The sequence below is a fragment of the Sarcophilus harrisii genome, chromosome 2 (assembly GCF_902635505.1).
Source record: "Sarcophilus harrisii chromosome 2, mSarHar1.11, whole genome shotgun sequence".
Classification (NCBI taxonomy): domain Eukaryota; kingdom Metazoa; phylum Chordata; class Mammalia; order Dasyuromorphia; family Dasyuridae; genus Sarcophilus; species Sarcophilus harrisii.
The window spans coordinates 271877460-271949548 of record NC_045427.1 but is presented as its reverse complement, the minus strand read 5'-3'; positions in this window follow the sequence as shown (position 1 = coordinate 271949548).

Genomic DNA, 72089 nt, shown 5'->3' with positions numbered 1-72089 from the left:
TTTCATTTTTCTGATCAATAATGATTTAGAGCACCTTCTCATATGATTAGAAATGGTTTTAATTTCTTCATCTGGAAATTGTCTGTTCATATCCTTTGACCATTTATCAATTGGAGAATGGCTTGCATTCTTATAAATTTGAGTCAATTCTCTGTATATTTTTAAAATGAGGTCTTTATCAGAACCTTTAATGTAAAATTTTTTCCCAGTTTATTGCTTCCCTTTTAATCTTGTCTGCATTGGTTTTGTTTGTATAAAACTTTTTTAACTTAATATAATCATAGTGGCTAAAAGCTGGAAACTGAATGGATGTCCATCAGTTGGAGAATGGCTGAATAAATTGTGGTATATGAATATTATGGAATATTACTGTTCTGTAAGAAATGACCAACAGGATGATTTCAGAAAGGCCTGGAGAGACTTACACGAACTGATGCTGAGTGAAATGAGCAGGACCAGGAGATTATTATATACTTCTACAACAATACTATATGATGACCAGTTCTGATGGACCTGGCCATCCTCAGCAAGGAGATCAACCAAATCATTTCCAATGGAGCAGTAATGAACTGAACCAGCTATGCCCAGAAAAAGAACTCTGGGAGATGACTAAAAACCATTACATTGAATTCCCAATCCCTATATTTATGCACACCGCATTTTTTATTTCCTTCACAAGCTAATTGTACAATATTTCAGAGTCTGATTCTTTTTGTACAGCAAAATAACGTTTTGGTCATGTATACTTATTGTGTATCTAATTTATATTTTAATATATTTAACATCTACTGGTCATCCTGCCATCTAGGGGAGGGGGTGGGGGGATAAGAGGTAAAAAATTGGAACAAGAAGTTTGGCAATTGTTAATGCTGTAAAGTTACCCATGCATATATCCTGTAAATAAAAGGCTATTAAAAAAAAAACTTAATATAATCAAAACTACCTATTTTGTGTGCAAGAATGAACTCCAGTTCTTTGGCCACAAATTCCTTCCTTCTCCACAACTCTGAGAAGTAAATTATCTTAAGTTCTAATTTGCTTATAATATCACTCTTTGTCTAAATCATGAACTCATTTGAACCTTATTCTGGTATACTAATTTCCAATTTTCCCAGCAGTTTTTGTCAGATACTGAGTTTTTATCCCAAAAGCTGTGATCTTTGTGTTTGTTGAACACTAGATTACTGTAGTCATTGACTATTTTGTCCTGTGAAGCTAACCCATTCCATTGACTGACTACTTTATTTCTTTGCCAGTACTAAATTGTTTTGACGACTGCTGCTTTATAATACAGTTTTAGGTCTGGTATAGCTAGGCCAATGTCATTTGCATTTTTTTCATTAATTACCTTGAGATTCTTGACTTTTTGTTCTTCCAGATGAATTTGGTTATTATTTTTCTAAATCTGTAAAATAATTTCTTGGCAGTTTGATTGGTATGGCACTGAAAAAGTAAATTAATTTAGATAGTACTGTCATTTTTATTATATTTACTTGGCCTACCCATGAGTATTTGATATTTTCCTAGTTGATTAGATCTGACTTTATTTGCATGGAAAATGTTTTTTATTTGTGTTCATATAGTTTCTGACTTTGCCTTGGTAGACTCCCAAAGATTTTATATTATCTACCATTATTTTAAATGGAATTTCTCTTTTTATCTCTTGCTGCTGGACTTTGTTGGTAATATATAAAAATGCTGATGATTTCTGTAGATTTATTTTGTACCTTGCAACTTTGCTAAAGTTGTGAATTGTTTCTAGTAGTTGATTCTCTAGTTTTCAGTTGATTCTCTAATATTCTCTAGGTATACCATCATATCATCTACAAGGAGTGATAATTTGGTTTTCTCATTACCTACTCTAATCCCTTTCATCTTATTCTCTTCTCATTGCCAAAATTAACATTTCTAATACAATACTGAATAGTAATAGTGATAGTGGGCAGCCTTGTTTCACTTCTGATCTTATTGGGAATGATTCTAGTTTGTCTCCATTCCATATGATGCTTACTAATGGTTATAAATAAATGCTACTAATCATTTAGGGAAAATTCCATTTATTACTATAGACTCTAGCATTTTTATAAGGAATAGATATTGAATTTTGTCAAATGCTTTTTATGCATCTGTAGAGATAATCATGATTTTTAGTTAGTTTGGTTATTGATATTCAATTATGCTAATAGTTTTCCTAATATTGAACCAGCTCTGCATTCCTGGTATAAATCCTATTTGGTCATGGTGTATTATCCTGGGGGTAACTTGCTGTAATCTCTTTGCTAATATTTTATTTAAGATTTTTGCATCAACTTGAACTTATGAAAATGAGCCTTCACTTTATTTTTAAATAGTTGGGGTTTTCCCCCAACTGGATGTCCAGACAAGTTTTAGCATTTTTTTTTTACAAGATTTTAAGTTCCAAGTTTTTCTCTTCATGCTCTTTTTTCCCCCTTTTTCTGAAAATGGTGGCAATTTAAAATAGGTTATGTGTGTGCTGTCAAGTAAAACATATTTCCCTACAATTGTGAAAGAAGAAACAAATAAAATGGAAAAAAATGAAAAAAGATAAAATGAGTGAAAAAAGTATATTTCAATCTTCATTCAGAGTCCATCAGTTGTCTATCTGGATGTGGACAGCATTTTCCTTCATGAGTCCTTTGTACTTATCTGGATCAATGTGTTGCTGAGTCATTCATAGTTGATCAGCACACTGTGTTGCTGTACAATATTTTCCTAGCTCTGTTTTTTTTTTTTCATTTTGCATCAGTTCATACAAGTCTTTCCAGGTTTTTCTGAAATATAGTCATCATTTCTTATTGCACAATAGTATTCTATTACATTCTTACACTACAGCTTGTTCAGTCTTTCTCCAGTTGGTGGGCATCCCTTTATTTTCCAATATTTTGTCATACAAAAAGAAATCTTTTTACACACATGTAGGTCCTTTGCCCTTTTTTATAATCTCTTTGTTATACAGACCTTATAGCAATATAGTGGTATTACTAGATCAAAGAGTTTTTTTTTTTTTCTCTTTGGCCATGATTCCAAATTGCTCTCCAGAATAGTTGAATTGGTTCACAACTCCACAATAATGCAGTAGTGTCCCAATTTTCTCACATTTTATACAAATATTTATCATTTTATCTTTTTTGTCTTATCAACCAACCTGATAGGTATGATGCGGTACCACAGAGTTGTTTTTATTTGAATTTCTCTAATAAAAAGTGATTTCAAGCACTTCTAGAGTCTTCATTTTATAGAAAAAGAAATTGAGACTGAGCTAATAAGTGACTAAGATTAAAATGCAGATCTTCCCAACTCTAAATCTAACAGCAAGTTAGATTGCAAACCCAGCAGTCCTGAGATTCTTGGGACTAGGTAGTCCCCTACCCCAGGAATAAGTAGTATGGACAATGATAAGTAAATAATATCTCAGGTTGTAATGTGCTTCGTAATCAATTTGACCATTTTGTAAAGGTAATGTCAAATGTAACAAATTCAACAAAATGTCTTTCCCTAATCCAATGAAATGTGATTGCATTATTAGATAGACTGTGAGGTCCTTGAGAACAGGAACCATTTCATTTTTATCCTCAGTATTTAGCATAATTCCTGGTATATGGAAGATGTTTAATAAATGTTTGATTGAATGAATGATAGTCATAAGGAAGAGTAAAGGGAGCAAATGACTTTTTATCATACCTGATGGCCCCTGTAGACCAACTCTAGGATTATACCTCTGATCTAGGAATTATATCCTTAGTCAGAAATGATCCAGTATGAAACTATAAGTTGAGTCCAAGAACTTTATTCAATCTGAGACTTACTCATCCCTCCAATCTACCTTAGAAGATAATCAAATCTAAGCTATTTATATTTGTCTCCAAATTGGTGGGTTTTCAAACAATAATGATACCCAAAGTTGAGATGGGAATTCAAACTCAAAATGGCCCAGTTTATTATTTAGCCTCCCAAGACTGATCCAAGATCAATCTAACCTCATCAGGTTCATGGGAAAGAAACAGCCACTGAATTCTCTTCCACATAGAATTCTGCATCTTCAATCAAGAAGACCTGAATTTTAATTGGCCTCAAATGCTTACTATCTGTATCAATCTGGGCAAGTCATTTAACCTCTATTTAACCTCATATTCCTCATCTGTAAAATGGGAATAATAACAGCTCCCACCCCACAGGGTTGGTGCAAAGATGAAAGGTAGATAATATTTGTAAAAAGAAAACACTTTGAAAACTTAAAAAAAATCTCTAAAAATGTTATTGTCATGATTAGCTAAGTCATCTTAATACCTTTTGTATTTGTTAAACTGCAACATTATCTTCAGACAGAAAAACAGGAATACGGGAGAAGAGGCAATAGCATTAATCTTCATTGAGGAGAACCTGATTAAAGTAAGAAAATAAGTTTAATCATCACAAGCCTTGAATAGGCACCTTCCCTGGAAATTTTCAAAAACAACTTTTGGGTTAAACTCCTTTTATTACCTGCAATCATTATTCAAATGAAACCTGGAACACAGACTGTTATTCTGCTTAAGTAATGCATGGGAGTGATTCGCTACACATAACTTTAAAATAAAAACTGACAAATATATTTTAGAATAACATAACACTCATTCTTTGAAATAAACTCTTTCCTTGCTTTATCATACATATTACTTCAAAAATTGCAATCAGTGCTTCAAAGATTGCCACCTTTCTCTTTGAGCTAAAGAAGGTTTATGATATCAAAGTTTAAATTTAAATAAAAGAATGATAACTGTACATAGCTATCCATTCATACTAAATAAACACTCTATTGCATGAGTAAATAGCAAATTCATTATTCAGTGTCACCAGAGCAATCACAAATGAGCAATAGTAAGATATCATTTAGCAGCTTAGGTACTTCATTTTGAATGGCATCCATCTAAGGAAGCTGGTTTTTTGAAACAATTTAAATAATTTTAATAGCAGAGTCTGCATATGTTCTACAGACTGAGCAAGATGGACTTTTGTCTTCCCAGATTTTCTTTTTGACCCTTTCAGTTTTTTAATCCTTTCCCATCAGATTATATATTTAAGATTTTGATATGTTTTTGTGGTATCTTAACTAATATACCCAGGATAATGTGGAATAAAAGAGATTTCAAAATTGCAAGGCAATACTAGTACAAAGGTATTATTGAAAGAACGCTAGCCATGGAATCAAGATAGACCTGGTTTTGAAACTGGTCTAATACGCTACTACACTTCTGAGTGCTTACATGAACAAGTCACTTAATTTCTAAGGGCTTCAACTTTTTCAGTGGTGATAGTACCAATACTCTCTACTCCAGAGAGTTTGAATGGAGAGGATCAAGGGAACTAAACTGGATAGTTTTTATTTATTTATTTTTATTTTTGTTGCTGTTTGATCATATCCAACTCTTCCTGACCCTATTTGGGGTTTTCTTGGCAAAGATATTGGAATCATTTGTCATTTCCTTCTCTAGAGATTTATTATATGAAATTAAAAAGATGTTACACAAATAAAATTAATGATGCTTAAATTAGAAGGAAAATAGGAAACTGGAGTGAAATTTAGAGCAAATTTTTTAACAAAGGCCTCATCTTTCAAACATATAGGGAATCAAGTTTGTAACTTAAAAAATTATCCATTACTCAATTGATAAATTGTCAAAGTATATGAACAGCAGTTTTCAAAAGAAGAAATAAAAGTTAACTATAGTTATTTTAATGCTCTAAATCACTATAAATTAGAGAAATACAAATTAAAACAGTTCTGAGGTACCACCTCAAACTGGCTAACATGATAGAAAAGAAAAATGACAAATTCTTGAGAGGATATAGAAAATTGGGACACTAATACATCATTGCAAACTAGTCTGGAGACATTCTGGAAAACAATTTGAAACTAAAACTTAAGGAATATATATAAAACTGTGCATACTATTTAACTCAACAATACTGCTCCTAGGTTTAAATCCTAAAACAATCAAAGAAAAGGGGGAAGGATCTATTTGTACAAAAAAAAATATTTATAACAGCTTTTTTTTTTGTGACAGCAAAGAATTGTAAATTGAGGCTATGCCCACCAATTGGGGAATAGCTGAACAAGTTATAGCATAAGTGTAATATACTTCTCTAAAATACAATGTTTTCTGGGAGCAGGTTTCTTAGGGGGCTTCTGGAGGCAGCCTTCCTTTCAGTTCAGTAATCACAAGTGCAGCTAGGGATTAAAGTCCAAATCCTTTATTCACTTCTTCAAAGTCTTGTCTCCTTCACTTGTCACTCGGCTAGTTTTTCTGGAGGTCTATCTCTCTCCTTGGTTCTGAAAGGCCTGCCTTCTCTGGCTTCTGAATCTCCTGGACTCCAAAGATTTCTGCTTCAGTCTCTAGCCTTCCCAAAGAGGCCAGGAGAAAGAGAAAGAATTTAAAACTCAAAAATTTAAAAAAAATAAGCATTTAAGAAAATCTATGTGTAATTGGGAAGCATACAATTAAATAAAATAGATTTAAAAAAAAAAACTTCAGAACACTAGCCACAACTGTTAAGTTTACTTGTAAGTTATCTAACAGATAACAATTAACTAAAAGCAAAGGTATTTACTTAGTAATAGTAGCAACAGTATCTATAAAACATTTCCTTACATACATGGTGAAACATATATGGGTAGCTCTCATAGCCACACTCCATACTAACAAACCTCAGATATCACAGAGCCCAGATTTTCTTTCTCTCATGTAGTCCTCACACCATTTCACTCTGGATACAGTGTTTTTGTGGTATCTTAACTAATATACCCAGGATAATGTGGAATAAAAAAGATTTCAAAATTGCAAGGCAATACTAGTACAAAGGTATTATTGAGAGAACACTAGCCATGGAATCAAGATACACTCACTGGATACACTCTGTTGAATTTGCCATTCAGCAAGGTTTTCTTGTTTTCTCTTCTCTAAAGTCTAAAATTCTAGGACTATGTCTTCTTCATTTTCACCTCTCTGCTGTCAGAAGGGTTCAGTCCCTGAAGCTATTTACTTCCTTTTTGTGGTTATGTCTGTCTGGAGAACTTTGAAATGAGAGACTCTCCAAACTATGCAAACTATCAGTTTTGTTTTGGGCAAGTAACTATTTTAAAGCCTCAATGATGTATTAAGAGGGAGGAGAGTAACTAAGCAAAGAGATGGGAATTCTCCCCAGCCTAGAAATGAAAAGTAATTCCAGCTCAGGGAATGAGTTCTTCCTTGACTTCTAGTTCCCACCTGGATTGTCTGTGGATCTGGGAAGCTAGCTTTTTAAGAGCCACCAGGAAGTATGGTCAGTCTTCACTCAGTCAATGGTGTGGTTCCCCTTCAAATTTAATCTTTTTTCATATTTCTTAAAGGGATGACCAGATGTAGACATGTCTTTTCACCTTTCAGTAACTTATTATCTGTGTCCTCCTGGTACTCAGTGATTATACACAAAACTTAGAAGGGAGGGATGACTAGGGAGCTACTGTCCTTTTTACACTTGCATTATCTCATTTGGAATCCCCTGACAATCCTAAAGAAAAGTAATATTATTTTCCTCTTTTAAGTTGAGGAAACTTACACTCAGGGAGTTTAAATAGCTTGCCCAAGATCTAGTTAGCAAAAAGTAAGTCTCTGAATCCATTGTTCTTTCCAGTATAGCATATATTATGATGCAGCTAAAGTTTATGGGTTATGGGTTGTTGATCCCTTAACATGGTAACTATCACTACATTTGATTCTTCTAAGCTACACACGAAAGACCAGAGTGACAACACATTGTCTACAGATTGCTGCCATTTAATGTTGTGCTTGTGCCTTTAATGTAAAACACCAGGTTTGAGCTTGTCTGAGTCGTCTGCTCTCAATAACATATCATCTTCAAGAGCTGAAGTGCCAGCACTCCTTCCTCTTGTTTGTATTCGGAAGCTCCTCAGCAGATTTCCTGCCTCCTCCCCCAGCCTTCCCCTCCACTGTCAATAAAATCCCATGCAGTCAGGCCTCCTTGAAATATCAGTCCCAAGCAATTTCCGTCCTCCTTGGGGTCTGAGGTCATCATGCTCTACAGCCCTTCTAGTTTTTCTCCTTGAGTGGGATGATTGCTGGCAGTTGAATTTTAAAACCCAGATGTCAATTAAGGGACACGGGAGGAAATCTCTGCATGAACCAGATCAACATATTACAGAGCCTGGAGCAAAGAGCCCATACCATTGTGAAGCTTTCCTCCATGTAGCACTGAATACATAATATTTATAAGGGAAAATTCAGCCTTATCTCTTAGCAAAAGTGATGATAACTTACAGGAAGTTTGTAACCTTTTTAATAATACTTAAATTCCTATTTCATCCCCATTTTTATGTTCTAATATGAATTAGATATATCTGTCTTGTGGTTCCAAAACACAAAACCATTGAGTAGAAATTGGGAGAGTTTTCAGTCTAATATAAATAAGGACAGCCAGAAATGGAATGGTATGTTCTGTGAGTTATTGAGTTTTCTAGCACTAGAGATATTCAAACAAGCTGAAAAAAAATTCATCAGGTCTTTCAAACAAAGTACTCAAGCTTTGGGGGGGGGGGGGGGAAGTTGCATTAAATGGCTTCCAAGTCCACTCAAAGTCATTATTATTCATTAAAAAAAGAAACATTTCAACAAGCAATCATTAACCACCCTATCCAGGCAGAACACTATGCCTTTGCCCTCATGATATTTACAATTTGGCTGAGGAGGAATAGAAAAAATAGAAAAGCAATTAACTATAATACAACATTTTGCATAATAAATGCATATAAAGAATTGTAGTAAGAGGAGAGACCTGAATGAAAATTATGACTGCCACAATTAATCATGAAAGATTTTATTAAGATGGTAATAATTGAATTAACTCTTAGGGAGGAATTCGAAATGCAAAAGGGGGATCAAGGATAGTCGGGGCATAAGGAAAAGTGTAAAGAAAACCATAAAAGCAAGAAAATAATGGACCATGTTTGAGACCTAGAGAGTAGCCCAATTTAACTGAAGCATGAAGTGGGTAGAGGAGACCTTGAGAGGCAGCTTAGTAAATTGGAAAAAAACTTCAGATAATGAATCAGAGGACATGGATTTCTTACCTTATGTGACTTAGGGCACATAACCTCCTTGGGATTTAACCCCCATGCACTTCATTTTCACATCTCCAATGAGAGCGATTGAACTAAATAGCTTCAAAAATGCCTTCTATCTCTCTATGATCCTATAGTCCAAAACTGAAAATATAAAGAAATGCCACATTTTGGCAGCCAGAAAGAGCAGGCAGAGGAATTTGAATTTTACTCTGTAAACAATAGGCAAGCCACTGAATATGTTTTAGCAGAAGAGAGACATGACCAGTACACTGCATAAAGATTATTCCAGCAGTGGAAGGAAAGACAGACTGGATAATGAGGAGAAGCAAAAGGCAGCTGCTGCAACAGTTCAGGTGGGTAATAATTATAAGTTATACTGTCGTGGCAACAGCAGGAAGAAAGACAATCAGAATGAATGCAAAGCTATTGTACTAGTTGAATCAACTGGACTTGATAACCTGTTGGACATGGAAGGGAAGGAAGTGAGAAAAGTCAAAGATATTGTCAGGATTTTAAGTATGGCAAACTAGATAAACAGTAAATTCAGTGGTAGAAATTGTCGGGGTCAGAAGAAGGAGCAGAGTTAAAGGAAAATATTATGAATTGTTTGAGACATTAATTTTAAATGTTAATTATTTATTTTTATATTATATTGTAATGTTGCTAATATTATGTATTAAATGTTAATTAAATATTAAATATTGATAAGACATCCAGAAGTTTCATAAGTATTTAAAGATGCAAGTCTGGAGTTCAAAAGAGAGGTCAGAGCTACTAATAAAGAGCTGAAAGTTATTTATATAAAGATAGTAGTTGAAGCCACAAATAAGTGTAATTTCTAATGAAGAGAGAGAAAAATTGAGATGTAAGATGTAAGATGTAAGTTGAGGAAAAGTAGGACTTCTTTTTGACCTTCTCTAATGACCACCTGGGCTGCCTATACCTAATTTGTCATTTTTAAGAGAGAGAAAGGACATGACTATTCCTTTCACTTGGATGAGCTGGGAGCCGCCGACTATAAACCTTCCAATAAGATAGAAAAAATCACTGGGACCCTCAATTTTCCCTGCCAATATGCCCTCCAGATCCATAGGCATTATCATACTACTGCCACTGCAGCCTATAAAACCCCAGGCCTTTCCTTGTACCTTGCAAATGAAGTGCTTCACATGTGTTGTCTCTCCTAATTAAAGTGTGAGCTTCCTAAAAACACAGATTGTCTCATTTTTTTCTATTGGTGCTCTCAGCATTTAACAGAGTCTTTAGCACATAGTAGGCACTTATAAAGAATGCTTTTTCATTCAAGAATTCAGGGTGGGATGATTAAAAGAAACACAGCGTGTTTAAAAGGCAGGAAAGCCAGAAGAGCATGGTATATTATATCTGACAAGGGTGGAGAGAACATCAAGTAGGAGGGAGAATATCAAGATAATCAAGACTAAAGAGATGAAGAAGGATAGGTAATTGGATTTTGTGATTTGAAGATCATTAGTGACCTTAGAGAAAACTATTTCAGCAGAATGAATGGTGGAAGCAAGGTTGTAGTGGGGCTAGTGAGAGAAAGGATAGTGAGAAAATAGGGGTAGCAATAGGTGTAATAGCTGACATACATAGCACTTTAAAGTTTTCAAAGGGTTTTACAATACATGCATTTTCTCATTTCCTTATTACTTCTCAACTATGCTATTTCAACAGCCTTTAATTGATCCTTCTACCTCATCTCTCCCTACTCTACTTTGTCTTCCACACTGCTACCTAAAAGATGTTCCTTAAACACAGATTGCAACCCCATCACTCTCTAAGTCAATAAACCCTAATAACTACCTATTGCTTCTAGGATAAAATGTTGACTACTCTAGCCTTTTGAACATTCCAAAATCTAGTTCCAGTCTATCTTTCCACCCTTATTCTACATTAATTACTGCCCCAGAAATGATCTGTAATCCATCCAAACTGCCTTTCTGTTTCTCCATCTTCATATCCATCTGCATTGGTTATCTCATACTTCTTGAATACCCTCTCCTCATCTCATCCTCATAGACACACATGCAGTTCTTTCTTCAAGACACATGCAGTTCAAATATTGCTTTATACATTAATTTCCTAATTCATAAATGATTGTTCATGACCTACCTTCCTAACTACTTTATATTTATTTTTATTTATTCTGTTTATATTTCTATATGTACTTTTTTCCTTATTGGATTATGTATTATATATATATATATATATATATACATATACATGATATGTATATATAAATATACACATGTAAAAGTTCTTTATGAGTAGGAATTGTTTCACTTTTTATATTTGTGTCCCCAGAGTCTAATAAAGTGCCTGGCATATAATAAGTACTTAATAAGTAATTACAGATTGACTCATCCTCACAACAACCCTGTGAATAGGTGCTGGTATTATTTCGCCTATTTTGTAGATGAGAAAACTGAGTCAGAGAGAGAGAGAGAGAGAGAGAGAGAGAGAGAGAGAGAGAGAGAGTGAGAGTGATTTGTGCAAGCTCACACAGCTTGTTATGGTATGTGTGGGGAAACAAACTCAGAGTCTATCTGAATTCAAGTCAGAATCTATCCATCAAATGATAGTGTTTATCAAATTTTGCTCTGAAGGGGATGAACAAAATATAATAGTTGGATGGGATAAAATAGATGATCATAGGTTTTTGTTTTGTTTTGTTTTTGAGTGAAGACTCAATCATGTTTTTAAACTCAAAAAATAAATTATTTTGACTACTATAAATACCAAAATTAACTACAAAGGACATATTAAGGAAGACTATATGATTTAGAAAAAGAACTGATAAATAGAAGAATTTATAGTATGATTTTACATATATGTATATATATACACACACACATTTATTCGGGTCTAGAAGTAGCCATCTTTTACAATGGGGGAAAAGAGGAGGAGAAAGAAATTGTTATGTATAACTCATATATTTAAAAGAAATACCAAGTTGTACATAATAAGTGGGTTTGTGTGCAATCAACTTCTTTTTTTTATAATATATTATGGAAATACTTATTTTATTCCATAAATTAAAAATAATTAATTAAAAAGAATTTTTAAACAGTACATGAATGACACTAGGAAAGAAAGATATACCAGAGGGGCTACCAAAGTTTCCTACAATTCTAAAAATTTATGGATATTTAATATGTGTGATCCTGGGCAAATTAAATGATCTCTCAGCCTCAGTTTCTTGATCTGTAAAATAAGAATGATAAAACTTTACCTACCTCACTGAGCTTTTGGGAAGAAAGTGTTTTTTAAATTATAAGACAATAAAGTCTTGTGGGGAAAAAAAGAAAGAAAGAAAGAAAATATATGAGCAAGAGAATATGGAAGAAAATTTGTTGAAAAGAAAGGATAGCAAGTGATTAATGGTTTGAGCAAAAGGATTGGCCCGGTGACAAGTAGGGATATATCTTCTTTGACAAGAGAGAAGGCAATAAATGGTGATTCAGAGGAATTGTTAACATCAGTATAACCACTTTCCAAGGCTATGATAACAATTTTCTTGTTAATATTCATTATAGAAAACCTGCCAAGCCAACTAAGACAATCTCCACCAGTGATAACAATGAAACTTACCAACAGACTTGTTGACATTCAGCACACTAACTTCAAAATGCAAGGCAAATCAGGGATGTCAACACTGTCACAGAGTAAAAACATGTCTATCTCCTTCCTAATCAGGTTGACAGTATGAATGCTTTTATTCTAAAAGGCTACACTTCCTGAAAACATAGGCCATCAGAAAAACTAAGGAAATGACAAATCTCTGGTGTTGTTTCTGTATTCTCTGGGTTGACTTGTATCATATCAATATCTGCTTTAGGCATTGAATTGGCTCCCTCCAAAGAAAAATCATGGCAAAACCTTATTTTTTTTCATTTTTGTAGCATTAGGAACTTTTTGGTTTCAGAAATGAGTAAGGCATCCCAAGAGGAGGAGGAGGAGGAGGAGGAGGAGGAGGAGGAGGAGGAGGAGGAGGAGGAGGAGGAGGAGGAGGAGGAGGAGGAGGAGGAGGAGGAGGAGGAGGAGGAGGAGGAGGAGGAGGAGGAGGAGGAGGAGGAGGAGAAGAAGATTTCATATGGATGCTATATCTTTATCCCCATAGAGAAATGGGGATAAAGAAGCAAAAATGGAGAAAATACAATTATTATTTCATATTCATGAAAGAAGCATTATTCTCACAGGTGGTTATTTCTTTAGTTAGATAATCCATGCATCTGGAAACATTATGTCACTTTAAATACTAGAGAACTAGCTGGCAGTAGACACAGAGCTACAAAAAAAAATTACACTTCTGGAAAAGGAGAGAGAGAGAGAGAGAGAGAAGAAGAAGAAGAAGAAGAAGAAGAAGAAGAAGAAGAAGAAGAAGAAGAAGAAGAAGAAGAAGAAGAAGAAGAAGAAGAAGAAGAAGAAGAAGAAGAAGAAGAAGAAGAAGAAGAAGAAGAAGAAGAAGAAGAAGAAGAAGAAGAAGAAGAAGAAGAAGAAGAAGAAGAAGAAGAAGAAGAAGAAGAAGAAGATTTAAGCCCATATACCTACCGTCATTTGGCATTACAAATTAAAATTAGTATCTTTTTGAAACTCAAAAATCATTCACATGATACCACTTCTGAGCTAAAAATCTTACTAGGTTGGGGAGAGATTGGCATTTAAACAGATGTCAACAGTGTTCTGGGAAATGTAAATTGAGGTACAGATGGTGACTGCTAGGGAGTTAAGAGCATCTGTGTTCTAAGGAAGGGAAAAAAAAGCTATACTTGAGAAAAAAATTTTAAATAATAACAGAATACTTCAATTTGGTCTTAAAAGGAATTGGGAGGAAAGTAAATACCCTCACTGGATGGCAGTGTTTGATGATTTTTTTTTAATCAAGTGAAAAATGACTCAGAGTTCTGGACCCCCTGATCACAATTGGACCCCAAATTGGGGAGTTACACTAGAAATCTTCTAAGACTCCCCAGTGTCTTCTAAAACCAAGGCCTCCACTCTAACAGAACACCTGCCTAACCTTGGAAAAGATTGATTATTCTTCAATTGTGGCCAATTTTGCACCTGAAGTTAAGCCATAAGGAAAACATCAATTATCTGGTGTGTTGCCTTAAAGGCCTATTATTTTGACTCCCTACCTAAACCCCATGATTGCCTCTTAGAGCTGACCAGCCATGACTGAGAAACAAGCTCCAGTCAGCCTCCTGCTTCATCCCAGTCCTACACACACACACACACACACACACACTGCTCCACCCTCATCATGATGGCTGTTGTCTCTAGCCAATATAATTGAGACTAGGGGAAAACGGATTACCTGAATCAATGTTTTAATAGATTATGTTGCATTACTAATTTATACAGCTCTTCTTTTAAATGTTAAGTTGAGAGAAATCCTTCCCAATAAGGTAGACTGGTCCAGTGTGTAAGGTCTTCTTCCTGCTAGCAAGTTACCTTTTTTGTTTTGTTTTTTAAAAGCTTTGTATTTTCAAAACGTATGCATAGATAATTTTCAACATTCATCTTTGTAAAACCTTGCATTCCAAAATTTTTTCTCCCTCTCTTCCATCCACCCCCTCCCCTCAACAGCATGTAATCCAATATATGTTAAACATGTGCAATTCTTCTATACATATTTTCACAATGATTATGCTACATTAAAAAATCAGATCAAAAAGGGAAAAAAATGAGAAAGAAAACAAAAAGCAAGCAACCAACAAAAAAAAGTGAAAATACTATGTTCTGATCTATACCTGTTGCAGGTGGCTCTTTCCATCACAAGACCATTGGAACTGTCCTGAATCACTTTTTGTTGAAAAGAGCCATGTGCATCAGAATTGATCATCATATAATCTTGCTGAGCAAGCTAACTTTTACAAGCTCTATTTGCCTTCCTGGGACATTGTTCTTTACTGTATACTATTCTGGTAGATTGAAAGAGTTAATTTAGGGGTAGTGGGTGGGGCAGTGGATAGAGCACTGGCCTTAGAATCAGGAAGAGCTCCTGACTCGAATTATGATTTATTAGCTTTGAAACTTCGGGCAAATCACTTAATCCCTCCTGATTGTCTCACCACTTTCCCCTATCCCCCCCCCCCAAAAAAAAAGAGGAGAGAGAGAAAGAGATAATTTAGATTCCACAAAGAGGACTAATTTATAACCAAGATGAATTTAGGTCAACATCTTTTTGCAATATATAGGATATATATGGATGGTAGAGGCAACTGTCACAAAGCATATAGCACTAGATCTGGAGTTAGGCATCCTGCCTCACAAGCACTTACTATGTGACCCTGAGCAAGTCACTTAATCCCTGTCCACCTCAGTTTTCTCATTTGCAAAATGAAAAATAAAATTGGATTAGATCAATTTCAATAATCCTTCCAACTCTAGCTAGAGGAAAAAAAATTTAAGAGGTAGCAAGAATCTAAACCCCAAAGTCATACTGGGTAATCTTGTAAGAATCTCTTGACTCAGGGCTAAAATTTTGTGTGCTGTATCATCCTGCCTGATTGCAATGCGTTTATGCATTACACACCATCCACAATCGGATGCATTTAGCTTCGTTCACAGTACATTCGCAAACTCATTTACTGGATCCATAAGCACTTGTAAACATTGCTAATGGAGTTTGCTAAATGAATATTATCAACGTAATCCAAATGAGCTCTCCTTGGAAATTGCAAATCATCTGAAAAATATAGTGCATTCGGTTATAGTGCATTTCATTTACTGCATATCCTCATTAATCCTGTTAGTACATAATATGTAATTTAATGACAGTGCTAATATGCCTAGTGAAAATGAGCTCCTTCAATTGGGTCAACATCATTTTCCCATGGTTTTGAGGATTATAAAGTATCATTTCAATAACAAGTTGCCTTTGTGTATCAAAGCAGATCCTCCTGATATAAAGTACTCCCTAGGAAAAAGAGAAGCATTTCAGGAAGTTGTGGAAATTCAGTGGAGCTCTCAAGATGCCATTAAGTTCACCAAAACAATCATATACAAAGCAGTGCTCTTGTGGTCTAAACTCTATTAAAAACTTCACTGATATTTCAAAATTATCTAACTTCCTCTCTACTAACAGATACTTAGGGCTCTGGTTTAGATGATAATATTATCCTGAACTGTGCAGTAATAAAAAAATAATTTTCACGTATATTAAAGCTATTTTTTCAAGGTTAATATTTTCAACTTGGTATACTAAAGCTGGAAAAGCAATGCATAGTAGTAGAGGGCTTAACTTGGAGGTAGAAATCCTGAGACACACCATTATAACTCTAGGCAAGTCACATCTATCAGTTTTCCCAGGCAATTCTATAAGACTATATAGTTACACATAAAGCATATATTTATATGAAGAAAGAGTTTTCCAACAAGTTGCTCTCACAAATAAATTCACAAGTTTGGGCATTATCATCATCATCATTATTCCATCCCTTACATCAAATTCAATTTTGTGAAAATTTTCTTGTGTGATCTCTTATGTAGAAATGGAAGTTATAAATCTGATGCTTCCTAAAGATTAATTAAGTTTATAATTTGTTAAATTCAATTAGTGAACAACAAATTCAATATATGAAGCATGTATTAAGCTTTGTCTATTTCAATTCTTTGACAGACAGCATCATTTTATCATACAGATATAGCCAAAGAATTCATTGTCTCATAGATAAATTCATACATTCATAAAATAGAAGGAAGGCTAAAAATCAACTAGTCATATTGACCATCTTTTTCATCACAATTCTCTTGGAACTTAACTAGTCTTGAAAAAAGTCCATCTATAAGTCGACCTTCACATCGTGTCACATCACTGCATAGGGATAGGGAAAGGGATTAGACACGTGGTTTCATTGATAAAGGGAAATCTAAGATGAGGAAATCCACCAATGAATGCAAGTTGACACCATCTAGAGTAAAGCTTCTTGTGATGGGGTTTCATAACATGAAAATATTATTTATTATCAGTAAATGTTTGATTTGTATATCTATTTATATACCTATATCCCTGGGATCATGTAAAAATTTCATAGGCAAAAAGGGGTCACAAATGGAAAAAGTTTCAGAAGTTGTAGTCTAGCAAACTGAGAGATAGGACTCCTTACTTCTAAGACCACTTTTCCATCTACCTTACCAGGGATGCCTCTTGCCACACTGAAGTAGAACTTTAGTGGAGAAATTTTCTGATACACATAATTTATTCTAATAGTAAAATGCTAACTTCTGAGTTGCCCCTCACCAGGAGTTCTTGCACCAACAAAAAAAAGACAAGTCATTGAAAATGACATCTTGCCATATGTATTATGAAAAAACATTAAATGTTAAGATAGGCAACCCAGATAGTGCATCAGAGACTGAGACCAGTGCAAGATTACTTTTCATTCAGCTTCCACTGAGAATTTGGTTGACATCCTCAGACTTCAAAAAATTTCTCTCACTCCAGATAAAACTATTTTCAAGAGGTGATTTGTCAAATAAGGAAATATTTCTTTTTCATTTTTTTTAATTTTCAAAACATATGCATAGATAATTTTGACATTCACTATTGCAAAACCTTGTGTTCTACATTTTCCTCCTTTCCTTCCCCCCATTCCCACCCCTAAACATGAAATAATCCAATATATGTTAAACATATATATTTCTATACTTATTTACACAATGATTATGCTGCACAAAGAAAAAATAAGAAAACTAAATGTAAGCAAACAAAAAAAGTAAAAATACTACATTGTGATTCACACTCAGTCCCCACAGTCCTTTCTCTGGGTGCAGATGGCTTTCTTCATCACAAGACCATTGGAACTGACCTGAGTCACCTCATTGTTGAAAAAAGCGACATCTCTCAGAAGTGATCATAGTATCATCTTATTATTGTTGTATACAGTGATCTCCCAGTTCTGCTTATTTCACTCAGCATCAGCTCATGTAAGTCTCTCCAGGCCTCTCTGAAATCATCCTGCTGATTGTTTTTTACAGAACAATAATATTCTATAACATTCATATACCATAACTTATTCCACCATTCTCCAACTGATGGGCATCCCTCATTTTCTAGTTCCTTGCTACTCCAAAAAGGGATGCTACAAACATTTTTGCATATGTGGGTCTTTTCCTCTTTTTTATGATTTTTTTGGGATACAGGCCTAGTAGAGACACTGCTGGATCAAAGGGTAGGCAGTCTGATAGTCCTTTGGGCATAGTTCCATATTACTTTCCAGAATGGTTGGATCCGTTCAGAACTCCACCAGCAATGCATCAGTGTCCCAGTTTTCCCACATCCCCTCCAACATTCATCCTTATCATTTCCTGTGATCTTAGTCAATCTAAGAGATATATAATGATACCTGACAGTTATCTTAATTTGACTTTCTTTGATCAATAGTGATTTAGGGTATTTGGAAACATTTATTTAATCATCTATATTTAGTGCCTCCACTTCCTTCTTACCCACTTTCTCTTCAGAGTCTTTTAATTGTGTTTTTGTTCTGGTCATTCTACTGAAACCATTCTTGCAAAAGTTATGATTTTCTAACCATTAAATCTTATGACCTTTAAGTTCTCATTCTTCTTGACCTTTAAATATTTTCACCCTTTGACCACTGCTGGTTATTAGATAGTCTGTCTTTCCCTGTATTCAAAGATATCCCATTCTCTTATTTGTTAATATAACACTTATAAGCTCTAGGGATGCTTATCAAAACTCTTTCTCTCACAGATTAATCAGATCCCTAAGCAAGGATCTCCCTCTCATGTTTCTAGGAGTATCTATCCCTGATGGGCTGTGAAGGTATCTTCCTAATACTATTTGCTTAAACCAAATGCCACACAATTTTTTTTTAACATGGCCTTTTTAACATCAATATCTTTTAGTGATTAGTGCCCCATTTTATTTAATCAATTGACATCAATTTACCATTTCTTGTTTCTTTCTATATTTATTCACATATTCACAATCACTCAGTACACATACACAACATAAAACTACATCACACTCTAAAGTCTAACCTACAAGAATGGGTATACATCTTAGAGCGGTCTAAACCTATAATTTTATCAGTGGAAACTCCCAATGTGGAAACTTTCCAGAATTACAGATACATGATATGTTTGTAACTTATGGCAGTAGACAATTGCCATGGAGTCCCCAAGAGGTCAAATAAGTTGTTCAGGATCACACAGATAATATGTGACAGAGAAAGGTCTTGAAGTAAGGTTTTTCCTAATTCTATGGTTGGCCCCCTCTACCAGGATGGGGTGCCTTCCTAGTGGGGAGTGTTCATTGTTTCTTAATTGGAGAACTTCAAATACTACTTAAAGCAACATACCTTAACAAAGATAGGCAATTTCTGAATCTGATTTTTCTTGTGCAACAAGAGAACTGTATGGATGTGTACACATATATTGTATTTAAGATATACTTTAACATGTTTAACATGTATGAGACTGCCTGATCTCTAGGGGTGGGGGTAAAGGGAGGGAAGAGAAAAGTTGGAATATAAGTGATTGCAAGGGACATTGTTGAAAAATCACCCATGCATATGTTCTGTCAATAAAAAGCTATAATAAAAAAAAGATAGGCGAAATTTGCAGGAAGTTTCCAGGATTTCAAATCTGGCCCCTGATACCTACTAGCTGTGTGACCCTAGATAATTCACAACTGTTTCAGACTCACACTTTCTCCTCTGTAAAATGAACTTAATAATATCACCTCCCTCACAGGATTTGTGTAAGGTTCAAATGAGATAATACATGTACAATGTTTTGAAAATCTTAAAATATATATGTACGTATATACACCCATACACACACACACACACACACACACACACACACACACACACACACTCATAATTTCCTTGTCCCTTTCAACTCTGTGACATCAGAGAGTTAAACGTTACACAAAAATATTCCCTTCACAAGGAAGCAAATGCCCATATTTCACACTATTTTAGCAGGTCTTCACTGGTTCTTATCTGTTTCTCTTATGGCCATTTTTATGATAAGGTGATCAAAACTCAACATAATATTCAAGACAAAGATATGCTGTCAATTTATATAATGACAACGTAATATTGTCCATATTATTCTCGCTCTTCCTCATACAACTTATTTTTCCCCTGTTGCACATTGAACAGGACTTAAGATCTTGTTCTTGGAAGGTTATGGCTAATACATTACCCATCACTGTGTATGATTAGCTTAAATTGTTCCTTCTGATGTACATCACCTTACACTTGCCTGCTTCAGATTTCATCTGCCCAATTACCTAGTTTTGTTAAGTCTTTCTGTAGTCCCTCACAATCCCTATTAGCCTGAAAATGTGGGGTCATGGATAATTTCATCCCCTTTATTCACCTCATTTTATAAATGGTTAATAAATACATTCAACAACACATCATTTCTGGTACATTCCCCAGGGCATTCCACTATTAACCTCATTCTGCATTGATAACTGGACACATTGCTCCTATTCTCTCCTTTTTCTCTAGTCCACTCTTTTTAGGCTGTGGTCAGGCTTTTATTTCTGAGGCTCCAATAACCAAGTATTCCCGCCTCTTGGGAAGTATTTTGTCAAAATGTCTGAAAGGGTCAAAATAACTCAGATGCACTGTCTGTAGCTTTCAGTGGCATCCAAACCCAGGGCACCATTGCTTCATGCATGCTGCTAAGGCTACATTCAGCTGTTCATCTTGCATTCTGTTTCTTTTGATGCTTGTTGACAGATCCCCATTAGTGCTTCCATTATTTGGTTTTGATTTTTTACTAACATAGAGGAAATACTCCTTTTTATTTGATTACCAGCACCCAGGACTCTTTTTCATAAAGGTGCTTGTTACTCAGGGCCCCTTTCAAATCAGTTTATGGAAAGATATGAATGGCAAATTTTATGGTTTTGTATAGGACAGATGTTCACCCTTTTTACCTCTATCTCCTGTAATCCCTATTTCCATTCAAAGTTTAATTCAGTTCCAGGGCCACCTATTTTATCAGGCCTTTTAAAATCTCTTTCCAGGCAACTTTCTAAAACTATAAAGTGCAGAAAGCATGTCGATCTGCAATGGTCAGTCAGTCAATTAACATTTATTTGATATGTACTATATTTCAAGCATTGTGTTAAACACTGAAAATACAAATACAAACAGAAAGAATGCCTGCCTTCAAGGAGCTGATTTCTCCCTAAATTTATCTCATAGGATTTTATTCCATTCTTATGTAGTACAGTAGAAATAATACCAGGCCTAAAGTCAGGAAAACCTGAGTTCAAATCTGGTCTCAAACACTTAGTAGTTGTGTGACCTTGGACAAATCATTTATTCATCTGTAAAATAAGTCAGAGAAGGAATGACAACCACTCCAGTTTCCTTGACAAGAAATCCAAAACTGAGTCACAAAGGGTTAGACACAACTGAAAGGACTGAACAACAAACATATACCCTTAGTCTAATTTGTATTATATTTATCTATGCAGAGGTTTTATCTCTCTCCTTCCTCCCCACCCCACCACTGCCAACTGACTTCATAACACTAAGTATTGACGAAATAAGTGTATGTTTTTGTGCAAAATCTTAATTTTCTGGAGGAATTTCTGTGATTTCATCAATATGAATTGTCTCCTGAATAATACTGATCTCAACCATTACCTGTCCTCTCATCTTCTACAGCTCCTAGTTTGTGGCTTTAAAAAAAAAATCATCATGATGCTACTTCAGAAATCGTAAATATAATTTCCTTTTAGAAATTATTATAGTATTTTTATTGGATGATAATATGAACATGCAAAAAAAAATCCCCAACAGTCATAAAAACATAAAAGAACTTTTAAGCAGCTGTGGTAAGGTAATGATATATTCTGACCATATCAAAAGTTAAAAACAAAGAGTTCTAACCAGAAATAAACTTTTCAAGATGATCTGCTCCAATCATAAGTGCAACTCAATGTTTTCTTTACTAGTAAGAGTTTCTTTGCAAAAATAAAATAAAATAAAATTTATAAAAAGTATACCTTTTTAAAATTTTTAGTGATTTTTTTTAGTGTTTTTCTTACATTGCAAATATTTATAGATCACTCCCAATCTTTTTCATTTGTAATAAAATAAACTAATTGAATAAAGCTAATTAAGGCAGTGATATTATGTGAAAGTACATGAAACATTTCAAATATGTAAACCCCATCTTTCTGAGTTTTTAAATTGTATTTATTTATTTTTACCATACATTTATTAAATTTTGAGTTCCAAATTCTCTTCTTTCTTCCTATGCCCCCTCCATCTATTGATAAGGCAAAAATCATATCATTTATACATGTAAAATCATGAAAATCATTTCCATTTTAGTTATGTTGTCAAACAAAAAGCAAGAAAAATAAAGTGAAAAAATATGCTTCATTCTATACTCAGATTCCAATAGCTCTTTCTTTAGAAGTAGATAGCATTTTTTCACCATAAGTCCTTAAGAATTGTCTTGGATTATTATAATGATCAGAATAGCTAAGTCATTTATAATCGATCATTATTACAATATTATTGTTACTGTGTACAATATTTTCCCAATTCTGCACACTTCACTTTGCATTCAGTTCATCTGTCTTCTCAGATTTTTCTGAAACCATTCTGCATGTCATTTCTTATTGTACAATACTATTCCATCACAATCATGTATCAAAACTTTTTCAGCCATTCAACAACTGAAGGGGAGCCCCTTAAGTGTCTAATTCTTTGCCACCACAAAAAGAGCTGCCATAAGTATTTTTATACATATGTCTTTTTTCTCTGGTCTTTTTGGAATATAGACCTAGTAGTGATATTGCTAGGTTAAAAAGTATACAAAGATTTATAACCCTTTAAGAACAGTTTCTGACTGTTCTCCAGAATTGCTGCTCAGTTCACAACTCCACCAACACCATTGTGTTCCAATTCTTTCACAATCCCTCCAATCTTTGTCATTTTCCTTCCCTATCATATTAGTTAATCTGATGGATGTGATGTATTACTTCAAAGTTGTTTTAATTCACATTTCTTTAAATCAATAGGGGTTTGGAGCATCTTTTCATATGATTATAGAGAGGTTTGATTTCTTCATCTGAAAAGTGCCTCTTCACATCCTTTGACCAATTGAGGAATGGATAATATTTTTTTACAAATTTGGCTTTACAAATTTTCCTATATATTTGAGAAATGAGGCCTTTATCAGAGAAACTTCTTGTAAATCTCCCCCACCCCCAATTTCCTGTTTTCCTCCTAATTTTGATTTGACTTATCTGTCTCTTGATTGGTCATAAATTCTTCCCTGATCCATAAATCTTACAGGCAAAACATTCCATGTTCCCCTAATTTCTTTATGATATCACTCTTTATATCTGAATGATGTATCCACTTTACTCTTATCTTGGTATTGGTAGAAAAATGTTGGCATATGCCAAGTTTCTACTAAATTACTTTCTAATTTTTTCTGGAAATTTTTGTCAAATAGTGATTTCTTGCCTCAAAAGCTTGCATCTTTCAGTTTATTAAACATTAGGATACTGTGGTCACTTAGTAATGTGTTTTGTTTACCTAATCATTCCACTGATACACCACTCTATTTCCTAGTCTATATCAGATTGCTTCAATGATTAGTACTTTATAATATAGCTTGAAATCTGGAAATTCCAGGCCACCTTCCTTCACATTTTTTCCCATTAATTCTCTTGTTATTCTTGACCTTTTGTTCTTCCTTATGAATTGTGTAACTATATTTTATAAATCTATAAAATAATTGTATGATAGTTTGATTGGTATGACACTAAATAAGTAACTTAGGTAGAATTGTCGTTTTTATTTTATTATATTGGTTTGGCCAAGTTATTTTAAAATGGAATTTCTCTTTCTCTATCTTCCTACTGGGTTTTGGTTGGTGTTGATGATTTATGTCTGTTTATTTTTTTAGGGGAAGGGGGACAGGTAAGGCAATTGCAATTAAGTGATTTGCAAAAGATCATACAGTTAGCAAATGTCAATATTTGAGATTTAATTTGCACTTGGGTACTTCTGTTTTCAGGACCAATGCTCTATCCACTATACTATCTAGTTTGCCCAGGATGTGTGTTCATTCTATATCCTGCCTCTTTGCTAAGTTGTTAATTGTTTCAACTAGTTTTTTTAGCTGATTATCTAGGATTCTCTAAGTATGCCATTATATCATCTGTGAAGAATAATAGTTTTATCCCTTTCTTGTCTTTTCTAATTCTTTCAATTTCTTTTTCTTCTCATTGCTATAGCTAGGATTTATAGTACAATACTGAATAATAGTGGCAATAATGAATATCCTTCCTTCATTTCTGATCTTATTGGAAAAGGTTCTAGCTTATCTCCACAATAGCTTTAGAGATAGAAACTATTTTTTTTTATTTTCTTTGTTCTTATATTTTCTAGTGTCTTTATTTTGAATGATTCTTGTATTTTGTCAATAGCATATGATTTCTAAATGTTCTGTTATTGATGCAATCAATTATGTTGAAAGTTTTAATAATATTAAATTAGTCCTGCATTGCTGGTATAAATCATACCTGGTCATAGTGTTTGATATTTGTGCTATATTGCTGTAATCTCCTTGCTAATATTTTATTCAAAATTTTGCATCAATATTCATTGGAGAAATTGGTCCATAGTTTTCTCTCTGTTTTGTTCTTCCTGGTTGAGTTATCAGTACCATATTTGTGTCATAAAAGGATCTTCTCCTATTTTTCCAAATAGTTTATATACCACTGGAATTAATTGTTCTTTAAATGTTTTGTAAACTTTATCTCTGAATCCATTTCATCCTGAGAATTTTTCTTAAACAGCTCATTGATGATTTGTTTAATTTTTTTTCCTAGATAGGGTTAGTTAATATTCTCTTTCCTCTCCTGTTAATCTAAGCAAATCACTTAATTCTGTTTCCTCAGTTTCCTCATCTGTAAAATGAATTGGAGAAGAAATGGCAAATTAGTTTATTATCTCTAGCCAGAAAACCCAAAGGCAGTCAGAAAGACAGAACTAAAAGGACTCAACAACAACAATTACGTTAAACTATACTAAAAATTGTTTAAAATTCTACTTGCTATTATCATTCCCCTGGCCTTGTTCCTCTTCAGTAGCCATCCATTATCTTAAGGGCCTTACCTTCATTCTCTAAGCACTAGAGACACAACTGTAAAAAGCTCTTTTGCTCTAGGCATTTACAATCTATTTGGAGTAGGGGAAGGGTGTATAGAAACAAATATTATATAAGGAGTGTTGTAGAAGGAAAAGAAAGATTCCAATTGCTCTAGAAAAAATCTGGGGCAGAACCCCACTTTTAGATAAAGGGATGAACCAAGATTCTAAGGAAAAAGCAGATTCTGAACTTACAATTGAAAGAAAGAAAAGTTTCAACAGGTAAAGATCAAGAGGAAATAATTCCTATACTGCAGGAGTGTGCAGAATCAGGAGATGGAAGGATAAAACTGAAGGGAGACAATAGATCAAAACTAGGATAGAAACACAAGAATTAAGATGGATCTCCTTGGAAGCCAATGAATCTAGAAATGATCACTGGGCCATTTATCAACACTATTGATCAACCAATCAATAAGTCTACTATGTGTCAGCCTCTTTTCTAGATGCTGAGTATTCAAGTGTAGTAACTGATCAAAAAATTCAGTGATTAAACTGACTCAAGATAAATATTGGTATGCAGATTCCTTATTCAGGAAAACCAGTTTCAAAATACCCAGCAATAATAAGCTGTCTCTATATCCATGAAAGTGAGGGTAACCTCATTAGTCACAACCTGCCTTGATATTCTTTGCTCTTTCTCTATGTGGGAGAGTCCCCATGTCTTCTAGTTCTCCCTATGATCATTATCACATAAATATTAGCAGGCTAACTAAGCCCTCTACTCTCCATCTGATTCTCTGCCTATACTCCTAATTTTCAGAGCATCTTCATACACTTTAATAAGGGCAAGTAGAATGTACAAATACAACAGAATGGAAAACATGTTTTGGGTTTGGCTAAATCCCAAAAATTTGAACAGTCATGGGAGACGGTTACACAAAAACCTGGCTGATTTCACCCTTCCTTAGCATGAGGGGCTCTGCATTTGATCAGTTTGAGCAACTCTGCTTTTTGAAGTTATTTAGTTAAGAAGAAAACTGACTTCCCCATTAGTATATGTTGATAATGAGGTCACCTCTCCTCTATACCTGGATTGTAGATCTCATCTCAGACAGATAGAAGTAAAAAGTAGAGGTGGGGAGAGTGGGAGGAAGTTCTATGATAAGACCTTGTGAATTGCTGGGAGACCAAGAAGTAGGCGTTGAATTATTTTTCTATTTGTGATTGTTTATTTCTGAAAAAAAAAAAAGTCTTGCTGCATTTTTGTTTTTAATTTGGTCTGACAGCATAGAAAGTTGAGTCTTTATTCTTCTTTCTTGTGTAAGCACATAGTCAGGTCCTGGGATTGTGTTATGTTGCTATATTAAATCCCTATAAACTTACGTATTTTTAAAAAGCCAATAATTCTCTAAGATTATAGAATATGTTTAAAATCCATGCCCCTTATTTATTTCTAGAAGACATCATCTGAAAACATTCTGAACAATTAAAACACATTTTTTTGTTTAAATCTTAGGGTAAGACCTTTTAATGTTTTCTAAGATATAAGAAATATCTCTCTCTTTCTCCTCAATCCATAAGTGTTACCTAAAATTATCTCATATTATGGTCTGAAGGAATTACATGGGGAAGTATTGCATCCTAAAGTTTGTGTGCATCTATGAATAAAATGATTCAGTGTCTTTGTGTATGTTTATCTACATGTACTGATGTTGTGTGAGGTGGTATGCCCAAGTATGATTGTACTCCTTTCTAAACATTTCTATCCAATCCAAGGAGCATTTATTGATTATCTACAATAAAAAAAAAAGCACTGTGCTAGTCACTGGACACTAAAAATACACTAAAGAAATCTTGCCTTCAAAATTTTACATCTCTAAGAGAATGTAAACAAGCATTTATTAAAATTTTACTCATATACTATCCCACAAAGAGAAAGGGCAAAGTAACCTGTATTAAAGACCGATTAGTGAATTTATATTGTTTCAGGGACAGAGAGAGAGAAAAAATATGTGTTGAGTTATCATTAGGCACTTAGTGGGTGCCAAGCATTGTACTAAAGCACTATGGAAAAATGTAAGTAAAAAGAAAACCAGTCCCTATGCTAAAGCTTAAATTCTAGTAGGAAAAGACACCACCAAAAAAAATAAAAAAATAAATAAATACACAACATGATAAAATGTGGGAGGCAAGAGAGAATACCAACAACTTGAGAAAGAAAGAAAAGGTTGCCATAGAAGATGGCACAGGATTAGAGTTAAATGACTAGGAGGGAGAAGAGTGCATTTCCAGGGATAGGGGGCAACTTATTCCGAGACAAAGATGAGAGATGTTAATAATTAGGATCACTATGGCAAAATAGAATCAGGATAAGGGATTATGCCTGTGATTTCTTTAGTAGGGAACTCTGAAATAATGAAACTCCCCCTGACAAAATAGACTGGCACTTTCTCTGTAACTTGTATTCTTGGGGGTTGCCAAGAGTACTGAGAGGACTTCCCAAAATACGTTAGAGGCAGGAGTTGAAAACCACTACTGATGCCATGCTTTCACAATGTAATATGATTGGATAAGCTCTTCAGAGAATAGATATTGTACCTTCAGCAGCTAGGAGATAGGTGGACCCTACTTTCTTCCCCCTGTACTTGATTACTTCTGTCTGATAATGCTTCTTAGAGGTCATTGCCATCACCATATGTATAGAGCCTGCTTCCACAGCAATACAAGCCAATGGTTCCTCCAATCCTGATCCTGAGATTGTGGTTCCCACATTTCTAGTCCAACAGCATCCTTGCTGGAGATGTCCTGGAAATAAAATTGGAAGAAATTCAATACTGCTTCTCTCTGCCCTAGATACTCTGCTGTGGACATTTTCTCTAGCTGTCCACTATGCCTGGAATGCTCTCCTTTCCCAACTCTACCTACTTATTTCTTTGGCTTCTTTTAAGTCCCAATTAAAATACCAACTTTTAGAGGAAACCTTTCCCAACTCTTCTTAATTCTAGAGTCTTCCATATTTATTATTTCATATTTATTCTGTATATAGCTTGTTTTAAACACATACACATGCACATCTTCTGCCCAATATGTATATTTGGTATCCAAAAAAAATCTAGTTATTATTTTCTCTTTAGTCAAGCTGAGATTGATAAATCTAAATTTGAGGTTTCTTTTATAAATCAGATTGTCTTTTTAATGTTCCACATCTATAGTTCTCCCTTCCCCTATCCATCTCTACAAAGAAGAGAAGGGAATGAATTTTCTCATTTTTTTTTCCACAATCAGGCTTCATAATTATGTGTTCAGTTTCAAGGGTTTTTTATTTATTTAATAGCACAGTATATGCTTTTATATTGTGTATAATATATATTGTATTTGTACAATATATGTATTCACAGTATATTGTAATGGACACTATATAATGTATGTTGTATAATGTATAATATGTATTGTAATGTGTAGCATACATTACATATTATAATATGTAGTATATGTTGTGTATACCATTTGTCTGCATATGTGTATATATAATATGATATATATGTGCTTATGTATATAGTTTGTATTATATGTCATTTATTTTACTATGACATTAGTGATATATATGATCAAGTATTCACTGTCTTTAATTTTTTTCAGAAATTTTTTTCTACCACACTAATATCTTGAATTTTTCATTCTGGTGATCCATTCATTTCCTTCCAACTGGCTACAAACTATCTTCCCAGGATTATTGTATGTTATTCTACTTCCTAAACTCCCTAATCTAACTCTATAACCATAATCAGACCTATTAGCTAGCCCCTATCCTCATTGCTTCTGCAAAGAGTCTCCCCTTCCTCCAAATGCACTTTCACCTTACTTCTAATTCAGATTTCTAGGTTCCTTCAAGTCTTATTTCAAGTGCTACCTCCTATAGGAAACTTTCCCTGACCCCCAATAGTTCTTAATGCACTCTCCTTCCTCCTCAAATGTGCACAAGTAACAATAATAGTTAATATTTATACAGTTACTTCAAGTAACTTGGGGTGATAGATTTAGCGTTGATACTTCAGAGGTTATATAGTCCAACTCTCTCATATTAGAGTTAAATGAGTCAAAGCTCAATAGTGAGTGGCAGATCCTATACTGAAACAAAAATCCCCTGATTTCTAGTACTGCACTCTTTCTAAACAGGCTACCTCAACTTTGTTTCCATCAGATAGAATATAAGATCCTTGTAAGTAGGGTTAGTTTTCCATTTTATCTTTGTACTTCTAAAGCATGACAGTTGAATAGTCTTGCACAAAGTCAGTACCTAATATATACTTTTAAATTGAATTGGATTGGATTTAGTTGTAAATACAACTTTTAACCCACAGTGACCTGATTTAGGTCAAATCTAGTTTCTTAAAAAGACAGACTAGTGAACTTTACAGCAGTTCTCACTGACTGAAAGGATGCATTCAATAGAAATGTTTGTATAGTAACTCTCATGAGAGTGCTAACACAAACATGTTTTCTTTACACTTTATTCACTGGAAAGTATTTTTAAAGCCCAGTGATGCTGTTCTTGCTCCTCACTACTCCTAAAGAAGAATTCTACAAATAGCCTCATTTGAAGAACATGGTGCCAAGAACCTGTAGAAATATGTGCCCCACTCCCAGTGAACTCCAGCTACTCTTTCTTTGTCTTCAGGGGACTGCTATTGTCTGTGTTCAGGATTGCTCAGGCTATTACAGCTCATCTGTCTTTTGTATAATGTGGAATAGAAGGCAAACCCTGGGCCATTGTCAATGGAGCAATTAAGGTAAGCCCAGTGCAATTTAAACTTGGGGTGGGAGGGGGGGAGAATTAAAAAAAGAGCTCTGACTTGTGGAAGTTCAACAAGCTTCCAAAGCTTAAAGCATGGATATAAAAGAAGGCCTTTCCATGTCTGCTATAAACAAAACAGGATTTGCAGGCATACAGAGCTAGTATTCTCTTTGTAAGCAGTTGAATTTATAAATAAGCCATTTCTGTGATGGGCTGACAGTTTGTCAATTCAATGCTTTATTAATTCTGTGGTGTTATCCGTTCTCTCTATTTGTCTCTCTCCCTCTTTCCTCTCTCTCTTTTTCTCTCTCTCCCCTTTCTTTTTCTCTCCTTCTCTCTGCAAATATGTTACATATATGCAAATATATTTTGTATGTGCCTAATTATTTACATGTTTTCATGTTGTCTCCCATTTTAGAATATAATCTCAGAGTCAGGGACTGTCTTTTTGTCTTTCTTTATATCACCAACATAGTAAGCATTTAATAAACAACTGTCAAATTGCACTTAACGGTACCACTTGTCTAGCCTTGTAACACAGTAAATAGAGTAGTAGATTTGGAATCAGAAAGCCTTTGATTCAAATCCCATCTTTTTAATTTAATTAATTTAATGTGTGTCCTTGAAAAATTACTTAGCATTTCTGACCCCAATTTCTTCATCTATAAAACAGGCGTTGGCAAAACTTGCTATATCATGAAAGTTAAATGAAATTATTTTAAAGCATTAAAAGTCAATTATTTCTAAGCAATGTGAAATGCCTAGAAATGTCTAATAGTAATGAAAACCCAGGTGACCTTTGATCCAGAAGTGTGCTAGAGCCAGCTCCAGGCTTGAAAGCTAATAGTTGAATATTCAATGTGAACATGTATATTTTGGAAATCAGAAACTACAGATCAGGGATTAATGTTACTATTTGTTGATTGTCTAGATCCTAGACTTTTAAAGTAACAGAGAAAAAGTTAATAATTCATTTTCCCCTAGAAAGTCAGCCTTTAAATATTTATCAGCACCATATATGTTCTGTCATAGTATCCAATTTTTCATGACCTCTTTTGGGATTTTCTCAGCAAAGATATTGCATATGGTTGCCATTTCCTTCTCTGCCTCATTTGTTAAAAATAAGGAAACTGAGGTAAACAGGGTTAAATGATTTGTCCAGGGTCCCACACCAAGTAAGTATCTAAAACCAGATTTGAAATCAGGAAAATGAGTCTTTTTGAAAAGTACAGCCCTCTATCACTGCACCACTATAGATGCCTCAATAACCAATAGAGTGCTGCCCAGAGTCCATGAAAAACCCAAAATAGAACAATAGTTGTCTTCAAGTTGTAGCATGGTAGCTTGTATATTCAACAAGAGAAGCTTACTGAGAGTTATCAAACACTTTTATTAAATATTAAGTATAGAGGTAATACCCATTTCAGCTGAACCTTTCGAAATAACAGTTATCCACTAATTAAGACCACTAAATAGGGTGGCAACACATGGAGTATTACAGGGTAATATAAGGAGAGTAGCATGAGATAAGGCTGGACAAATAAATTAGAAACAGATTTTAGATTGCCTTAAAGGACAGTCAGGAATTTAAAAGATAAACATCTGCTTAAACCCTTACTACAGTTTTAAATTAGTAAAGCTTCAATAGACTAAGATTTTGGGGCTGTCCAATATTTGATAAGCAGGCAATGTTCAAACTGAATAGAAAGTTGATCTCAAGGCAAGAAAACCTTGGTTCAATTCCTGCTTCTGATAAAAACTGAGTACCTGACTCTCAGATCTCTAGTCAATTTGTTAAGCCTGAAATTACACAAATGTGATGACCTAAGAGGTGAGTAAAATCATGTAAAATATATTGCTCTAAACTAGGATAGTTGACAGGAGAATAAACTTAAAAGGCACAATTTGAAGATTACTGCATATGTAGCAATGACAATTCTTAACAACTAATGAAATATGGGGGAGTAAGCCAATGGAAGACTCAAAAATGACTCTGACTAAAAATTAGGGGATACCACTTACAGAAATGCAAAAGTTAGGGGAAGGGCCACAAGTAAAGACAAAATGATTGGTGGAATTTTAGACACGTAACCTTTGTGAGAGAATTGTGACATAAAGAACCCAATTACTCTTCACAGAACTGTCTTATACTCCTGCTCACAATCCTTACCTAGAGAACCTGGAAACATGTACAGCATCAGTATCCATTAACATACTCAAACCACATTCCATTCATGAAAACAAATATCATAATATTACAGAAGAATGCCTTATTAAAGGGAAACAAATAGAGTCTGAAATCTACAGGTCAGGGAACTTGATTTTGATTCCTAGCAATATTCCAGAAGGTATAATTAAGGTAATTGTCCATGAAAATGTATAATAATAAAAAAAGAAGGAATGGTCACCAAAAAAAAGTCAGCATGGCTTCAAAAAATAAGATACAATAGGTTGGTCATGGTGAAATATAGATATAATTCCTGCTTTTGAAGAGGCTGAGAGTGATGGATCATTTGAGCTAGAAAGTTCTGAACAATAGTTTGACTAAAGCCCAACAGGCATCTGCATTATACCTTGTCATCAGGTGTCTATACCACATATCAAACCAGTATGATGAGCCCTGAGAAGCAGGAAACCACTGGGCTGCCTGAAGAACAGTAAATTGCTAGAGGCCAAAAACAGAGGAGATAAGGATTTACCTGTCAGTAATAGGGTTAGGACTGAACTATGATTGACCAGTTCTTTAAGTCTGAGTGAGATAGGAAGACACTCAAAAAAGGGGGTGGAGAGGATGGAATAAATCATAATAGTCTTGCCTAAACTCCCCACATATACAGGCCTAATAAATTGGCAGATCAAATGATAAGTATAGATCAAATGACCCATAAGTCAAATTCACCAATTTTTTCCTACAATATACTCAATTTGATTTGCCTATGAGACATGGAGCTCTGTGGGACAGGGACAAGTGGAAGGGAGGGAGAGTATGGATATATATTGGGTAGTCCAAGTCCCCACATTTCATATATAGGTCATGATAAAGAAAAGATGTGACATTTTAATGAAGCTAAGACTTATTATCTAAATGACACTGTGCAAGTCATTTCCCTTTTTGCCTAAATTTTCACATCTGGAGAAGTGTAATTGAAATAAGGTATTAACTCAGAGGAATTGATAACACAATGGTTATCTAGTTTAGCATGGTGCTTTATTAATCTCTAGTTCAGTATAATTGATTTAATCTTACAACAAATAATGGTTCCCTAGTGATATAATGATTGGCTTATACTCAGTATGATGAATGGATTTAATTGTAATAGAGTATTTAAGAGATTAGAGTCAGAACCAGAGTGGGACTTGGAGACAGACTTGGAGAAGACAGAGAACTGGAGGCTGGAGCTCAAGCCCTTGGACTCAAGAGACATTCCATCTTCATCAGCCTTGTGGTAGTTGGCCTGTCCTCCTGCTTCCCCCACTGAGACCAAGGCCTGTCTGAAGGGCCTCCAGAAAGCTAGCTAAATCTCAGGCAAGGAGACAGACTGTGAAGGAGATAATAAAGACTTTTGGACTTTGTCTCTGGCTATTCTCATGATGATTATTCTGCTGAAACGAAGGTTGGTCCAAGACCTCCAGAAAGCAAACCAGAAAAGTATACACATCTGTTAAAATAAAGATATTAGAATAGAATGGTAAACTCAGATTGCTTAAAGATCTAAATTCGATAGTAAGTTGAGGACCCTTAACCTTAAAATGTAATTTTGTAATCAGGTAAAAACATATACTATAACTTAATCTTTACTTTGGCCTAACCTGGACAGCTAAATAATCAGATGACAGAATAATGTACTGTATCAGTTTAACTTTTTGAATAGTGGGTAATAGGTACCATAAAATTAATTCAACATTATCATGAAATTAAAATAATTATGTTATGTTCTTTAAGAGAGCTATAGTAGAAGTAAGGCAACATCACAAATTGACTGTGAAAGACCTGAAGATTTTAGTAGATTGTAGACTCAGTTTAAGTCAGTAATATGACATAATTACTAATCAACTAATCAGCATTTACTTGACACCTACTGTGTGTCAGGTACTGTGCTATGTGCCAAGGATGTAACAAAAGGATCAAAATAATCCCTATTCTTGGGAACAATGGACCCTACATATGCTGTTACAGTCCTTATTAAAAAAAATAAATATAAAGTGAATAAATACAGAGTAATTGAAAAAGGAGGGATGGAGGGAACAAGTATTTATTAAACACCTACAATGTGCCAAATACTGTACTAAGTGTTTTGACAAATATTATCTCATTTGAGGGAGAAAATTAGTAATGATGGAATAGAAACGGTTTTATGCAGAAGATGATCCTTCTCCAGTCTCCTTCAAGACGCAGCTCAAATCTCATTTTCTAAAGATTTTACCCTGTTCTTCATTCTCAGACATGGAATTAGGAAAATGTGAATTCAAATCTAGCCAAAGACACTTAAATCTTGTCCTGCTATCTTGCTGACAAGTCACTATCTCCTTCAGTTTCCTGAAGTATAAAATAATAGTACCTACCTGCTAGAGTAGTTGTATTAAAGAAAATAACATTTGTATTATGCCTTGTATATTCCTAGCACAAGTAATTAATAAATGTTTATTTCCTTCCTACCCATATTTGTATTTTGTACAAACCCCTCTGTTTATCTTCCTTTTACCATTTATGTATCTTTTATATACATAATTATTTGTATGTTTTCTCCTATTAGATTGTGAGATGCTAGAGGGCAGGGATCCCATTTTTGTTTTTATTTGTATTCCCAGAATTTAGCACAGTGCCTAGACTGATTATTTAATCTGCTTCTTGAAGGAAGAGGAATTCTATGAGGCAGAGATGAAGGGGAGTGATTTCCAGATATCAAAGATTGCCAATGAAAAGATATTGGAATGGGAGTTAGAGTCTCATGTGTGAGGAATAGAAAAATCAGTTTGACTGGAATGTAGTATCTGGGAAGGGGAATAATATATGGCACTAGTAGAAAGAAAGAAAGTTAAAGGAATCTCAGTTTTATTCCTAAGGCTAGAAGGAGCCCATAGAGTTTTATTGAGAAGGGAAGTGACGTGGTCAGATATATATTTAAGAAAAATCATTTTCTCAGTTGTAAGGAGCACAGATTGGAATAGGGAGATTTGAGATAGTTATACAGAAGGAGTAGAAATTGGAAAGATACAAATTTTTGACATGTTAAAAACAAAAACTTTCTAATAATTAGAGTTGACTAAAAATGAAATGGATTTCTGCTTTCTGAGACAGGGGTGAAAAGTAATAAAGAACCTGAACTAAAAAAGCAACCAAATGATGTGAGTTTTTCTTTGACCTTCATTCTTGAAGATTATATCAGGGACAGGTTGGAAACAAGAGGGAGGTAGAAATGGCAAGATGATTTGGCCAACACAGTCTAATGCAATCTGAGGCTTTCTTAAGACAGGGATAATGTCCAAGATTAAAAGAGGATTAGGTCACTGTTCTTCACTCTGGTCATACCACATTTGAGGAAATGATTTCAGTTCTAGATACTGTATTTTGGACAGCTAGGTAGCACAATGGAAACAGAGCCAGGCTGGAGTCATTTTCCTAAGTTCAAATCTTACCTCAGACACTAGCTGTATGATCCTGGGCAAATCATTTAATCCTGTTTGCCTCAGGTTCCTCATCTATATAATGAGCTGAAAAAGGAAATGGCAATCACTCCAGTACTGTTGCCAAGAAAAGCCCAAATGGAGTCACAAAGAGTTGAACATGACTGAAACAACTGATCAGTGTTCTATTTTAGGATATAAATTAATAAACTGGAGATCTTTCAAGAAAGGGGAACCCAGAAGAAAAGACCACAAAGATCACAGCATGTGGAAATCGACTGAAGAAACTGGGGGTGTTTAGCCTACAAAAGAAAAAAAATTTAGAGAGCACAAAAGGGTTGCCTTCAAAAATTTGAAAATTTGTCCTTCAGAGGAGAATTATACTCATTCTGCTTAGTCCCAACAGGCATAGCTAGGAGCAGAAGTTAGGAGATACAGATTTTGAGTTGATGAAAACAAAAACTTATAATTGTCTAAAATGGGATGGATTGATGCTCCAGTAGCCAATGGGTTCATATTCACTTTGTGTCTAAATCCTTAATAGGTATATTGTAGAGGAGATTCTCCTTCAAGTGTGGATTTGACTTGAGTTCTGAGGTCTCTCTCAGAAAGCTGACATTCATAAGGTGATTCAGGTGCAATTCAGTAGCAATTTAACATCATAGGGAAAGTTTTGTTCTCAGAATTGTCCTGGTGTGTTTTTGTATTTGGGTGTTTTCAAAGCTTTGTCAGAGTCAAGAGGAGTGATAAGTACCAAAAATTCTGGTTCTTTGAATTTTTTAGAAAGAAAGGGGTAAAAATTTAATTCAGGTCATAATAATGGCAGGCAAAATTTTACTGTGTTTTATTTTTGTTCCAGATTTATTTGTTCAAGATTCCCAACCTTAATGTTCCAAACCCCTATCCTATTCCATCCATTTGGCTTATTATATTCATTGTCATGAAGAGCACTGATAAGTAGAAAAAAAGTGAAGAAAGTCTGCTAAGGCAATGGACATGAAAAGGCTTTCAAAAGAAGTTTTGCATGACACAATGGAAGCAGGTAGAGTGAAATTCTACTATGGACCAGCTATGTGGACTCAGGTAAGTCATTTAACCCCTCTGATCACAGTTTCTTCAACTTTGAAGTAAGGAGAGAGTGTTCTAAATAATCTTTAAATTCCACTGTCACTCTAAATTCTGTGAATTTACCAGACTTTAATTACATGAATAGATTTATGAATCCCAAAGGTTACACAGGTATAAAGCATTAGAAACAAGATTGAGCTTACAAAGCATAGGATTTATGCCCATACATTGTCATCAAACAGATGGAAAAAGGAGTCCCTTTTGAAGTTTCAGAATCATAGATTCTCAAAGTTTGAAGGGACCTTAGAAGTCATATAGTTAAATCTAATCATTAATAAGAATCTCCTTTAAAAAGATGACAAGTGGTCAACTAGTTTTTCTTAAAGAACTCCAGTCACAGGGACCTAACCACTTCCCAAACTCACCCCTTTTAGAGAGCTATAATTATTAATCATGCTTTCACAGTTCCATTGACTCTGTTTTAGTTCAAACTGAAAACAAAAAGAAAGAAAATGAAAACTGAGAAGGCTCTGTGATAGTTCCTGATCAACCTATTATCAAAGACATAGCAACAGAGAGTAAAGTATATAGCAAAGTTGCCTTAAAATCATTATTTCAGTATAGTTTTTGAGCCCTGTGAGTTCATTAGTTAAAAATCAAGATGGAAATCAATAGTACCAAATTGGAATATAAGAAGTACAAGTTCATTATGCTCAAAAAGTTATCAAACTGTGCATACCCTTTGATCCAACAGTGTTATACTGGGCTTATATCCCAAAGAAATCTTAAAGAAGGGAAAGGGACCTGTATGTGCAAGAATGTGTGAGGCAGCCCTCTTTGTAGTGGCCAGAAACTGGAAACTGAGTGGATGCCCATCAATTGGAGAATGGCTGAATAAATTGTGGTATATGAATATTATGGAATATTATTCTTCTGTAAGAAATGACCAACAGGATGATTTCAGAAAGGCCTGGAGAGACTTAATGAACTGATGCTGAGTGAAATGAGCAGGACCAGGAGATCATTATATACTTCAACAACAATACTACACGATGATCAATTCTGATAGACGTGGCCATCTTCAACAATGAGATGAACCAAATCAGTTCCAATAGTGCAGTAAGGAACTGAACCAGCTACACCCAGCGAAAGAACTCTGGGAGATGACTATGAACCATTACATAGAATTCCCAATCCCTATCTTTTTGTCCACCTGCATTTTTGATTTCCTTCACAGGCTAATAGTACACTATTTCAAAGTCTGATTCTTTTTGTACAGCAAAACAACTGTTAGGATATGTATACTTGTATTTGATTTATACTTTAATATATTTAGCATGTATTGATCAACCTGCCATTGGGGAAAGGGGATGGGGGAAAGGAGGGGGAAAATTGGAACAAAAGGTTTGGCAATTGCCAATGCTGTAAAATTACCCATGCATATAACTTGTAAATAAAAAGCTATAATAAAAAGAAAGAAAAAAGAAGTGCTAGTTCATGTTCCTTATATGTTTTCAATCTTCAGTTGTATTTCTCATTCTCTTCTAAAGCCTCTAGGAAAAATTTTCTAAAGGAATTTTAGCTATGGAGGGGGGAAGGAAGATATAGGAGATGTTAGTTTAGGCCAAGTGAGGGGTTTTTATGGAAGTGGAAGAGATTGGTATGTTTGTAATCAGCAAGGAAATGGCCAAGAGACACAGAAAGAATGAAGATTAGTGAGATAGTAGGAATGATAGAGAGGGAAATATGCTCAAGAAGACAGGATGGAATGGATTCAATAGTGCATATAAATGGGTTTTTCTTGATAAGGAGGTCCACTTCTTCATGTGAGACAGAGATGAAGAAGAAGAAAGTGAAGAAAACATGTAAGTGATGAAAAATAAGGAGTAGGAAAGAAGAGTGAACCTTATACATATGATCTCAATTTTTTTTTTCAGTGAGCAAGGTATTTAGCTACAAAAGGATGGAAAGGTTTAGAATAGCCACTGTCATGAGTTCCTTTACATTGGTAAAGGAAGTGAGTCACTAGGAGTTCCCTACATGATGATATCACGGGTGCACATCACTCCCTTCCTCTCTCTCCCTGCCTCCCCTCCCAAAATACCATAGAAACAGGTAACCTTATTTAATGATTAGAGTGCTCATCTGGAAGAACTAGATTCAAATCTCACCTCTGACATTTTTTAGCTATAGGACATAGAGCAAGTATTTAACCTCTTTGAGCCTTAATAAAATGTAAAAAATAATACCTATAGTAACTACCTAACAGGGTTGTAGTGAGACTCAATCAATATATCTATTAATCACATTATAAACATTAAAAGATACGAGTCAGTTATGAATGTTATTTTTTTAGCTGTGACCCTGGTTTCATTTACTTCTTTATACTGAAAAATGGATTTAATTACCTATTAAATCATCCGTAATGACACAAAATTTTAAAATAAATATGCAAAGTCAAGAGAACATTTATAAGACATTTTATGACAAAATAAAAAAAACAGCCAAATGAATGTCTACAAATGTCATTCTTACAGTTTTTTGATTTAGCCTTTTTCTATTGTTTTCTACCCAAAGCTCAACTATTGTATCTGATCTTGATATGATCAATCCCTTTCTTTCTTGAGTCCTACACTCCTTCATTCCCACTGTGTCATTCTCCATCAGCTGGAGCAGCCAGATCAACCTTTGGAGTGTTTTTAAAAGCACCATATGAGCAACAGAAGAGCACTCGAATTATCCTGTATAGCAGAGTCTGCCTTACATCATAACATATTACTAACAGACAGAAAACTAGGACATTGTGTGATCTTAGAATCCATCAGGAACTATCATTTGAGAGTACCATTAGATCCATTTCTTGCATCTCCTAGGATTTCATTTCTATCAACCAAATTAGCCAGGCACTCACAGAGCACTCTTAAATAAATGACTTCTAACCTGAACATAGCAGAGCCATTCTGTTTATATATTTTAAAGGTACCATATAATATGCCTTTGCTACAATGAAAAGTGGTTTTCTTAGGTTAGACTTACACAAAGAAAGAAAAAAAGAATCAGGGTTGAAACAATTATCTAGATAATTTAAGAGGAAAAAAAACCACTTGGATATTTCTAAATTATCTGGGTAGCTCTACCTAACCTCTTCAATTCGTTGTGGAAGTACAGACCTGATCTTTCCCGAATAACAGATTCCCAGATATAGCCCATACCGATTCCTCTGTTTTTCTTGTTCCAGATTTGAGAATGAAATCTTTTCCACAGGGAACTGATATTTAGAGAAAGTTGTGGGGGTTTTCCCTCATGTCAAAAAGTTTAGTGTCAAAGTTCTAGAACTTTTGTCAGCAGTTTTCCTCCCATCTTAACTTTTCTAAGAGAAAGCTATTTTGAAAGCTACCTCAGAATATAGCAAGTCACACTTTAAAATGTCCTTCTCTTCTCTCTCCTTTAGAAAGATGGAAGACTATAGGTATGAAATATTGTGTGTACTGCTGGACATGGATGATATTTGTTTGTTTTCTCTTTTTTAAATATTTTTAAAGGGGTAGCTATTTGAAGTTGAGGGGGAGGAGGTGATATATTTGGAAATAAAGGGGATATTTTAAAAGATACTAAAATAAAGTTTATTGAAATATATTTTATTCCCAGAATATGTAACAAAGGGGAAATAGAGTATCTTTCAAAAGGAGTATTACATAAGAGGAACTCATAGTAAAAATCTTTATTTGGGAGCAGAAAAAAGACTAGTTAGATGCTCTTATAATCAAATCAACAGCATTTATTAAGCACTATGTGTTTAGCACTGTGCGAAGTACTGATTTTAAAAAGAAAGGCAAAAATGTGTTTTTTCCTCAAGGAGTTGACAGGCTAATAAGACCAACAACATTGGTCTTATAAACAAGATATATACAATATTAAATGGAGATAATAGGGAGAATACACCAAGATTAAGGAAGACTGGATTGCAGAATGTGGTATCTTAATTGAGACTTGAAAAAAGTAAGATAGTGCTAGTCCTGGAATCAGGAGGATCTAAGTTCAAATACAGCATCAGACATTTTTGTGACCCTGGAGAAGTCACTTAACCCTGTTTGCCTCAGTTTCCCCATATATGAAATGATCTGGGAAAGGAAATGGCAACCCACTCAAAGATCTTTGTCAGGAAAACCCCAGATGGATTCACAGAATCAGACACAACTGGAAAACAACTGAACAACAACAAAAGAGAAAAAATGGAGATGGAAATAAGGAGGTAGAACATTTCAGTATAGAGGGGGGACCAATGAAAATGTGTAGTCAAGAGATGAATGTCTTGTGAGAGGACGAGCAAGAATAAGGTTGCTAAGTGAAGACTACTTATGAAACAAAAGGCTAAGTACAATTTAACTACAGTAACAGATATATATAGAGAAAAATAATTATATAGTCTGTGTATATACATACATACAATTGAATTATTTTCCTAGAAAGTTTGTATGACTTCATGAATATGATCGTATTATCTAAAACAGGACATTTTGAAGAATTTCCAAGGATAGAACTAAGATGATGGAGTAGAGAAGTGCTCAACTGAGCTCTCCCAATATTCCCCTTCAAACAGCTTTAAAATAATACCTCCAATTGAAGTCTGGAGTTGAAAAGGCATTACAAGATCAGAGTGAGACATTCTTCCAGGCTAAGACAACATAGGAAGTGGTAAAGACATATCTGTGATATGGGAGAAGAGATTGGCCCACATGGGTGAAACATCAATGATTCATTTAGATGGTGATTACAGAAGTAGCAGCAGCTTCAGAAGTTCTAAAGTCAGAGATACTAAAAAGATTTGGGAACTGGTCAGAAACAGATTACAAGGAGATACCTATTCAAGTACTAGATGCAATTTGGCAGCTTCTTTGCCTTATACTCACTTCTGGTACATAGCTCAAGGTAAGGGAGGAGCATTTTCAATTAAAAAGAGTGGAAGCCCTAAAGAATTGTATCACTTCCAGCCCCACAGTTTCAGAGACCCTCAGGAACATTATTGTTTCCAGTCCCAAGGGAGTAAAGTCCTTAAGAAACAATATCCACTGAAATCGTAAGGGCCAGGAGAGCAGTTGCCACATATATCTCCAAATCATACCACCTTGGCAATACTAAAAACTTCCAAATCTTCAGAACAAGCTCAGAAAATGGCAATGCAAAAAAGCTTAAAACTTCTTAATGCCCTTCTCAAATGCCCCTCCCTGCTCCTGAACAGAGCACAATGTTAATATAAAGTTCTAAATCAAGAAATAAGGTAGAAAATGAGCAAATAATTTTTTAAAAAAGAGCCTGACCATATAAAGTACTATAAAACAGGGAAGATCAAAGCACAAATTCAGAAAAGCACAATAAAATCAAAATAGTTACAAGCAATGGATCAAAAAAGGGGAGCGGGGGACTAAAAGAGAGGAATTGGACACAAAACAATTAAAAAATTTTGGAAAAGCTTAAAAATGATTTTTAAAATCAAATAAGTGCTAGAGAAAAAATATGTAAATAAGAGAAAGCAAAAGAAGAAAATTATGAAGAGAAAATTAACAGATTGGTAAAAAGAGGCACAAAAGATACAGAAGAAAGTAATACATAAAAAAAAAACAGAATTGTCCAAATATAAAAAGAAGCACAAAAATTCACTGATGAAATAAAACCTTAAAACTCAAAATTGGACAAATGGGAAAAGAAGCAGAAAAGTTCACTGAAGAAAGTGATTCCTTAAAATTAGAATTGGGCATGTACAAGTAAATAACTCCATGACACAAAGAAAAAATAAAACAAAGTCAAAAAGAATGAAAAAAAGAGAAAATGTGAAGTATCTCACTGGAAAAAATAACAAACCTGCAAGATAGATCAAGGACAGATCACTTATGATTATTGGATTACTGGAAAGTCCTGATAAAAGAAACAATCTAGATATCATATTTCAAGAAATTGTTAAGGAAAACATCCCCAACATCTTACTTATATACTACCACATTATAGAAGCATAAAAGATGAAATTCAGAAGGCAAGTAAACTGGAATTCCAACAAAAAATTACCTATCCAGCAAAAATGAGTATAATTCTTCAAGGGTAAAAATGAATATTTAATGAAATAAAAAGGCTTTCAAGTATTCCTAATGAAAAGACGAGGGTTGTATAGAAAATCAGACTTGAAAATATAAGACTCAAAAAGAGGCGGGGGGGGGGGGGGGGGGGGGGGGGGAGTAGATGGTGCAGTGGATAGAGTGCCAGCCCTGAAGTCAGGAGGATCTAAATTCAAATCCACCTTCAGACACTTAATACTTTCTAGCTGTGTGATCCTGGGCAAGTCACTTAACCCCAATTGCCTCAGCAAAAAATAAAAGAAAAAAAGAAAAATAGGGTGGGGTAAAAAAAAAAGTCAGGTAAAAGAAATGATGGTCAGAAGCAAAATATCTTTTAGAGAAAGGACAGGGTAAAAAGAAAGATAAACAGAAGAAATACATAGTTAGCGATCATAACTGTGAATATGAATGGGGTGAACTCACCCATAAAATAGAACCAGATAGCAAGCTAGATTAGAAACTAAAACCCAAGAATGTTTTGTTTATAAAAAAAACACACTTGAAACATAGAAATATACACAGTTAAAATAAGGGGGTGGAGTAGAATCTTTTTATGTCTCAGCTGAAAACAAAAGGGCAGGATAACAGTCATGATCTCAGTCAAGGCAAAAGCAAAAAGAGACCTAATTAAATGGGATAACAGAGAAACTAGATCTTAGTGCTAAAAAACAAAACAAAAATTAAAGGCATCCATATATATCAATGTAATACATATACACGAGATAGCATAACATCTAAATTCTTAAAGGAAAAGTTATGCGAATTACAGAAAGAAATAGTAAAACTACACTAGTTGGGTCCTTTCTCAGATCTAGGTGAATCTAATCATAAAATAAGTAAAAAGTCAAGGACCTGAATAGGGTTTTAGAAAAGTTAAATGAGACAGAACTCTGAAGAAAACAGAATTGGATTAGAAATACCTTTTTTTTCAACTGTATATAGCATCTTCACAAAAATTGACTGTTTATCAGAGTATAAAAACCTCACAACTAAATGTAAGAAAGCAGAAATGTTAAGTGCACTTTTTTCATACCATCATGTAATAAAAATTACACTTAATAAAGAACCATTGAAGCAAAACCTAAAAGCTAATTGGAAATTAAGTAATCTCATCCTAAAGAATGTGTGCATCAAAGAACAAATCAGACTCTCACTTATCAGATTAACCAAGATGACAGAAAAAGAAAATAATAAAGGTTGAAGAAAATGTAGGAAAACAGGGACACTAATATATTATTGGTGAAATTGTGAACTAATTCAAACATTCTGGGAAGCAATTTGGAACTATGTTCAAAGGGCAATCAAGCTATGCGTACCCTTTGATCCAGGAATGCCAGTACTATATCTATATTCTTAAGAGATCATAAAAAGAGAAAAATATCTACCTTACAAAAGTATTTATAGCAATTCTTTTTATGATGGCAAAGAATTAAAAATTGAGGGGATGCCCATCAATTAGAGAATGGCTGAACAATTGTGGTATATGAATGTAATGAAATACCATTGTTTGATAAGAAATGATAAACAGGCAGATTTCAGAAAAGCCTGAAAAGACTACATAAACTGATGCTGAGTGGAGTGAAACCAGGAGAACATTGCACACAGTAACACCAAGATTATTTGATGCTTACCTATGATAGACTTAGCACTTAACAATAGAGTGATCCAAGACAATTTCAAAAAACTTGTGATGTAAAATGCCATCCACATCAAAAAGAACTATGGAGACTGAATATAGACTAAAGCATACTATTTTCATTTGGGTTTTTTTTTCTTCTCATGGTTTTTCCATTTTTTCCTGATTCTTCTTTTATAATATGACAATGTGGAAATATGTTTAACATGTTCATACATATATAACCTAAAACAGATTGCTTATTTTCTTGGGGAGAAGGAAGAGAAGGTAGGAAGGGAGAAAAAATTGGAACTAAAAACTTTACCAAAAAGAATGTTTAAAACTATTTTTATATGTAATTGAAAAAAATAATAATATTAAGTGGGGAAAAAAAAAGAACAGATCAGAAGAACAACCATGTCATTGAATAGAATAACAATGAGACAACATTCCAAAATCTGTGGGTTGCAGTCAAAATAACAAGTCAATACACCTCACCTCCCCCAACACACATAAATATAAATGAACAAAAGAGAGAAAGAGCAAATCAATTAATTGATCAGACAACCAAAAAAAAGTAGAAAAAGAGCAAATTTAAGTGAAAATAGAAATGCTAAAAAATCAATAGAGAGTTTCATAAAACTGAAAGTTGAAAAATTACCATTGAAGTAACAAATAAAACTAGGAGTTAGTTTTATGAAAAAGAAAACAATAAAATATATACATTAACCATTGGTTAATTTGATTTGAAAAGAAAAGAAAAAAGTATGAAAATGAAAAAGGTTGAAGCATCACCAATAAAGATGAAATTTAAGCAATTATTAGGAGTAATTTTACTTAGTCATATTCCAATAAAACTGACAATCTAAGGAAGAATATTTATAAAAATATGAACTGCCAAGATTAGCAAAAGAGAAAATAGAATACTTAAATAACCCTGTCTTAGAAAAAGAAATCGAACAAGCCTTCAATGAATTGCCTAGGAAAAATCTCCAGGACCTGATGGATTCACAAGTGAATTCTAACAAATATTTAATTAACAGTTAATCTCAATACTATATAAAATATTTTTAATTAGTCTTGATATTTAAACCAAAGAGAGCAAAACCAGAGGAAAAAAACCAATGAACAAGTTCCTTAATGAATATCAATGAAATAAATTTAAATAAATATTAGCATGGAAAAATCACAACAATATATTACAATGAGCAGGCAGAATTTATACTAACAATAAAGGGCTGGTTTGATATTATTAATCATATCAATAAGAATAACAATGAAAATTGCGTGATTATATCAATAGACACAGAAAAAGGTTTTGACAAAATACAACACCTATACCTATCAAAAACTAGAAAGCATAAAAATCAGTGGAACCTTTCTAAAAATAACAAGTAGTACCTATCTAAAATAATAAGCATATATCATCTATAATGGGGATAAATGTGAAGCCTTCTTAATAAGACGAGGAGTAAAGCAAGGATGCCCATTATCACCACTATTATTTAATATTGTCCTATAAATGCTATAGCAACAAGACAAGAAAAAGAAACTGAAGAACTAAAAATAGGCAGTGAGATAACTCCTTCTTTGCAGAGGATAAAATAGTATACCTAGAGCACCCTAAAGAATTAACTAAAATTTTAGTTGAAATAATTAACAATGTCAGTAAATTTGCAGAATATAAAATAATGTTCCTTAAATCATTAGAAATCATTAGCATTTCCATATATTGCCAGCAAACTATAGCAGAAAGAGATAGAGAAATTCCATTTTTAAATAAGTGAAGATAATTTAAAATACTTGGGAATCTCTATGCCAAGTCAGACTCAGTGATATAATATGATTTTGTGATCCCCTGATTTTTTTTTTTTTTTTTTGGGGGGGGGGTTCTGTTCTGGCAATAAATCAGTGATTCTAGATTTTCTGCCACAGGAAACCTCCATGCCCAATCTATCTGATTCTGACCACTCCTTAAATCAGATAGCTTCTGGCCTCAGGAAACTCCCGCAGATCAAACTCCTGAGGCAATAGTAAATAGACCACTCCTTGATTCATTGTTGACTGATAATCTTGTCAGTAATAATCTGGTCAAGAGAACCAGATTCCAGAGACCACTTCTTCTTACCTATGAGCCATAAAATTAGCATATCTATGACTGAAAGCTGGATAAATGCAGCTCCTTGCTTCTGTTTCTCTGCTGAATTCCTTTATAATTCAGCCTGCTTTGTAATGGTGTTACTCTTGCAATAAAGCTTTGCACCTTGGCTAAGGAGATGGGTTCAAGCCAGCAAATTCTTTTGAGACACCTCATGACATCAGTCTGCCACCCCAAACTTTTGGAGTCTCAACCTCAACATCAGGAACCCTATGAACACAATTACAAAATACATAATAAGCAAATACAGATTTTTTTTTTAAATTAGAGAAATAGTAATTGTTTGGGGGGAGGTTGAATCAATATAGTAAAAATGACACTTATACCTAAGTCAATTTATTTATCCAATCAATACCCAAATAAATTATATTATAGAGCTAGGAAAAAAAAAAGGTAACAAAATTCATCTGGTAGAACTAAAGATCAAAAATAACAAGGAAAGCAATGAGAAAAAGATTATTGGTGAGATGGCCTAGCAGTTCCAGATTTCAAACTTTATTGCAAAGTATTAATCATAAAAAGGTACTGTCCTGATTTTATATTTACGTTTAAAATGAATAAAAAATGTACAAAACATAGATCTTAAAAATTAACACTTTAACAATACATCTTTATTAGAGCATGGCTTGGAAAATACTGGCTAAAAATAGAGGGGCAGATCAGTGGGAAAAATTAGATACATGATACAGTAAATGGTTATGAAAGTCTAATGTTTGATAAGTCTAAAGGTCCTCAAACTTTTTAAATAGGGGGCCAGTTCACTGTTTCTCAGACTGTTAGAGGGCCGGACAATAGTAAAAACAAAAACTTTGTTTTGTGGGCCTTTAAATAAAGAAACTTCATAGCCCTGGGTGAGGTGGATAATAGGCCTCAGCTGCCACATGTGGCCTGCAGGCTCTAGTTTGAGGACCCCTGGATCAACATTTGATCAAAATAGCTGAAGAAACTAGAGAGCAATTTGGTAGGAAATAGGCAGAGACCTATAATATCTTATGCTGTATATCACAAAAAGGTCAAAGTGGATGAAAGATTTAGACATAAAGACTGATATCATAAGAAGTAAACTAGGAAACCATGTAAAAATGTAATTTTCAAATATATGGATAAGAGAAGAGTTTATGTCCAAATAAGATATATAAGTGATTATAGGAAGTTTAATAGATAATTTTGATTATGATATTAAACAGCTTTCACACAAATATAAGTAATGTAGCCAAAATTAAAAGGAAAATAGGAAACCAGGAAAAAAGTTTTGATGAAATTTCTTTGTGAAGGGCCTCATTTGTCAAAAATATAGAGAAATGAGGCAAATTTATTTTTAGAAAGGAGCCATTCCCCCAAGCCCTAGCAGCAGCTACATTAAAAGACTACAGTGTTTGAAACTCTCTATATAGAACAGTAAAAGAACTAGGGTTACAGCTGAAAATATCATATCCAGTGAAGTTAAGTATAATCCTGAATGAAAAAGAAAAGACTTCCAATGAACTGCCAGACTTTCAGGATTTAGATGCAAAAAGACCTGAACTTAATAGAAAATTTGACAGATAAGATCCAAGCGAAATATAAGGTAAACATCAAAAACAAATTTCAAGGAACTTGCTAAGGACAAACTGTTCATGTTTTATATATGGAAATATAAACCATATACCTAAAATGTCATTAGTAATTGAATAGTTCAAAAGGAAGATTAGAGTAGAACTGAGTATGATGTAATTCTAAAAAGCAAAACCATGTTGGAAAGATAATAAAGAGTAATTATGTTATAAAATAATGTGTGAGACCAAGAAATGGCACAGAAGAATTAGATGTGAGTTTTGGCACCTTACTCATATCAGGAATAGCTTAAAGAGAGAAAGAGATATAAATCTAGAAGAGAATAAAAGTTTTCTCAATGTATAAAGAAATAAGAAGATAAGAAGGGTATAGGAGAACATATAACTTAACTGAAATGGATAAAATGTGTAGATTGACAGAAATGGGAAAGAAAGAAAGGGTAAGAGGAGAGAGGAGGGATCCTTGGGGAATGGATAGATAAAGTAATGGCAAGGCAAGGTAGTGAAGTAAAGCAGAGAAGTCAGCAGGGGTAGAAAATAAAAGATGCACACAAATATAATAATAATGATCTGGAGTAGAATTTACTAGGAATAAAAGCAAAGGTAGTAATCCTTGATCTCAAAGTTAAAGCTAAAATAGGTTTTATCAAAAGAGAAAAATAGGAAAACTATGTTATATGACAGCCATATTAATCAATATTGTTTGCCAGGGGTCCTCAAACTTTTTAAATAGGGGCCAGTTCACTGTCCCTCAGACTGTTGGAGGGCCAGACTCTAGTAAAAACAAAAACTTTGTTTTGTGGGCCTTTAAATAAAGAAACTTCATAACCCTGGGTGAGGGAGATAAATGATCTCAGCTGCCACATCTGGCCCATGGGCCATAGTTTGAGGACCCCTGTTAGACTATTTAAAATAACTAGATAGTATGAGGTTGTAATATTGCTGTGGTAGAGGAAATGATGAGGAAATTTAAAAAAATATAGAAATACTTGGATTTATGAAAGATAATGCTATTTGCCTTCAGAGAAACAGAGAACAAACAAGCACAGTACAGTTTTACATAGATGTATGAATGTAATTGTGTATGTATGCATATGATTATAGATATCTCTGTATACATATATGGGTGTATGGATGGATATATATGTTTACATGTATATGCATATATATGTCTGCACTTAACTATAGATTTCTTAGAAGAGAGATGGGGAGGAAAGGAGAAAAAAGAATAAAGTAAAAAATGCACAGCAGAGAACAAAAGAAAACATAAAGGAAACAAGGAAAAAATGGACAACTTTGAACACAATGTGTAGTATTTATTAATAGGCTTACTTGAAATAGAAATTTATTTTGTCATACTTTGAATCCTCTCATATTCTACTGTGCATGTGACAATATTTTTTTCTTTTTCTATTTTGTATTTGTTTTTAATAAATATATTTTTTTAAAACTTTAATTTCTTCCAAAGATATTAAGAAGTACAGCTAGGTGGCACAGTGGATAGAGCACCAACCTTGAAATCAGGAAAGCCTGAATTCAAATCTGGCCTCAAACACTTAACACTTCCTAACTGTGTGGCTCTGGGCAAGTCACTTAACCCCAATTGCCTCAGGAAAAAAAAAATGAGGTAATAAAGATTGAAGCATATTTTTTAGATATGGTTAATGTGGAGATTTGTTTTATCTATACTTATTTGTAACAGGTTCCATTTTTTTCTGTTTTCTCAATGGCTAAGGCCTTAGGTGGTATGAGGAAAAGAATTTGGAGCTAAAAATAAAATTTTAAATTTTAAAATTTCATATATTGAGGCAGTTAAATAAGAGAAACAGATGCTTTGGAGATTAATTTGTGGTATTATTCAGTATTTAAGAGGATAAAAAGAAGTAGGAATAAAAATATATACTAGTATAGATAAAAAGAAGAAAGAAAGAACATGCTATTTCTCATCATTGGAGTATATATAAAAAATATACAAATAAGGAGAAAGGGGGTAGAGAGCAGTCATCATGAGCTTAATTTGCATGAAACAGATTAAGGAGAGTTGAACATACAAAAATACAGGGGCTTGGTGTAAATAAAGCAAATACTAGAGGGTGATAAATGAGGAAAGCGGAGGGTGTTAAAAAGGAAGAAATACTTATAAGTAAAATAAATCCCTTGAGTGAGGCAAGTTTAAAAGGAAAAAGAAAAAAAAAAGAATTAGAATCTAAGGAAGTAGTCATCATTTGTGAGTTAACTAAACAAATCATGGTTTATGAATGTAGTGAAATATTGCTGCATAATAAGGAGTGAAAAAAAGAAATAATTTCAGAGGACTCCAGGGAGCATGAATTGATGCAGAGTGAAGTGAAGAGAATCCATAGAACAATTTATACAAGGACAATATTATAAAGAAAAATATCTTTTAAAAGTTTAAGAACTCTGATCAATGCAATGACCTATAATGAAGCATGACTCTTCCCATGCTCTCCAGAGAGGTAACCTATAGACTTAAAGTACAGAAAGAGATATAATTTTTGCACATAACTACCATATGGTTTTTCTTTTGCTTGGCTATACTTATTTGATACAAGGTGAAGGCTTTTCCTCTCACAGATTTTAGTTGGAGAGGGAGGGAGGGGAGAATAGCTGAGATGACTATTCACTAGTGGCATCAAAAAAAAAAAAAAATGAGACCTATTGAAACCCATTTGAAAATGCATAGAGGAGAACAGAAGGAAGAAAAGTAATACAATTTTGAAAGTAATAAGATAAATTTATTATATACCTTTTCCCCAAATGCACAAGAGTATTTATAGCAGCACTTTTGGGGATGGAAAAGAATTGGAAACAAAGTAAATACCCACCAATTAGGAAATGGCTAAATAAATTGTGGTACATGAATGTAATAGAATATTACAGTGCTGGAATAAATTAATATAATAAATAAGAATCGTGAAAAGATCTACAGGAACTGATTTAGAATGAAATAAGCAGAACCAATAAAAAATGATATACAATGACCACAAACATTCTAAATGAAAGAGCATATATGTACCAAAAAATTAAGTGAATGTTCTAAGATTATAAAGAACAAATATGGATGAAAAGAAGAGATAAGTGAATGTTACTTTATCAAGCTTTTCATGGAGGTAAGAGGTTCACAGATATTGCACATTGCATATGTTTTTGTACTTTTCAATATATTGATCAATATATTGATGGTGCTGATTTTTAAATTTTTTTTAAAAAAGCAAACTATACGAAATAGAGGTTTATGGTTTCATATACAATTATTTTTGTGTTCTAATGTGTACATGGAAATGCTTGGGTTTTTTTAATATTTAAGTCCAGAATTTAAAAATTAAAAAATCTCCCCTCAAAAAGAAGTTGCATAGAAATTTTGGTGAGACTTAGCTCTTACATGGCTTTCTTCAACAATAAGATGATTTAAGCCAGTTCCAATGATCTGATGAAGACAGTCATCTGCACCCATCGAGAGGATTGTGGGAACTGAGTGTAGATCAGAACATAGTATTTTCATTCTTTTTGTTGATATTTGCTTCATTTTATTTTCTTTCTCATTTTTTTCTTTTTGATTTTATTTTTCTTGTGTAGCATGATATTTGTGGAAATATGTTTAGTATTATTGGACATGTTTAATATATATTAGGTTACTTGACATCTAAAGGAGGAGGTAGGGGAAAGGGAGGAAAAAAATTTGGAACATAAGATTTTGCAAAAGTTAATGTTGAAAATTTTCCACGCATATATTTTGAAAATAAAAAGCTTTAATTAAAAAAAAAGATTTAGCTTCTAAATTACATCAAATCTAATGGTCAAATCAGCTATCAAATAACTGGGAATCATAGATATTTATGTGAAGTATCTCTTACTAACAAGATACATTACAATCTGTCCATCATTTACTACTTCCACCATTCCTCTGAGGTATTCTAACATTAATCTTCCCTTTTATAGATGATAAACTGATACACAGGGCAGGTAAGTAATTTCCTTAAGGTCACAAAGTGTTTGAACTCTAGAGTCTATAAGATGACAGAAAAAGATAATGATAAAAGTTGGAGGAATTGTGGGAAAAGTGGGACACTAATGTTTGCTGGTGGAGTTGTGAAATGATCCAATCATTCTAGAAAGCAATTTGAAACTATGTCCAAAAAGCAATCAAACTGTGCATGGCCTTTGACCAACAGTGTCTCTACTGGTCTGTATCCCAAGGATAACATAAAACAGGGAAAAGGATCCATAGATGCAAAAATGTTGGTAGCAGCCCTTTTTGTAATGGCAAAGAACTGGAAATTGAGTGGATGCCCATCAATTGGGGAATGACCGAATATGTTATGGTATATGAATATAATGGAATATTATTTTTCTATAAGAAATAGTGAGCAGACTGATTTCAGAAAAGCTGAAAGACTCGCATGAACTGATACTGAGTGAAGTGAGAAAAACCAAGAAAAAGTAACAAGATTGTGTGATGATCAATGTGATGACTTGATTTTTCTCAACAATGTAGCAATTTAAAGAAATTTCATTAGATTTGGGAAAGAAAATGCCATTTGCATCCAGAGAGAGAACTATGGAGATGGAATTTAGATCAAAGCATTTTGTTTTGTTTGATTGGTTTTTTTGTTGGTTTGTTGGTTAGTTGGTTTTCTTTCTCATGTTTTTTTTTCTCCTTTTAGTCTAATTTTTCTTGCACAATATGACAAATATGAAAATATGCTTAAAATAATTGTATGTATTTAACCTGTATTGTATCTAACCTGTATCAGATTACTTGATGTCTTGGGAAAGGGGAGGTAAGGGAAGGAGAGAGAAAAATTTGGACAATTGATCAAATGCTCAATTATCCATGAATATCTTCTGGATATTCAGTCTTAAATATCCAGTCTTAAAAGTCTTAAGTCTGGACTTAAGTCCTAGTCTTAGGACAAAGTCTTAAAAAATGAATGTTGAAAACTATTTTTAGATGTATTTGGAAAAATAAAATACTATTGAAAAAAAATTTTAAATGAAGGACAAAACAACAACAACAAAATTCTAGAGCCAAAATAACATCACAAAAAAAAAGGCAGTTCATGGAGGGACAAGAGTAGGGTAACAATTCCTTCTCATGGACTAAAATATATTTCCTTTCTGAGATCCATGAAATTACTGGAGGTGGAGGGGAGATAATACATGAATTAAGTTTGTATATTCAAATTTTCACTTATTTATGTCCTTGAATTTGAAATGGATTGTTAAGGTAAAAATCATTTAAGTTGAGTAACTAAAATAAAATAAAATGCTGAAAATATTTGAAATTATTACTTGAAAATCTTATATTTGTAGAGTGAGGCTCTGAAATCCATATTACAATCTGTCTATACCCTCATACCCTCATATATCACCTGTTGTGATGTATATAGTAAGAGGAATATACACATGAGTGCTGTCATAGATTCAACTGGTATATTGATCCAACATGAAACTGAAATTACCAAGATCAAAATAATTGTAAAAGATCAAATAATTGAAATAGAATTGAGATGCTAAATTCAACCAAATTTCAATTTATACTTAGATATACTAATTAAACTAAACACAAGCTACTTCTATAACACATAGTAATATAGAAAAATCACATTGCATGCAATCTTAAGATCATGAGAATGGAAAAAACATTAGACTTCATTTGGTCCAATTTCTTTATTTTATAGGAGAAGAAATGGAGGCCTAGAGAAGTCCTCACTTGCTCAAAGTCACAAAGGGTAGTTTGATACAGACATTGTATCCATATTCCTTATTCCAAAGCCAACATTCTTTCCCCTGTATCATGGGGGACAAAAAAGAATATAGCAAACTGCTTAGAAAGTGAGCACTGTAGAAATAAACGCCAAGAGGATTATGAAATAAATTGGGTAGATTGCTTTGAATTATAGGAGGGCTATTGCTATATAATAATTATGTAAGATCATATTACAGAAGATATTCATGGATAATTGAGCATTTGATCAGTCTATATAGGCATACAGAGAACTTATATTTTTCTGTGGTCTCCAAAAATTCTCATATTCAAAAACTGATATTTTGTAGCAAATAGGTAGCTTGATAACTAAGAACTAAAGCAAACAAAGAACATATGGTTAATAAAGAAGAAAACTAGTATTTGAACCCAGGTTATCTCATTTCTAATGTACTACTTTTTGCACTAAAAACCCTCCTTTTCCTTACTAGCTTCCACCCAGTCTTCAAAAGCTTAGTAGAACCATTTAATTTTTTTTAATGCTATTGCCTATACTGAACTTGAAATAGCTTAAAAAGAATTATTTTAAAGTAAATTTGGGCTAGGACTCAAGTTTTTTATGAGAGAAGAGTAAAACTCTGAAAATTCAGGTCCTGCTATTTTGTAACTATTTATGTTATTGGGGTGATATGGTAGGGGTTTTTTCTCATTAGGAGAAGCAATCATTTCTTTCCAAAAGTGTTAATACCTCAGTCATTTAAGCTTCCTAATTTGATACTTTTTCGTTAAGAAGGAAACCTGGAAAGATAGAAGGAAATGCTGAGAGGAAATTGCTTGCACTGAACTTAATGGTTTTGTGGGCTGAAGCTGTGATCACATTTTTTTCACAGTATGACTCAGTCATATAAATGTTTGGTTTACTTAGCCCTTTAATTTGACATGAAATTGAACAGGGCAAAACTCAAAAGTGCCCATAATTTTTCTTGACTTTTAACTACATTTATTTTGTTGCTAATTGAGCACTTTGTGTTTGCAAGTAGAACTAGTCAAATGGGTTCTTAGTCACCAGAAGGTGACTTAAAAATATCTATTTTTCAGTTAATTCTTGGCTGTGATAGACTTTCCCCCAAACCTGCCTCCTACAAGGGAATTTGAAGATCAGAGTTGTAGTTTCTGTTAATGTCAACACAATGTAAGTAGAGTTCATTATAGAGCCCTCTGGGAATCACTAAAGTGATTACATTCTCTTTGTAATCTGCAAAAAGAACTCTTCAGAAGATAGCAATTCAGTGAAAAGAGATGGGGACCATCTGGCTCACTTGTAAGCCAGTATTTTTGTTCTTTAGGTTGTTGTTATTGGGGAAAGAAATCGGCAAAGGTTATATTTTTTTCTCAGAAAGTTCTGAGGAATTGGAAAAATCATCTGTTAGGGCCAGCCTCCCATTTAAAGTCCAGTCCAACATCCCAGGACATGGCCAAATCCAGTGATCTCTGTTCATGTTATACAAGTGACCATCTGTCATGATTTCATTTTATGGGCAAGATCCAAATATAAATTCTGTTTTAAAAAATTCTCTATCATTCTTTTTCAGTCTTTATCATCCATGTCCTAGTCTCTTTCCCAGAATGTACACAAAACAGACATTGGAATCAGTCTCCTATAAGATAAAGTTTGAAAAGGTCTCATAGCTACCACCACCTCATATATAAATATATACCCCATCTAAATACAATAAGGTCTCTATTCCATGGTTGGAGAAATTTCTTCTTTTTGATCAATAACTATCCTTTGTGAATATTTTTTTAAAAATGCAAAGATACTTAAGAGAAGTAACACTTTAATTCACCAACACATTTGGGAGGAATTGATTCAACAGCTCACTTTTTAGGAGGGTCCAAGGCTGTAGAAAAACATTAAGCACCTGGAAAGAAAGGAGAGGATGGAAGAAATGGTTAATAATACTCTAGGGCATAATTCTTCAGAGAAATGTGTCCTGAATGTGTTCAGAATAATGAGTTTAGTTATTAACATCACATTTATCTTGATTTCAAATTTTCCCTTGATAATTTTTGCTCAATCTTTCTCAGTCAGAAGGTCATTCTTCTTGAGAGAGAAGATGGAAAAATAATAGAAATAGATAAACTTGCTTTTTTTCTGTCATCAGTTAACATTAAGCATTTTATCCTAAGTGCACAATTCCTATCCTTTTCTTGTTATTTTACTTGTACCAAACATAGATCGTAAAATCTCTTTAGCTGTCATTAGCATTCAACAAACTTCTGCTCATTTAAGACTTTAGTCTTGATATTATCATTCTTAGAAGACTTAGAAGACTATGTTACACTTTTAAAGTTTTGCATGATTAGATGCTCCTCCTTCCACGTTTTATACCTGTCCTTTTAAACAATCAACTCAACAGGAAACACTATGTACAAGTACATCATTTTCTTTAGCTATTTCTAGAAATGTTTAAGAGAAATCTTATTGATCACTTGCCAGGGGTCCTTTATTCTTTCCACTACACCAAAAACACATAGACATGTTTTATCAACTATGAAGTTACATGTTAAAGCACATTCATACACTCCATACATGTAACACCAAACACATAAATGTTATTCCTTGGAATGAGGAACTATTCTCATACTTGATAGAGTATGGTGTCACTGTAGAGTATAGAAAAAGAAAAAATATATGTAGAATTTGTTTATATTCATAAAATTGATAAAAAATGATATAAATATGGTGAAAAGTTCTATCTTAATATGGTTTTACCTAATTTTAGAGTCTAATCATCTTTTTTGACACTGATCAAGATGAAGATCTAATAAAAACATTAGTGATTTCAAGATAGGAGGTTATATGCATCAGTCAGACTTAATTTACTTTTAATCTTAACCTATATTATTAGTTTTTCTTTTGCACTTATCATTTGCTATGATTCAAGGAATTGCCAGATTGTATGTGTGCACATGCAAATGTGGGGAAAGATTGGGTCACTACTAGATCCCTCAGAGGTTTTTAGAGATATTCAAGAAGTATATCTAAGCCCTTTGCCAATAATATGACATGCTGATATGGTTCAGAGTACTGAAGGAGAAGATTTACATCAGATGCAGCACTGTGTACAGGATTTTTAAAGAAAAAGGGCAGGGACCTAAAAAAGGATAACAACAGTGAAGTTGAAAGGGGAAATAGTACTACTGGGATTATATCCCAAAGAGATTATAAAGAAGGGAAAGGGACCTGTACGTGCACGAATGTTTGTGGCAGCCCTTTTTGTAGTGGCTAGAAACTGGAAACTGAATGGATGTCCATCAGTTGGAGAATGGCTGAATAAATTGTGGTATATGAAAATTATGGAATATTACTGTTCTGTAAGAAATGACCAACAGGATGATTTCAGAAAGGCCTGGAGAGACTTACACGAACTGATGCTAAGTGAAATGAGCAGGACCAGGAGATCATTATATACTTCAACAACAATACTAGATGATGACCAGTCCTGATGGATCAGGCCATCCTCAGCAACGAGATCAACCAAATCATTTCTAATGGAGCAGTAATGAACTGAACTAGCTATACCCAGAAAAAGAACTCTGGGAGATGACTAAAAACCATTACATTGAATTCCCAGTCCCCACATTTATGCACACCTGCATCCCCGATTTCCTTCACAAGCCAACTGCACAACAATTCAGAGTCTGATTCCTCCTGCACAGCAAAACAATGTCTTGGCCATGTACACCCACTGTGCATCTAAGCTACACCCTAATACATTTAACATCTACTGGTCATCCCGCCATCCAGGGGAGGGGGTGGGGGGGGGGCAAGAGGTAAAATTGGAACAAGAGGTTTGGCAATTGTTAATGCTGTAAAGTTACCCATGTATATATCCTGTAAATAAAAGGCTATTAAATAAAAAAAAAAAGAAAAAAAGAAAAAAAAGAAAGGGGAAATAGGGAAGGGGAGAAGGAGTAAGGAATGACACAGTAATATCAGTGCTACCTGCAAACAAGCCCTGACTGATACTAGCTATAGGCACCTTTAAACAGCTCTTTCCACTGAAAATTAGAGAGCAAGAGATAAGGAAAAGGGAATTCAAAGATAGTAGGTGAACCAGAACAGTATGCAACAGAATTCCAATTTTGGAGTATAGTTCTTAGAATAAGAACTGGAGCCAGAATTCTGGAGCCAGAATATTTCTGTCCAGGCAACTTTGATCATAAGAATCACCAAAATCTTCCATAATATAGACATGTTATGAGTTTACTGCTAGGCATCTACTTCAACTTTACTGGGCATTGGAGAGTTTTATATAAAACACCGAACTTTCTCTTGCTTTCATGCTGTGACTAGAAGTCTGAAGAGGGAGAAGTCAGATTCTCAAATGAAAGAGGATATTTTTGATTTTTTGCCTTGGAAGGAAGAACTGGCAATGAGTAAAATGTGCTTTGACTTACATGTGTCTTTTGCTGTAAATTTTACTTAGCTTTTATGTAATCTGATTAAATTAGTGCCCAGTTTGACTTTGCCTAAAAGTGAATGACTAAAACAATATTCACTAGGTTTGAAAAGGAAAGGGTGTGGCCTTGAGGTTGGGGCAGAATCATTCAAGTGACATGCTGTGATCCACATATGCTCCTCAATGAGAACCTGGGATATAGCAGGGAGGAACAGAGTCCTGAGTGATTAATCTGCCCCAGGGCCCTAACTGTTGGCAAAACCCAGAGGATATCACAGTTAAAAGATATAAATAGAAACTTAAATAGCTTCTTTGAAGAGGCAAGTTCAGTTTGGTAATGCAATTCAATTTTATTTCAATTCAACAAACATTGAGCCTACTGAGCAGGAGGCACTCAATAGTGTTAGGCAATGGCAAATTAAAACCGGAGCCAAGGCTGCTCCTCCAAAAGATGGAATATAATAGGAAGTATTGTTAGATAAAGGAAGCAGCCCTTTCACTTCCAGGGCACTCACTAATTTCTTTCATGAGAAATACAATATTCAGACCTGCTACAGGGATACCATGCAATTCATGGGGGAGAAATTATCCTCAGTGCTAAATTCTCCAAAACCCTGCTGACCTCCACCTATAGCTGTGACCCAGATTGATCTGAACTCTTTAGCATAAGGCCAGTAAATAAGATGATTGGGTGTTTTCTCAACTGTTGGCAAGCTATCTCACCAGGTGAGAGAACTTCTCATCCCTGGGCATGACCTAGTATGCCGAAAACTGGTCCCTCAGAAAATCAGAAGTTCGAGAATAGATACTCTAAAATGGCAATGCCATTTGTGCCTTATGCTGTTTCCAAACATCAGTTCAATGTTATTCAGGTCCCAGAGAATACAGGTGAAGAACTGCTGGAACAGTAACAGATATAATTGCAGCAGAATCATTTTTAGCTAAAATAGATCTTCATGGGGGAGAGGAGTTCTTCTATTTTCATAATATTTTCCCTACAAGTACCACCTTATATTTTCCTGGGAGAACAAATTTATACTTTTTCTTTCATAAAAGAGCTTCAGAATGCAATATGAATAGATTTAATGGGCCTGTAAGTTGATGGGTCTCTTTCTACTGCTTTCCATTCCTCCTTGTATATAATAAACCTTTGCATGCCATTTTTATAATGTTTTCATTGATGTCAAGACCTTAGTATGAAACATGAAACATGACTAGTACCCATGCTTTCTTGCACCTGACCTCCTACATCTTTCCCATCTCCTTTAGCAATGGGCATAGCTGGAGGACTGTTTACTCCACAGCTTATTTCCCCTTTATCCTTGATGTCCCAGGATGTCAAAGGCTGTGAATATAATATTGATTTTATAAAGTACTTTTACTGCAACATGTCAGTTATCATTAGCTTCAACCCTAAAGAAGCTTAGCCATTGAGCTGGATTTGCACGCGATGTGCCTTCCTGGCTCTCAGAAACTGTGAGATAGTGAATACTTTATTTATGAGTGGCAGTGCGTTTTGAAAGCCCAGAGCAAACCCAAAGCCTCCAGCTATCTCTCTGGTCTGTGTGTACACAGCATCAGTGCCCTCATATTAAATTTGAAAACCTAAGCGAATCAAAGAGAAGTATCATTGGCTGGCGTGTCAACAGACAGAAGAATTGATAGATCATATTAAACCTCAGTGGCTAAAGCTAGTGGAAGAAGAAATATAGCTTTTTTTTTTTTCCCCTTAAACTTCAAATTCCTCTTTTCCTTCACCCTTTGCCCTTCCTTCTTTTTTGTCTTTTTTTATCTTCTATATCAGAGTCACCAGTCACAGCAATTACTAGATCCCGATTATTCATCTGAGAAGATAAAGGAGTAAGATTTTTGCAAAGAGCTTTAAGTTCAGGCAATATATTTGGCTTAAGACTCCCATCCCCATCTTTACACTTAACAGTCATTGGATTTTTTTTTTTTGACTAAATAAAAGAAGCCTGCTTCAATTCTTATCTAGCTTTAATCACTGAATGAGTGTTGTCTTTTTTAAACTGAAACCGTTAAAGACCTTAGCTTAAAAAAGCCAAGCTTATCTTCAACAATGAGAGGATCCAAATAAGTTCCAATTGATCAATAATGAACAGAACCAAGAGAAAGAACACTGGGAAATGAGAGTGGACCATAACATAGCATTTACACTCTGTTATTGTTTGTTTGCATTTTTGTTTTTCTTCCCAGGTTATTTTTACCTTCTTTCTAAATCCGATTTTTCTTGTGCAGCAAGATAACTGTATAAATATGTATACATATATTGTACTTAACATATACTTTAACATATTTAACATGTATGGTATTACCTGCCATGTAGGGGAAGGGGTGGAGGGAAGGGGGGGGGAAGTTGGAACAGAAGTTTTCACAAGGGTCAATGTTGAAAAATTACCCATGCATATGTTTTGTCAATAAAAAGCTTTAATAATAATAATAATAAAGGCCAAGCTTTCTCACTGTATCAGGTCCACTTCGAGTGCCTGTGATCATAGAACTAGTACATCTTATGATTGGCTATTAAATCCAAGCCTTCCTTACTCCAATTATTGAAAACACAAATGACTCTAATAGTAGTTCCTTCTTTTTTGTCTACATGCCTCTGAAACTCACAAATATGAAAGATAATAGGCAATCTTTGGACATATCCTATCAAGAAGAGGGAGAATAATATTTTGTTTTTGCTTTGATCCTTTCATTCTTTTTACTTTTATAATTGTTAAAACTGTTGTTTCTCAAAAAGATAATCAACCAGTACATTCAACACACTGGATCTTAATACACTGATAATGAGGATGATGAAGATAATGATTGATGAAGCTGAGGATGATGAAGCTGAGAATGATGAGAATAATACAACGACAGCAGATACCTTGTTTCTCCAAATAATTTTATACTATCACCGATAAAAATGGTTTCTGGAGGGCAGTCGTTAGTGTGGTATAGAAAGAGTTAAGACGTGGCATTGTTTTCTTCTCCACCTTTATCTGTGCTTTATCCTATAGGACTTCAACAATTATGTTGATGCTCCTTCAAGTATACAAACTTTCCCATTTCTCAGTCTCCTCAAATTCTGTAACCTACTTTTTCACTCCACACACACAGAGATAATCACAACTGGAATCTCACCATAGTTTATACTCTACTTTTTTTTTTTTTTTTTTTTTATAGCTTTTTATTTACAAGACATATGCATGGGTAATTTTCCAGCATTGACAATTGCAAAACCTTTTGCTCCAACTTTTCCCCTCCTTCCCCCCATTCTGTCCCCCAGATTGCAGATTGATCAATACATGTTAAATATGTTGAAGTATAAGTTAAATTATATATATATATATATATATATATATATATATATATATACATGTCCAAACAGTTATTTTGCTGTATAAAAAGAATCGGACTTTGAAATAGTATACAATTAGCTTGTGAAGGAAATAAAATATGCAGACGGACAAAAATAGAGGGATTGGGAATTCTATGTAGTGGTTCATTGTCATCTTCCACAGTACTTTTGCTGGGTGTAGCTGGTTCAGTTCCTTACTGCTCTATTGGAACTGATTTAGTTCATCTCATTGTTGAAGAGGGCCACATTCATCAGAATTAATCATTGAAGTATATAATGATCTCCTGGTCCTGTTCATTTCACTCAGCATCAGTTCATGTAAGTCTCTCCAGGCCTTTCTGAAATCATCCTGCTGGTCATTTCTTACAGAACAATAATATTCCATAATATTCACATACCACAATTTATTCAGCCATTCTCCAATTGAGAGGCATCAACTCAGTTTCCTATACTCTACTTTCTTGATCAAAAACTCTGATATTCCTCTATCCGACCATAATCTCCTATCATTCTATCTCTTTTTATGCCTTCCTCTTCCTAAACTTGTTCTTCACATTAATTGCAACATCATCCTGTTATCCCTCAGCACCATGTCAGGCCATTATCCTTACTCTGACTTCACTTTCTTCCCTTTCTAATCTTGACCTTATAGCAGCAACTCCTAATCTGTTTATATCATGGACTCCTTTGTCAGTCTGCGTCTTAGAGTAAAATTTTTAAATACATAAAATAAAATTTATAGATTCACAAAGGAAATGAAAGCTAAATGAAAACAAAAATATAATTTTTCTAAGTTTGTGAACACTTTGAAATCAATCTATGAATCCCTTGTGGAAAAGAAGAAAAGCCTATTGAAATGATTCAATATCACACTTTGCTCTATTCTCAAATCCTTTACCACCTTGCCCTAACGTCAATCATCCCTTGCCAAACCCCAGATATGGGATACTCCTATGCTTCTTCTATTCATAAGCTTTTTAAATTAAGCCAGAGGTAGTCCTACACCATACTGAATGAATGCACTGCAAATTATGTTATCCTAGGCTCAACTGGACCTCTTTTTGCAATGAGACAATCTTTGCATTACTTCCTGATTCCCTGAGAATATCACCTTTTACTTTACTGAGAAAAGTGAAATCATTTGTTGTAAGTACTTCTTCCCTTCTCCTGATCTCAAAATCCCTTGAAATAATCTTCCATTTTCTCTCCAGCAATGTCATGGCCCTTCTCCTTGCCAAGCCCAAACCTTATATCCTTATATGTGTGTATGTGTGTATATATATATATATATATATATATATATATATATATATATATAAACTTTTATCCCATCCATCCCTATTTTCTCCAACAAATTGTCCTCCCAGTCACCTCCACCATTAGAATCTTCAATCTTTCTCTATCCATTGGTTCTTTCCACAACTGCCTTCAAAAAAAAAATCTGTCTTCCTATATCATCAGTTAACTGAAATTGTTTCCTTCAAAGAAACCATTAATCTCTTAATTGTCAATTGTGGGAGTTGGTGAAGGGAGAAAAGGGAATAACTATTTATATAGCATCTATGTGCCAGGGACTATGCTAGGCACTTTACAAATATTATCTGATTTAATCCTCATAACAATACTAAAAGGTAATTACAATTATTATGATCCCCATTTTATAAATGAGAAAATTGAGGTAAATAGATTAAGTGGCTTGCCTAGGGTTATACTGCCAGTAAAATCTGAGGTCAGATATCAATTAGCTACCATTGCTAAGATATTTTCTCAATCCTCATCCTTCTTGACTTGTTTTCTGCATTTAACACTGTTGAATACCTTCTCCTCTAAGATACAGACATTATTTTCTCTGATTTTTGTCCTACTTGTCTGACCTCTCTTCTCAGTCTCCTCTCTTGGTTTATTGTCTATATCACATTCTTTAACTATGCATGTTCTCTAAGATTCCTTGTTAAGCATTCTTTTTTCAGCTTTTAGTGGTCTGTATGAGTAACTCTATCCATTTTTGAGGGTCTAATTATCATCTTGATGCAGAAGAATCATAGGTCTATATATTCAGGCTTATGAGTCTTGTTTCATCAATAATGTGCCATTCCAAACTAGATGTACTAGAAACATCTCAATTTCAACATGTCCAAAACAGAATTCATTGTCCTCCCAATTCTACCTACCTTCCAAACTTCCCTATTTCTACTGAAGACAATATTATTCTTCTAGTCTCCTAGTTTCACACAATTACTATTATTCTAAAATCCTGACTCTCCCTCATTCCACATATGCAACCAACTTTCAAATCTTGCCATTTCTAATGCTACAGTATCTCTCAAATCTGACTCCTATCTCTCTACTCACATATTCATCACCATAGTTCAGAGGTCTTTAACATCTCAAGCCTATATCATTACATTACCTAGTAATTAATTGGTATCCTTGTCTCAAGTACCTCTAAACCCCAATCTGTTCTGAAATGTCAGCCCTCAGAGAACCAGATATAATTGTAATTGGGAAATGTTTGACAAAATTAATAAAATACAACATAGATAATGTTAATTTGTGATCTTCTAAATAAAAAAATGGCCAATAGGGATGTTTCCCTTTCAGTTTGACATCACTACACCACACAGCTTACAAAATTATTTTCTTCAATGATCACATATGGTCATATCACTCCCCTTCCAATTTCCTCCAGGATAACATAAAAATTTCTGTTTGTTTTTTTTAAACCATTTTTAGCCTGACCCCAACATATAACCAATAACTAATTTTGAAAAAATCAGATATAAAAGATGTCATAAAGGAATTATATGACAGAAAGAGAAGATGGGCTGTTCATGCAGTAAGAGCAAGGTAGGACAGGTAGATGGTCAGAGTAATCCACTGGTATCTTTTCAATGTCAGAACAAAATAATGAAAGCCTCTAGCATGTTGGGTGGATTCTTTTAAAAAGGACATCACACAAGACAGACAGGTATGGGTGGGTTATGACTTTCATCCTTAGAGCAAACTTCTGAAATGATGGAATTACAGATTCATTTGAGTTTCTGAGTATATTTATTCTGGCCCTTAGAGTACATACTGTTTTGTCCTTATTGGTGAATTATACAGAGCACACTCAGATATACCCTTATTGAATTTAATACAATATGAAAAACTTTGGAAACCTGTCTCCAGATGAATGTGATTGAAGCATTGATATTAAATGATGACAAATAGTCTCATGATCAGCATCAGCAGATTGTTTAATTTTAACTTCTTATTGATTTTTCAATTTATTATTTATTTCTGTTTAACGTTCATTAAAAAGAAGTCTGACTTTTAAATTCTCTTCTTCTCTGTAGCCCCACCCCAGGCATTTGAGAAAACAAGCAACATAATATTAATAATATATATGAAATCATGAAAAACATTTCCATATCAGTTGTATAGCAAAAACAAAAACAAAAAACCAAATAAAATGAAATATATATATATACTTTAATTTGCATTCAGAATTTATCAGTTCTCCCTCTGAAAGTAGAGAGCATTTTTCATCATGATTCCTTTGAAATTGTGTTAGATCATTGTATTGATCTACAATAGCCAAGCATTTCATAGTTGATCATTGTTACAAAATTGCAGTTACTTTGTATCAATTCATGTAAGTCCTCTCAGGTTTTTCTGAAACTATCCTTCTTACTATTTCTTAAGCATAATAATATTCTTTCACAATCATATACCACAACTTGTTCACACAGAATAGTTGGACTATTTCACACTATCACCAAACAATGCATCAGTGTCTTAATTTTTCCACATCTCTGATTTGTCCTTTTCCTTTTCTGTCAATTAGCCAATTGAATAGATGTGAGATGGTACCACAGAGTACTTTGCATTTCTTTAATTATAAGTGATTTAGAGTATTTTGGTGCTATCATGGATAACTTTGATTTCTTGTTCTATAGATTGCCTGTCCATATTCTTTAATCACTTAACAACTGGGGAATGGCTTTTATTTTTTATAAATTTGACTCAGTTTCCTATTTATTTGAGAAATGAAGCCTTTATCAGAAAAACTTGCTGTGAAATGTTTTTCCAGTTTTCCATTTCCCTTTTAATTTTTACGTAGTTGTTTTGTTTGGTGCCAAAATGTTTTGATTTCATGTAACCAAAATTTTCCTTTTAGTTTTCATGATCTTCTCTACCTCTTGTGGATTATAAACTCTTCTCTTATCCATAGATCTGATGGGTAAAATCTTCCATGCTTCACTTATTTGTTTGTGGTATTATTCTTCATATTTAAATCAGGTACCCATCTTGACCTTATCTTGTTATATAGCATGAGATGTTGTTCTATAACTAATTTCCAGTTTTCCCAGCAATTGTCAAATAACAAATTCTTGGTTGTGCCCATTTACTACTATATGTTATGTACCTAATCTATTCCATTAGTTCATCATTCCATTTCTTAGCTAGTATCAAATTGTTTTGATGATTATTGCTTTTCAATATAGTTTGAAATCTGATATTGCTGGTTTTCTTCACATTTTAATTAATTTCCTTAATATTCTTGACCTTTGATAAGAGGAGAGGAAAAGATAATGAAAAATATTTGAGGGGATGCAGGAAAATTAGGACATTAATACATTGTTGGTGGAGTAATGAACTGATTTAACCATTCTGGAGAGCAATTTGGAACTATGCCAAACAGCCCTTTTTGTAGTGGCTAGAAACTGGAAACTGAATGGATCTCCATCAGTTGGAGAATGGCTGAATAAACTGTGGTATATGAAAATTATGGTATATTACTGTTCTGTAAGAAATGACCAACAGGATGATTTCAGAAAGGCCAGGAGAGACTTACACGAACTGATGCTGAGCGAAATGAGCAGGACCAGGAGATCATTATATACTTCAACAACAATACTAGATGATGACCAGTTCTGATGGATCAGGCCATCCTCAGCAACGAGATCAACCAAATCATTTCTAATGGAGCAGTAATGAACTGAACTAGCTATGCCCAGAAAAAGAACTCTGGGAGATGACTAAAAACCATTACATTAAATTCCCAATCCCTATATTTATGCACACATGCATTTTTGATTTCCTTCACAAGCTAATTGTACAATAATTCAGAGTCTGATTCTTTTTGTACAGCAAAATAATGTTTTGGTCATGTATACTTATTGTGTATCTAAGTTATATTTTAATATATTTAACATCTACTGGTCATCCTGCCATCTAGGGGAGGGGGTGGGGGCGGGTAAGAGGTGAAAAATTGGAACAAGAGGTTTGGCAATTGTTAATGCTGTAAAGTTACCCATGTATATATCCTGTAAATAAAAGGCTATTAAATAAAAATTTAAAAAAAAAAAAAAAAAGGAACTATGCCAAAGGGCTATAAATTGTGCATACCCTTTGATCCAGAATGTCTTTTACTGGGTTTGTATCCCAAAGAGATCATAAAAAGGGAAAAGGACTCATATGTGCAAAAATGTTTGTGGCAAGGAATTAGAAAATGAGTGGATGCCTGTGATCTTGGAAATAGCTAAATAAATTATGATATTTGAATGTAATGGAATGGTATTATTAATGAAATATTATTGTTCTGTAGGAAACAATCAACAAGATGATTTCAAAAAGGCCTAGAGAGACTTAGATGAACTGATGTTAAATGAAGTAGAACCAAGAGAACATTGTACACAGCAACAAGAAGATTATGTGATAATCAACTCTGATGGACTTGGTTCTTTTCAACAATGAAGTAATTCAAACTAATTCCAATTGAGTTGTAATGGAGAAAGCCATTTCCAACTGGGCAGAATAATGTGGAGACTGAATGTGGATCACAACATAATATTTGCACCTTTTTTATTGTTATTTGCTTGTTTTTTTTCTTTCTCATTTTTTTCCTTTTTGAGTTGATTTTTCTTATGCAACATGATAAATGTGGAAATATATATATATAGAAGAATTGCACATGTAACATAAAAATGCATTTTTGATCTTTTGATCTTCTAGATACATTTTGTAACTTTTTTATCTCTATAAATAATTTTTGGTAATGTTATTAGTATGGCACTAAACAAGCAAATTAACAGGTAAAATTATCATTTGTATAATAATGATTCAGCTTATTCAAGAACAATTAGTATTTTCCTAACTATTTAGATCTCTCTATTTGCATGAAATTTGTTTTGCAATTATGTGCATAGAGTTCCTGAGTTTATATTGTAATGGTATGCAGATTCCTACATATTTTATAAAATGCCTTTATTTTAAGTGGACTTTCTCTCTCTAGCTCTTCTTGAAGTATTTTGTTGGTCATATTTAGAATTGGTGATAATTTGTGGGTTTATTTTATATCCTGCAAATTTGCTAAAGTTGTTAATTATTTCAATTGGTTTTTTGAGTTGATTCTCTAGGGTTCTCTAAATTTGCCATCATATCATGTGCAAAGTAACAGCTTTAATTCCTCATTGCCTATTTTTATTGTCAGTATCTTTTATTGTCTTATTGCTGTAACTAGCATTTCTAAAACATTATTGAACAATGGTGATGATAAAGAACATCCTTGATTCATCCTTAATCATATTGGCAAAGCTTCTATTTTTATTCCCTTTACAGATATATCTTGCTCTTTATTTTAAATAAATGCCCCACAGATTCCTATGCTTTCTTGTGTTTTCAATAGGAATAGGTATTGTATTTTGACAAAAGCACTTTCTATTCTATTGTCTATTGAAATAATCACATTTTTTTTTCTTTTTTATTGGTATGGTCAATCATGCATAGTTTTCCTAATATTGAACCAGTCCTCATTCCTGGTATAAATTCCCCCTGGTCATAATGTATGATCTTTGTGATACATTGTTATAATCTCCTTACTAGTGTTTTATTTAAAAATTTTGCATCAAGATTCACCCCGGAAGTTGATCTATAGTTTTCTTTCTGTTTTTGGTCTTCTTTGTAATAGTGTCTTTGAAGGAGTTTGTTAGGACTGCTTCTTTACTTATTTTTTCAAATAATTCATATAGTATAAGAATTAATTGTTCTTTATGTTTGGTTGAATTCACTTACAAATATATCTGGTCCTGGAAATTTATGGTTTGTTCAATTTCTTTTTCTAAGGTACAGTGTTTCCGTGTTCTGTTTCCTCTTCAGTTAATCTGGGAAATTAACATTTTTGTAAATATTTATTCATTTCATTTAGATTGTCAATTTAATTGGCATATAATGAAAAAATTATCATTTGTGTTATTTAATTATATAAATTTATGTTATTATGTTGTATATTGCATTATATACTATAATTTATATTATTAAGATATACCATATCTTAATTATTGCTTTACTTTGATATTCGTTTGGTAGCACATTTATCCTTTTCATTTCTGAAACTGGTAATTTGATTTTCTTCTTAATTTTTTTAAATCAAATTAACCAGTAGTTTATATATTTTGTTGATTTTTTTCATAAATAGGTCTTACTTTTTTTCTTTAGTTCAAATGTTTCATTTCCATTTTATTAATCTCATGTTTGATTTTCTATTTTGATGTTAAACTGGGGATTTTTAATTTGTTCTTATTACAGTTATTTTGCAATTATATTTAATATCAATATATTATATATTAATTCATCAATTTGCTCTCCTGCTCCTGCTCCTCCTCCTTCTTTCTTTCTTTTTCTTCTTCTTCTTCTTATTCTGATGTAAGTGTTTAAAAATATAACTAATCCTCTAAGGACTGCTTTGGCTATAGACCACAAGTTTTAGTATGTTGTCTCACTGTTGCTATCTTTAATAACTTTTTATTAAATTTAATAAAGTATTTCTATGATTCTTTTTTATGTTTATTGATTAATGGATGATATCTGATCATATACTACCAGTGAATGATTAACACTTCTGTGCATTTATTTATTTGAACGCATGGCTTAGCCTGAGCCTAACATACTAATCATTACTCTGTTTTGCCTTGCCTTTCCTCTGTTATTGGAATCTTTGATACAGAATTCAACACAATGACCAAGCATGTTTCCAGATCACTGATGCAGAATGAGGTATATATATTTTGGACACATCCAGTATAAACAATTTGTTTTGCTTAACCATATATATTTTTCACAAAAGTTTTTTTTTTCATTTTCTCCTCTTTCTCAATGAAAAATATAGAATGAACAGGAAAGGGGGGAAGGAACTCCTCAACTGAAGAAAAGAAATTTATTTTTTCTTTTGTTTTATTAAAGCTTTTTATTTTCAAAATATATGCATGGATAATTTTTCAGCATTAACCCTTGTAAAACTTCGTGTTCCAATTTCCTACTTCCCTAGATGACAAGTAATCCAATATATGTTAAACATGTTAAAATATATGTTAGATCCAATATATGCATACATATTTATACAATTATCTTGCCACACAAGAAAAATCCAATCAAAAAGAAAAAAAATGAGAAAGAAATAAAGTGCAATCAAACAACAAAAGAGTGAAAACACTGTGTTGTGATTCACATTCAGTTCCCACAGTCCTTTCTCTGGGTGGCTCTTTTCATCTCAAGATCATTGGAACTGGCCTAAATACTCTCATTGTTGAAGATAGCCACATCCATCAGAATTGATCATCATATAGTCTTGTTGCCATGTATAATGATCTCCTGGTTCTGCTCATTTTACTTAGCATCAGTTCATCTAAGCCTTTCCAAGCCTCTCTGAAATCATCCTGCTGGTCATTTCTATCAGAACAATAGTATTCCAAAACATTCATATACCATAATTTATTAAGCTATTCTCCAAATGATGGGCATCCACTCAGTTTCCAGTTTCTTGCTACTACAAAAATGCTTGCCACATTTTTGCACATGTGGATCCCTTTCCCTCCTTTAAGATCTCTTTGGGATACAGACCCAGTAGAGACACTGCTAGAACAAAAGGATATGTTTAGTAGTCCTTTGGGCATAGTTCCAAATTGAATTCCAGAATGGTTGGATTAGTTCACAACTCTACCAACAATGTATTGGCATCCCAGTTTTCCCACAACCCCTTTAACATTTATCATTATCTTTTCCTGTAATCTGAGAGATGTGAGGTGGTACCTCAGAGTTATCTTAATTTGCAAGAAATTTAATTTTTCAAAAAAGATTCTTTGCTACTACCAGAACATTAATCCATTTAAAGTATCTTTGAATTGAAGAAAGCAACCAGATAGTCCTGTTTCCAGGTTAATGTGTAAAGGCCACATTGCTAAGTCCTAAGGACTGAAATAAAAGTAATGTCTAGCATTAATGGTTTCAAAATAATTTAATTCTTATGGGAGTTCTAAAATGTCAATGGCTTAAAAGACAAGGATACTTAGGAGGCATAACTATATTAATAATTATTGATTTCATTTGTACCCTCTCACCTCCAGAACCAAATACAAAATCATTTTGTTTGACATTCAAAGCCCTTCATAACTTACTCCCACTTCTCTATACCTTACATGACCCTCTTTCTCCCACCCAATCCACAGTGAAAGTGACTTCCTTGCTGTTCCTGGAATAAGACAAATCATCTTTAAATTTGGGGCATTTTTTTTTTTTTTTTTTGGCTATCTCTCAGGCACAGAATATTCTCCTTCCTTATCTTCACCTCCTAGCTTCTCTGGCTTCCTTCAAGTCCCACTCAAAACTCACAAATTTATTAGAAGCCTTCTTTAATCCCTCTTAATTCTAGTTCCTTCTCTCTAAATATTTCCAATTTATCTTATATAGAATTTCTTTGTACATAGTTGTTAGCATCATTGAATTCCCCATTAGATTATGAGTTCTTTCAGTTCAGAGACTGCAATTCACATATGTGTGTATGTGTGTAGTATGTGTACATACACACACTACACACACACACACACACACACACACACACACACACATATCACAGCTGTGGTGGATTTAACTTTTAAAAGGGAACAACTCAGATCTATACAGGCATAACTCAATCAGCTTAAATGTAGTATTGTGGGAAGAAATGTATTTGGGACAAGAATTTTCTTATCCCATTAAGATGAACTCATCAGTCTCAGATGTGGGACTAGATTTAGAAAAAATCCTAGCTTTGCCGCTGACTCCCTGTGTAACAGACAAGTCACTTGATCTCTTCCCAATTCCTCATCTATTTGATAAAGGGGATTGGCCTTCATGATGTCTAAGTTTCCTCCTAGTTCTCTATGGCTATTTCCACAGGAAAGTTTCTTCCAAGCCAGAATAAAGTTCTTACTCTTTACCTTATTAAAATGATACTATCAGTCTGATCTGATACACAAACCCTCTTACTAAAAGCTTCAACTGACATGTTTACAAATGTATGCTAAGGGCAAGAAAACATTATAA